Source organism: Heptranchias perlo, chromosome 2, assembly GCF_035084215.1.
Source record: "Heptranchias perlo isolate sHepPer1 chromosome 2, sHepPer1.hap1, whole genome shotgun sequence".
Taxonomy (NCBI): domain Eukaryota; kingdom Metazoa; phylum Chordata; class Chondrichthyes; order Hexanchiformes; family Hexanchidae; genus Heptranchias; species Heptranchias perlo.
The window spans coordinates 61,676,397-61,748,485 of record NC_090326.1 but is presented as its reverse complement, the minus strand read 5'-3'; the positions used below and the strand labels follow the sequence as shown (position 1 = coordinate 61,748,485).

The following is a 72,089-nucleotide window of genomic DNA, read 5'->3' as shown; positions in this document are numbered from 1 at the left end:
TCAGCAATATGGGCAATAATAAATGACTACGTATATGGTAACAATTTGTGATCCAGTGCCACAAATTAACAATCCAATTTTTGCTTTAATTCTTTAATCAAGGTGGAATAGGAAATGTTGCAGATTGCAGACCCACAGATTACTTTATTCTTACATTTGTCATTCCTGTCCCTGAATTTTGAATACAAAAGCTCAGTTTATAATTTTCTTGCTGCAAAGGATTCAATTTAAAAAAAGTTGGCTGATACCAACTTTTTTTTAATTAAATGCTTTGCAGGAAAAAAATTATAAACTTAGCTTTTGTATGCAAAATTCAGGGGCGGAAGATGAGATATGTGTTACAGCAGTTTTTGATATGGTGGTTGTGATTTTGTTTATTACATTTTTACCTATCAACCCGTTTCCCTAAAATTAAAACAATTAACATGTTAAATTGATTAATACCGTGAGTTGATGAAGGATTACCTGGTATCTGGCCATACCTGATATAGGACTGCTGGGTGCTGGCACTCTAAGCCAAAAGTGTGACAATGTTTAATCGCCCAGCATTATAACATCCCTCATTGTAATGGAGAAAAATATTAAATAGTGTACAATGGAAAAAACATGCAAATAAAGTAAACTGTTTCTCAGACTGCTGTGTTTATCAACTTTGTGCTGTTGGTGGGGAGCTTAACCCTTCATGATTAATTTCAATGGAAGAAATAACAGTGGAAATATCTGGAAGTCTGTCAGTATCTGAAAGAGAAAAGGTCGATTAGCATCTTAGGTGAGACCTTTCATCAGAACCGAGTTCAGAATTAAGAACTGGTGAAGTTACTAACAAAACCATTTATCTATCCTTTCTCTTTCAGATGCTAACTGGCCTGCTATGCATTTCCACACTTTCTGTCTTTATTTCAAATATATAAAATGTGGAGCCTCTCTGTGTTCCCTGCAAAGCTGAAGCAACAACCACTTCTATGAGTTTAGATCTGTTTTTATTTCAGATTTCCAGCATTCATATTGCACAAATATAAAGGAACAAAACCTCTAAAGTGTTTTACTTCTTGCTTTTTATTTGTTTTATTTTAAAGTTTCCTTTTTCAAAGTGACATTGTGCTGTTTTAAACTTTAGCATCCACAAAGTCTTTCATAACCCATACTGTGTCCAAAAGGAGAAGATCAAAAAATCTTGACGAAAGGCACAATGGTGAGACAATGCAAAGAAGGATCTGAGAGTGAGGACACTTAGTATGGTGGATAGGGGATGGTTGAGAGAGAAAAACCCAGAGACAGAGACAGCTGGAGAAAAGCTGCTGTGGCATTCACTGTGACAGCTCCAATGACAACCTGACTGGTTTTAAGACAGTATGATTGATAATTACAAAGCAGTGCATGAAGAAGTGCACAACAAGGTGAACTTCTATCATTCCTTCAGGTTCTGTGAATACTAAAGAGTCTCAGCAAACGCTAGGGTTTACTGCAGCATTTAAAACAGAAAGAGTGTCATCTTCAGCTGAACATGTCATGATTTTTTTCCCCCTAGCTTAAGCTTTTCTATAGGATTAGCCATGAGCACTGACTCCAACCCTGACTGGAAAGATTTTGCCTGTAGTCTCTCCTCAGGCAATGTGCTGGATTCTGCAACATGCTCACAGCAATCTTATCCCTGCTCAGGGGCATATACCGGATGGTGAACAGTATCTGTAATTTTTTTTAGATTTTAACAACCTTTCTGGAGTCGATAAAAGCAAGGCTGCTTTATGCATCAAAGCTAACATAAATAATGGTTAGCCGTGATCAGTGTTAGCCAGCAAAAATGTTTGCTCCAACATTTCTCATCATTCTCAGTGTTTGTGGCCCTAAAATCTTTACTGGCCTGCAAATCATGGCAGAAGCCAATCTCCTGGTCTTCTGCCCTAAAATTGATGCACCCGAGTTCCAGATCATGTTTTACGCCTTCTCACAATCCACCTGTTGAGTCGCCTTGGAGCTGTTTTAAATATATCTAAATGAGGGCTAAGGACATTGACACAACATTATTCCAGGAGTTCCAAGGCGCACTGTGGCTGCAGTGTATATATCTACAGGATGCACTGCATGCTTCTTCGACAGCACCTCCCAAACCCATGACCTCCACCACCTAGGAGGACAAAGGGCAGCAGGTTCATGGGAACCACCATCACCACCTCCAAGTCACACACCATTCCGAAATGTCATATATCGACGTTCCTTCATCATTACTAGGGGAAAATCCTGGAATGCCCCAGCTAACAGCACTGTGAGAGCACCTTCACCATGTGGATTGCAGCAGTTCAAGAAGGCAGCTCACCTCCGCCTTCTCAAAGGCAACTAGGGATGGGCAATAAATGCTGATGTAAATTTTAGATTTTAACAACCTTTCTGGAGTGGATAAAAGCAAGGCTGCTTTATGCATCAAAGCTAACATAAATAATGGTTAGCCATGATCAGTGTTAGCCAGCAAAAATGTTTGCCCCAACATTTCCCATCGTTTTCAGTGTCTGTGGCCCTAAACCCTTGAATAGCTAGCAAGTCGTGGTAGAAGCCATTTTCCTAATTTTCTTCCCTCAAGTTCCTGATCATGTTTGATGAATAAAAAAAATTCACAATGCACAGGAGTGACTTGGAACAAGTATTTTAAGAAGTATCTGGCGCCAGGATCAGCTGAGACTGACAAAAGTGCAGAACTTATAAGCCTGAAAACAGATGGAACTTTGCCTACAGATTTCTGGAGCTTGAAAACAGCTTTTGGAGCAGGTTTTATGGCTATTTTCACAGACATTGCTGGACTTGCCTTTCATTGGCGATGGGTTGGTGAGACCCCTGAGGGATACCCAAAATGAGAGGTATTGAAGACAAGGTATGGAATTCCCAATAAGAACTAGTTCTTAGTTTGCCATTATAATGGGGGAGGAGCAGCAGGAGAGGATAGAGGCAAGCAGAGTGAGGCAGCATATCAGGAGGATGTGCCCTTCAAGATTTTACCGCTCTCAGAAATTTTATAGGCCACACATAGGTCTTATGCAGACCTTAATGAGGAGTTCTGTGTTAGAAGATTGAGTTTCTACAAAGAAGCAATAGGAGAGCTGTGCCACCGACTACATGCAGACCTGCAGCCATGATCATCTGCCTGTACTGCTCTCATGTGGCTGTGAAGGTCACAACCGGTCTCAACTTTTATGACACCTGGTCATTTCAAGCAAGCATGGGAGATCTCCATGATATCAGCCAAGGTGCTGCCTGGGCATGCGTTCATCAGGTGTCTGACATACTTCTTTGCTGAATTGAGGACTTCATCCAGAATGGCATTACAGCAAGGCAAGGCCATCCAGTTTTATGGTATTATTGACTTTCCCAAAGCATATGTTGTAAGCAATGACATCTATGCTGCTTTGCAAACTCCTACTGTTAACCCCATCAAATTCCTGAACAGAAAGGGCCACCATTCACTCAATGTCCAGATTGTCCATGAGAACTTGTAAAAAATCCTTCACATCAATGCCAGATTTGCTAGAAGTTGCCGTGATACATTCATCCATGGAAATTCTACCCTCCCTGAACTATTTAAAGAGAATAATGTTAATGGGTGATAAGGGGTACCCCTTACTGTCATAGATGATGGCCCCACTAAGAGCTGCAAGAAGATCAGCTGAGGAGTGCTACAATGAAGTACATGTCTCTACCAGAGTAATCACTGAAAGGACCATCTGGATCTTAAAGGACTTTTGCTGCCCTGATAGGTCAAGAAGGGCTTTGCAGTATACTCCAGCTCATGTATCTCACATAGTTGTAGGCTGCTGTGCTCTGCACAACTTTGGAATCCAAAAAGGCCCTGGACATGCACATCCCTGCGGTAGTGGTCCTAACAATTTAGAGGAAGAACAACATAAAGGAGAGCATCAGGATGACCGTCACTCCGAGGCCTCCTTAGTGACTGCTGTAAGGGGCAGCTGAAATCATTTAGCAATGAAGTCTTCCCATCCCGAAAGATGTTGACTCTAATTATGCTGCCTTTATATTGGAAAGTACCTGCCTCGGCGGGTGCCTCCAGATGGTGGCATGGCCCAGTCGTGAGTGCAGTGCCATGCCCACCCACACCGTGGCATGCCCCATTCACACTCCAGAATGGAGAGGCACCATTGCGCCCAGCACAGGCCTTAATAGGGGTCGTAAATATAAGATAGTCACTAATAAATCTTCTTTATCCAGAGAGTAGCTGGAATTTGGAACTCGCTACCACAAGGAGTGGTTGAGATGAATAGCATAGATGCAATTAAAGGGAAGCTAGATAAACACTTGAGGGAGAAAAGAATAGAAAGATATGCTGATAGGGTTAGATGAAGTAGGGTGGGAGGAGGTTCAGCTCGAGCATAAACCCTCTTATTTTGGCATGGACCAATTGGGCCGAATGGCTTGTTTCTGTGCTGTGCATTCGATGTAATTCTATGTAATTTTATGTAATCTATTTAACACAATACCTTTGTCACAACTGCTTTATCTCCTCCTCCTCTACCTTCAATTAAATGACAAATCTTGCAATCCAGTACTCATCCTAGAACATCACATCATGACAAACTTCCTTGGCCCTACATGAACACCCACGTCTCACTCATCTGAATGAACAACTGAGCAGGAAATAAATGCACATTGTCCTTCAATATAGTCAACTCTTAAGTGAACATAAGACACTTGGCATTCTTCTCACACTATGCTTCTCCTGGATGACTAAATGTGCTTGTCTTTCTCTTATTCTAGTATTTCGACGAGATGCCACCTCAGGGCCAGTATCGCGAGAGGTGGTTGGCTGCCTTTGCTCTACAAAAGACTGATGGGATGGAGATGGCCAGCCTCTCAGGATGAAGCCAATGCTGGCTGCATCTCTTGTGCTTGTGCCTGGGCAGCCTGCTATTGCCTTCTATGTGGCACTTACATTGTGCTCTGAGTGGGAAGGCTGGGTACATGGTATGTGCTGCTGTCCTGAGAAATGACAGCCTCATGCAGATCGACTCCAGCTGCTGCTATTGTACGGGGCTCTGGACCTTTGTCCCCATTGATCAACAATGGCTGGTCTAACGGGAGTTATCAGATCCTGAAGGTCCTGAGAGACAGCAGCCTGAGTCTCAGCCCCCAGGGTCCGAAAGCTTAGACGAGGGCTGCTGTCTATTTTCTCCCCTACAGCCACCAGGGCAGCAGGCTGTGCTTCCATAGAGGAGGAGACACCAAGCGGTTCTTGGTCACTTCTGAGTTGGGGGGCTGTTACACATTTCAGTGAAGCTGCCACACGCTCAATTAATTCTGCAATGAGGAGGATGGCACATCCTCATCCACTTCCCACTCCTCCATCTCCCCTGTGCGTTGAATCATCCAGGGCCACATCCCCACTAACACGATCTATTTTCCCTGGATAGCTGAGCTGGTGCATAGTAGCAAAACAGCAAGTAACGCAGAGGTGAAATGGAGGGGGCTGTGGCAGAGGAACATGGGGGCTGGAGTCTGCTGCAGGGACTCACGGGTGGCCTTGTACTTGTCATCTTCTTCCTCATCATAATCTTCATCATAGATGATGAGGAATAAATGTCGCCCTCCTGCTCTTACTCCTCCTCCTCCTGTATTACTTTGGTTACACCATCATATTTACATTTACATTTATATTTGTGATGTGGTTTGTTAGACAGAGTGACACAGTTTTATTTTCTTCCTCATAAAAATATAAAGGCCTGGTTTAATCAATTCAGATGTAGATCCCTTTAGTACAATAATGAAGATGTCTGTGGCCATCATTCAGTCTGATCTTAAAAAGGTAATAGACTTCCATGACAGATATCAGCAGTTAGTGGCCTCCTTGGAATAACCTCTGACCCTACCTTTTATTGTTAATGGTTATTAATGGCTGAACAAAGATTGTTTCTGAATTATAAGAACTGTAGGGAAGGACTAATTGGTTGGAAAACACAAAATACAACTTTGATTCAGAAACTACAGCTATCTTATTGTAAGATTCTCCATTGAAATAAAGAGTTTTTTTATCTGAATAGTAGATCAGTGCCAATTTACAGATTATAAGATGTAGCTTCCTCCATTCGGTAATTTTAGCTAAAAAAAAGTAAATGTGAACATATAGCAGAGAAAATCACTTTATACGCGTATGTATTTGTTTATTAAGATGAGCAAATTAAAGAATCTATAGGGGCTGATTCTACAATGGAGTGCTCCCAGCATGGAGTGGCACTCACAGAAAGTATAGGTGCAGAAAATATGGGTCCACAGCCCATGATTTTTGTCTGTTCCATTTTAATAGACAGGAAATCATGGGATACTCAATTTCCCAATCTGCATTCCCTGCACCCACGTACAGAAACAATCCTATATGTATGTGAAGATAATGCATTTGTTTATTCATCTCATGTTGTCGCATTGCTGCACTGTCCACTCCCTTTAAAGGAAGGGAAAAGATATAACATCAGTTATGTTCTGAGATTTTGAAAAATGTCTCTCAAGTTAAACAAGTGGAATGGTCACGATAGTTGGAAGCCAACCAAATGTTAAGAAAATTGGTAAAAAATAAATAACTATTAATAATACAAAATTTAAAATGTTGGCATTTTACAAATTGAATTATGAAACAAATAATGCATTTGCTCTCCATTGAAAAACTTAAGAGGGAAAATGTGTGGGTAATGCACAAAAGGGTGGCTTCTAGTCTAGCTGAAGGATTGACATAGTTGCATTTGGAATCACAGTGGCACTCAAAATTCCACCAAAAGTGAACAATGATTTTACAATGTACACTCTGACAGACTGCAGGTTGGCAGCTATCCACAATAGCCTTGCAGGCAGCCAGCAGCAAACGATTGGTAGCCATTTGTATCGGGCACAGGATGGCTCTGCTTTCAGAGCTGGTTTTGCTTCTACAAATGCAGCCAAGAACCTCTACAACAAATAAAACACTCTTCCTGAATGAGCATAATCTATAGAATCATAGAATCATAGAGTGGTTACAGCACAGAAGGAGGCCATTCGTCCCATCGAGCCCATGCCGGCTCTTTGTAAGAGCAATCCATTTAGTCCCATTCCCCTAAAGAAGTAGACCTTGACTTCGTGCGATAGTGTAAAATGGGTGATTGCAAGTCGGCAGCCCATTATATATCTCTCCCGATTTTTACTTCCATTTCGACAGAGAGATGTTAAACAGGCTGTCTAAACAGGCAGTTAATGGGATCATTCATTTTGGACTGATCCGTTTTACCACATTTGTGGACCGGATTTCACTGCAAGAATTACAAAATGAAGAAACATAACTAGCATTAGCCTAGATTGTCATCCCTTGCCCCATCAATTTTTTGGTGTAACAGAGCTCTGCTGCTCCCATGTTCATTTTTGTGGCTGTGTGTTTTTCCACCAGGAATGATGTCAGGCTCGGGATGTACTCACAATTTTCTGACATAAATATTTAAATGAATGCATTGCATGTTCTGTCACTATGCCTTAATTTATGACATAAGGGGCGCCTCTATAAAAGAAGGGTTCCTATTTGCAATGGCACAGGGGTCAAAGTGCAAGTGCTTTCTATTAATCAGGATATACAGATATTGAAAGTGCAGGCAAACTTCTATTAAGAGGGTTTAATGAGGAATGTCCGGCTGCTAAACAAACTGATGAAGAGGAGCAGAAGAGGCAAAGCAGATGGGTGAGGATGCACATGGATGTGCCGTGCCTCCAGAATATACCAAACCCACAGATTATACCTGCACCTCACCCAGCAGCAGTGCCATAAATTCAGCCATGCAGCCCCCGTTTTCCAAGTGAAACAAAAATACAGACAGTGCAAGAAGCCTGTTTTCAGCTGGATTTGCAGGTGTCAGGAGGCAGAGCATGCAAAAGTGCAAAGTTTCCAAAGTGGTAGTAAACTGGCTGCCCCATTTTCACCCTCATCTCCTACAGGAGAACCTCTAGTTCATTGTAATTAGCAGCCCAACAACCAGAAGGAGCCTTTGCTGCCATTCTAGGTTCTTCTTGTTAGTTTACTTAAGAACATAAGAAATAGGAGCAGGAATAGGCCAATTGGCCCCTCAAGCCTGCTCCGCCATTCAATAAGGTCATGGCTGATCTTCTTCCTCAACTCCACTTTCCCGCCCTATCCCCATATCCCTTGATTCCCTTAGTGTTCAAATATCCATCGATCTCAGTCTTGAATATAATCAACGACTGAGCATCCACAGCCCTCTGGGGTAGAGAATTCCAAAGATTCACAACTCTCTGAGTGAAGAAATTTTCCCTCATCTCGGTCCTAAATGGCCAACCCCTTATCTTGAGACTGTAAGCCCTAGTCCTAGACTCTCCAGCCAGGGGAAACAGCCTCTCAGCATCTACCCTGTCAAGCCCTCTAACAATTTTATACATTTCAATCAGATCACCTCCCATTCTTCTAAACTCCAGAGACTATAAGCCATTTTACTCAATTGCTCCTCACAGGACAACCTTCTCATCCCAGGAATCAATCTAGTGAACCTTTTTTGCACCCCCTCTAAGGCAGGTATATCCTTGATTAGGTAAGGAGACCAAAACTGTACACAATACTCCAGATGTGGTCTCACCAGAGCCCTATATAATTGCAGCAAGACCTCCCAGCTCTTATACTCCAACTCCTTTGCAATAAAGGCTAACATAGCATTTGCCTTCCTAATTGCTTGCTGTACCTGCATGTTAACTTACTGTGATTCATGTATAAGGACACCCAAATCCCTCTGACTACCAACGTTTCTTAGTCTTTCTTTTTAAAAAAATATTCTGCTTTTCTATTCTTCTTACCAAAGTGGATAATTTCACATTTCCCTACATTATACTCCATCTGCTACCTCCTTGCCCACTCACTTAAGCTGCCTATATCCCTCTGCAGCCTCTTTATGTCCTCCACACAGCTTACTTTCCCATCTAGCTTTGTAACATCAGCAAACTTGGATACATTACACTCGGTCCCCTCTTTTAAGTCAGTGATATAGATTGTAAACAGCTGAGGCCCTAGCACCGATCCTTGCGGCACCCCACTAGTTACAACCTACCAACCTGAAAATGAGCCATTTATTCCTACTCTCTGTTTTCTGTCCATTAACCAATCCTCAATCCCTGCTAATATATTACCCCCAATCCCATGAGCCCTAATCTTGTGTAACAATGTCTTGTATCGCACCTTATCGAATGCCTTTTGAAAATCCAAATAAACTACATCCACTGATTCCCCATTATCCAGCCTGGTAGTTACATCCTTAAAAAATTCTAATAAATTTGTCAAACATGTTTTCTCTTTCATGAAACCGTGTTGATTCTGCCTAATCATATTATGATTTTCTAAGTACCCTGTTACTACGTCCTTAATAATAGATTCTAGCATTTTCCCTACTACTGATGTCAGTTAACTGACCGATAGTTCCCTCATTTCTTGAATAGCGGGGTTACATTTGCTACCTTCCAATCCATGGGGACTGTTCTAGAAACTAGGGAATTCTGGAAGATCAAAACCAATGCATCCACTATCTCTGCAGCCGCCTCTTTTAAAATCCTAGGATGTAGGCCATCAGGTCCAGGGGATTTGTCGGCTTTTAGTTCCATTAATTTCTCCAGTACTTTTTCTTTACTAATCTTAATTATTTTAAGTTCCTTACTCTCATTAGCCCCTTGGTTCCCCACTATTTCCAATGAGTTGTTTGTGTCTTCTACTGTGAAGACAGATACAAAATATTTGTTTAACGTCTCTGCCATTTCCTTATTCCCTATTATAATTTCTCGTGTCTCTGCTTCTAAGGGACCCATGTTTACTTTCACCAATCTCTTCCTTTTTACATACTTGTAGAAGCTCTTACAATCTGTTTTTATATTTCTTGCACGTTTACTCTCATGTTCAATTTTCTTCCTCTTCATCAATTTCTTGGTTATCCTTTGCTGATTTCTAAAACCTTCCCAATCCTCAGGCTTATTACTCTTTTTGGCAACATTGTAAGCCTTTTCTTTTAATCTAATACTATCCTTAACTTCTCTAGTTAGCCACGGTTGGATAATTTTTCCCGTGGAGTTTTTATTCCTCAAGGGAATGTATATTCGTTGAGAATTATGAATTATTTCTTTAAATATTCACCAGTGCTTATCTACATCATATTTTTAATCTAATTTCCCAATCTATCATAGCCAACTCACCCTCATACCTAAGTAATTGGCTTTGTTCAAATTTAAGACCCTAGTTTCAGGCTTAACTACATCACTCTCAAACTCAATATAAAATTCTATCATATTATGATCAATCCTCCCCAGAGGATCTGTAACTATAAGATTAGTAATTAACCCTGTCTCATTACTCAATATTAGATCTAAAATAGTCTGTTCCCTAGTTAGTTCCTCAACATATTATTCTAGAAAACTGTCTCGAATGCATTCCATGAACTCATCCTCCAAACTACAATTTGGTTTGCCCAGTCTATATGAAGATTAAAGTCCCCGACGATTATTGCGTCACACGTTCATGCTCCTCTAATTTCTCGATTTATACACTATTCAACACTATAACTACTGTTAGGGGGCCTATAAATTACTACCACCAGTGTTTTCTGCCCCTTGTTATTTCTCATCTCCACCCATACTGATTCTACATCCTGATTTTCTGAGCTAAAATCCTTATAGGGGGGGTCAGACATCTGATTTTGGGTAGCCCCCTGCCCCTCCCGCCCTTTAAACTGCTGCAAGAGTTCGAATCCAGCTGCATCATAATGATTTCTGTCCCCCTCCCCCACTCACCAGTGCAATACATCTCTAGCAGGATTCTGGAATGAGCTCGCCAAACAAAATTTAAATGAACTGATCCCAGTGCTGATGAGTCCATTTCCATTTCTCCTTCTTGGCTCATCTTCCTGTGAAGAACACAAGCCTTAGTCACAATGCTAAATTCGTGGGGCCCTTTTTTTAGGCATCTCAGCCTGTGCATCATCAACAGAGCCTCACAGAGCTGGGCTCAAACAGGCATCATATCTGATGTAATGCAAGACACAGTTTTCTTGCAAGAGGTATTTATCTAAAAGATGAGTTACAAAGATGCTTAGATTGATGCTTAAAGTGCTACACAATCGAAAACATGTGTATGGCCTTGGTTATTGGTTTCTTTTGTTTATTGCTTTAGAGCCCTGAGGTATTATCTACTGAGGGCAAAAGAAAAAGTATGGAAGGAAGAATTTGTATTTATATAGCTCCATTCATGACCTCAGGACGTTTCAAAGTGCTTCACAGATAATGAAGTACTTTTGAATTGCACTCACTGTTATAATGCAGGGAAACACAGTGAGGTCCTACAAATAACAATGAGATAAATGACCAGATCATTTCTTTTGCAATGATGTTGGTTGAGGGATAAATGTTGGCCAGGACATTGAGATCTCTGCTGTTCTTTTTTGAATCATTCCCCTCAAGAAAGAATTAACGATCCCTAAACAGTCTCAACCCTCTTTAGAATTATTGCAACTCTTTATTAGATAATAACAAAATCTAATTTAATTGAGAGAAATTCTTCCAGTCTTATAGTTGGATCCTTTTTATTAAAACCATCTCCAGTATCACATTCTCTAGCATTACAAGAGCAAACACAGGCAGGTATGTTTGAGATCCTTTGTTTGGGTGCAAAATGGAGTATTTCATGGTGGAACTCTAATCTATGCCGTTCAATTTTTCATTCATCTAGAAACAGCTGTTCAAAGGACAGTTGCAAACCCTCTTTTGATAACTCCACATTCAGGGAAACCAGGTCCTATTTGGAGAGGAAATGTCAAGTCAACAATTCACAGTTGCTGACAATCTTCAATCTGCCTTTAAACTTCCCATTTCTGGGTCTCATGTTGAGATTCTGACAGGCAATCGTTGTGGTTGTAGCTTACCTGAACGGAAAAGGTAACAGATAATTAAAAATGTTCAACCTGTATCAGATTACAGAGTGGTCAAGCACACATTAGATTGTTCCGTCCAATGCTTACAATATCAAAAAAAGAAGCAGAATGCGATGTCAGGTGCTCTCTCCAGGGAGAAGAAAATAGGCTTCAAGAAAGGTACAAATCTTTGGGAAATCACTTTCCTACCGCTGTTTGTCTTTTATCCCAATTCTCTTATTAGCTTTCCTCTCAGGCAGTCTTGGGGGTGTATTCACCATGGTATGGCCCAAAGACATTTTTTCACTTATTCCCTCAATTGTTTTTTGTTCAAAAATTTTGTTCACAATATCAAACTTGCCATTGACAATGTAAATAATGTTTCAAGTAATTAGAGAGAGTCTCGCCATCAATGCCCCTTTTAAAAATTACAGTTCAAAAGAAATATAGGAACATAACAGTTGCATGTTCTGATCTGCATTTTAACTCCATTTACCCAACTTGGTTCTGTAACACTTAATACCCTAGTCTAACAAAAATCTATCAATCTCAGTTTTGAAATTTTCAATTGGCCTAGCCTTAACAGCTTTTTGGGAGCAGAGAGTTCCAGATTTCCACTACTCTTTGTGTGAAGAAGTGGTTCCTGGCATCACTGTTAAAGGGTCTAGTTCTAATCTTAAGGTTATGCCAGCTTGTTCTGAACACCCCACCAGAGGAAATGGTTTCTCTCTATCTATAGAAGGTTATGCTGATAGGGTTAGATGAAGAGGGGTGGGGGGAAACTCATGTGGAGCATAAACAAATGCATGGACCAGTTGGGCTGAATGGCATGTTTCTGTGCTGTACATTCTATGTAATTATATGTATCTACCCTATTAAATCCCTTAATCATCTTAAAGACCTCAATTATATCACACCTTAATTTTCTATACTCAAGGGAATACAAGCCTAGTCTTTGCAACCTGTCCTCATAAATTAACTCTTTTAGCCCTGGTATCATTCTGGTAAATCTGCGCTGAACCCTCTCCAAGGCCATTCTATCCTTCCTGAGGTGTGTGGGGAAAATTCGATAAGGTCTATTATTGGGCATGGGTAGCATGATCGGCTATTAACCTGCGCCCAGTGGCCCCTGCGCAGACAGGACGAGACTTTCGTGAGGCCTGAGGACTTACCTGCAAATAACATTGGAAATCAGCATTGACGTGCGGATTCAATGCAATTTGCACTTTCCACCAGTAGGAGGAGACCCAATCACTTAAAGGCAAGCTGTCTCTTAAAATCTCTTAAAGGTAGCTGGTACCTGTTATTTGCTAAAAATGACAGTCTGCTTTCTGCGTGGAGTCTGAACGGAGATCAGACATTGCACACGCTAAACACAAATGGAGGTCCCATCCTATGTTTACACACTGATGAGTTATGTTAAAACATTGAATAAAGGTTGCGCACTACTAAATCCCACATCTGCATGCCAGACTTCACCAATCTGCCGATCTGAGTTTGTACCAGGCCTGCGAGAGTGCATGCACCAAGGTTCTCAGATGATGCACTAGAGGCCTTGGTGCAAGAGGTGGACAGAAGGAGGGACATCCTATATCTGCGGGCTGGGGAGTGGCAAGAGGCCCTCCAGACATATGCCCAAAATGCAGTGGGAGGCAGTGTGGGACGAAGTCAATGCCAGGCGCTTAGCACCACGAACATGAATGCAGTGCAGGAAGAAGTTCAATGCTTTGACACGAGTGATCAAGGTGAGTGAGACCAACTGCCAAGTGGCGTCTCCTACCAACTACACCACGAGCCGCATCCATTGCTCCATGCACTACACCCCCCCATCACCCACATACCAACAAACTCTTTCCACCAGTACTCAACCCTTCAAATCAGATGCTTCCGCTCACCCTTGCACATTACCACTGTTGCAAGCCATCCACCCACAACTCACAGGTCACGCAAACTGGCAGCTATTCAACCATGCCAGGCGCATCACCCATACACACGTCCCGCTTTCTTGCAGGAGAAGGTGGCGCCTATCAGGAGATAGCAAGTGGCAGTGGCATTTAGCCCCTCAAGCTTGTTCCGCCATTCAATGCGATCGTGGAGGACCTGTGACCTGACTCCATATACCGGTCATAGCCCCATACCCCTTAATACCTTTGGTTCACAGAAATCTATCAATCTCCGATTTAGAATTCACAATTGAGCTAGCATCAACTGCCACTTGCAGAAGAGCGTTCCAAACTTCTCCCACCCTTTGTGTGTAGAAGCGTTTCCTAACTTCACTCCTGCACGTCCTGGCTCTAAATGTTAGGCTATGTCCCCTAGTCCTAGTATTCAAGTATAGGAGACCTCCAAAAACAGTTACAAATGTATCGGCAGCCAGATGCAATAATCCAGCCACTAACCTATAAATCCTTCATGGTCCCTTTAAATAGCGCTGGTGGGGGTCCTCCAGGCACTCTAAGGCACGTTCAGATGGTCGTGGTTAAGATTGTACATTGAGTTGAGCGTTAAGTTCCAAAATGGTCTCTATCACTTTAAATCAGCGTTGCACACTGATTGTATCCATTTTCTCCTTACTTTATATGCTGCCAGTGTTCGGTATTTGCGCATACGTTAATATGTATACCAAGGTGGCGTCCAGCGCACGTCACGCTAGAAACTTGCGTGCTCAGCCAAGACGTCACGTTGGATGTTCAGGAGGCCGCGTAGCGCCGAAACAACGGGCGCTACATGGCCCAATTTCCAGCCTGTGGTGTCCAGAACTGAACACAGTCTAACGAGAGCTTTACACAACTATAGCATAACTTCCGTCCCTTTGTATTCTACCCTCCTTGAGATGAAGGCTAACCTTCTATTAGTCTTTTAAATTATTTTTTGTATCTATGCACTAGTTTTTAGTGATTTCTGTAAATGGACCCCTAAATCTCTCCACTCCTCCACAGTTCCCAGCTTCTCATATGATTACTATCAATGTCCTTTTTGGATTCCATTCTGTGGATTTTTGAAAACTATGCAATGAGTGCTGATGACATCACTTGGGGAACTAGTTTAAAGTTATTACTGAGTTTGACAGGGTGAGGGAATTAAACAAAAGTCAAATCACTAAATTGCAGAATCAGCCTGGGTTAATGGTAATTCCTTTCCCTTACTCTATTGTGCTCAGAAACTCCTCCCAGCCAATTTCCATGGAAATGTAATTAGTATTATTTTAAAACTTCTTAAAACATACACAAGAAACAGATGTTCTTGTTAAAAGGATAATGGAGTAATCTGGATTTTTAAGAGATCATTGTTTTGGAATTATTATATTGTTTATCATCAGAGACTTCCACATTTAAAAGAATGACATATGAAGAATGTTGTAAACTCTCAATGCAGACTAGATTCCAACCTGATGCTCAGTTAGAATCAGAAGCATACTCATTTCTGCCAAGGCTTACAGTTATGATGATAAACAATATTTTTACAGTTTAATATTTTGATAATACAAGAGTGGTAATGGTTCCAAACCAAGAGTGCACATCACTAGCTTACAGGCTTTCGTGACTAAAACTTACATTATATTGACAATAAAAGTCATCTCAAGTTCAGTGCCATAACATGCTTAGAAATGTAGAAGAATAAAAATAAACTGACACAGAGTTTCACATAGACATCACTATATCAATCAAAATCATGCTGTCCCAAGTGGAATTTCAGAATAAGAATATCCATACAAGCTGGAGTCTTGTGAGTTTGTAACTAATTGATATCATGGCCCTGATTTTCAAAGGAAATTGTGGGTGCATTGGGGGCAGGGGTGCTGCGAAAATCAGGGAAATCCCGAGCGGGTGAGGAAGCCGGCGCCAACCCGCCGACTTCCGGGTTCCCCACAGACGCGTCTGTATGCGCGTGCGCCTCACGAACGCGGAAGTTCCACCGGCAATTAAAGCTGGCGGGATGATAGTTAAAGAACCAAATGTACCTCATTGAGGTGCTTAAGGGACTTTATTTCTGACGTAGTAGATAGTTAAAATGATTTTGAACTTACCTGGGCGGCTTTCCCACGGCTTCCGATTCATACCTGATGAAACCTGGTGTGAAGGGCCGAATCAGGCAGAAAAAAACAAAATTAGTTAAATAAAAAACCATTGCACAAAGTTAAAAAATAAAATAAACCTACCTTTCCACCCTGCTCCGATGTCGGATGTCTCCCTCTCCGACGTCCACCTCTCCCACCCGATCTTCCACTCTCCCCTCATATCTTCCCCCCTCCCCCCGCCCCGATCTTCCCCTCTCCCCACCCACCCCTCCCCCCCCACACCGAGATCTTCAGCACCCTCTACTCTCTGTTCCAGTGCCGGATGACGTCTCGCTCTCTCTCTTTCTCTCCCCCACACCCTCGGCGTTGCAGCTCCTGTCGGCAGCTGGCCTGTCAATCAGGCTGGCTGCCGGGCGCGAAACCCGGAAACAACTTTAATCACCATCAATTACATCGCGATCGCGTCGGAAAAGTAAGTTTTTTTTATTCGGGTTTGCCATGCGCACCTTCATCCCCCGCTGCCATCCCACCACCCTTTTAAAATTGAGCCCCATATACCTGATAACAACAAGCCAGTATACTTGCATTCGATACTTGCAATGCAGTATTTTCCATTCATGCTTCCAGTCCAAGCTGCCCCAATGGCTCAATTGATAAATGCACCTTCCAATGTGGTATGTGTTTATATAGACCAGGTACAATCCCTGGTTTGTGCTGAGTTGGCTGACCCTAGTAGGAAAAGCAGGAGGGGTGCTAAAATGGGCCATTGTACTCCTTAGCTAGGTAGGCCAAAGTCAGTCAGACTGCTGTCTTCGGCTTACTGTCTATTGTCTTCAGTTCAAAAGGCTGAATATGTGAACAACAGGAGAGGAAAGGTCCAGATTCCACTGCGCTACCTCTCACAGTTGAATAACCTCTTGGAATATCACACATGAAGACATGGCACTTGATGATGTACTGGAGAGCTGCCAACACCCAAGGAATCAGAACCCCTCCCCCCACCTCCATTAAGATTCATTGCTTTCAGAAGAGGAGAAGACAAAGAAAATAGAAAACAAAATTTAAAAAAAATGTTTCTAGTGCAACTTGCATTAAATGGAGGCAGCATAATGCTTTTGAATGATAATACACAGCACCTGCTTTTGGCACCAGTGAAATCTGTTATACATCAGCGTTTAAATGCTTATTGCACACCATAACTGTTCTGTCTCTGGAGCGTCAGAAACTGCATTACTTTGAATTACAAAAATCAAAAGTTTATGCGAGCCATTTTCCCCACGAGGGTTCAGCATTTTTTTATGTCATAATCTCTCTATTATCCCCCACAAGCCTTATAACCATTAAGTTATTGAAATTTCTCAACAGATGTCATTTGAAGATGAATGTTAGCACTCTGCTGTATGCTTAGAATGGAATTTTGCTGTAACTACTTTGATTTAAACTGTCATAAGGAGAATATTCAGCTGTATAGAAACAAGAAAACCAGCGATGGCGGCTCTCCTCTTAACCCTTAAGTAACTGACATTCCTACATTTGACAACTTTTTGATACTTTATCCTACTGTCAAAAGAGTCAGAAAGCAACAAAAAAAAATTGCGTTCTTGAACATTTTTTGAACAACAAAAGAATGTAAATTAGTTTCCCCAAGCAGTATTAACATTTCTTCCGATGATTTCAAAAGAGTTAGACTGAGGGAGTTACAGACATTTGAAGGGAGTACAGGCTGAAATGTTTTACCTCTGACAGAGAATTCCTTGCAGCAGTGAGGTTTCATCTCTAATGGGATGCAAGGTCAGTTCCCCTGGGCTATTTAAGAGACCTTTGAATCTTCAAAATGTGATTCTTTTTCCTAAGAAGTGCCCAAAGCTGATTATTAACCAAGATTCATAAATTCTTTGGATGACGTTTGAGTTAGCTTCATAAATTCAATCCATGATGGAACACAGCCCCCTATCACAGTTTATTATAGAAAGGGAGGATGGTTCGGTCAGAGCTGGATGATAAATAGACTGATTTCTCTAAACACTGCAGGTCTGTCGTCTGGGAGGCAAAACTTAAACCAATGGGTAATAAAGGAAAATTAAGTGTTTATATCATCCACTGAAATTCGCATGCCTTCAACCTTTCCTGATCCATCTTTAGTGTGGAAAGGTTATGTGTAAATAATTTTATAGTCTGTAGTTTTCCGCTCTCATTTTTCCACTTTCTATTGGCATTTGCATTTCAGAAGCACTATGTAAACTAGCTTAATAGAGATTGTTTTGTGAAACCTTTAATCTTCATTTACATCTAGAGCCTAGAGTATAATTAATGTAACTGATTAAGGTATTGCACCAGTGGAACTAGAAATGGCTGACAACTTAACACTGATTCATGCATTTTATTGACACTTTACTGTGTTAATTTTGGCACTATTGACAGGTTTACCAATTTAATCCCAGATGACCATGTTAAAAAGGATACTTCTGTTGTTGCAGAAAATGCTCATGTTCACTGATAACCATACATTAACAACATTAGTTGTGTGAATTTTGAATTCCTTTCCTATGCTTTACATCGGCTTAAGCTTTATGAAATACCCTAGAGCAACTCATAGCCTGTTTCCTTCATATCTTCGTGCACTATATTGTTAATATTGCTTTTCCAGCACTTTTTCTCCTGTGGGCTAAATAAAGGGTCAGAACTAACAGGAAAGAGGTCCTATAAACAGATGATATACTCCAGACAAGGAGTAATTAACAGCACTGTTTGCATCACCATATCCATCTTTATTACATCTTCAGCTGCAAAGCTCACACATACACTGACAGTGAAACCTATTTTATTATTCTTCTGAGGAAGTTTATATGGAGCTTGTTGCTGGTGTTACATGCTGATGCATTGACCACCAGCATTTGTGTAACAGTTGTAGCAAGGATCATGCATCAATAGAATACACTTGCATATTTGTAAAGAAGTGAGCGGGGTGAGGCAGGCATCTATGAATGCACATTGAAATGCATGCACATGATATTACTTACTAGCCTTTGCTACTGCCGGTGAATTTTCCATTGATTGAGAAAAACAAATGGAGTAGTGAACTCTTTCAATCCATTGTAAATGCAGTACAGGAAGCTAACTCTATGATCCTCTATGACATTAAGTTTCTCTTTCGATGTTTTTCCTTTACATTACTTGCTCTTTCCCCACTGTCCTGTGAACTTTTTCTACCAAGTCCCACATCTTTTTCTACCAAGTCCCACATCTTTTTCTACCAAGTCCCACATCATGGCAGTCTGTAAACACCATGTATTGTTCTATATGTATAAATGCGTAGGCTTCAAGGAGCTCCTGAAACATTTACCTGAGGAAGGAGGAAGTCTCCGAAAGCTTGTGAATTTAAAATAAAATTGCTGGACTATAACTTGGTGTTGTAAAATTGTTTACAACACATCTTTTTCAGCAAGGAAGGAAATGGAGATGGGGGCGGAGGGGGGACTGAAATTAGGGGATGGCTCCATCCCCAGCCTACTAATACGTGTATAAACCTTTAACACAACTTCACCCATCAACCACTCAGAAGTGTTAATTGGTGCTGGCATTTGTGCACCACCATTGCACATGTGTGGTGCTGTTTTGGACTTCAGCTAGTACATGGGGTCAGTATAAGTGTTCCCCACTTCAGTTAATCTACTTCTGCATGTTTAATGGCAGGCACCAGTACTACCCCAGCCCAAAAAATAACTACTTCTTGTTTAACAGTAAATATATAAACTAGGGAACAGTGTATGGAGATTGGCAGTAGCCCAAGTAGAAGGTGCTCGTTATGAGTTCCAGGCTTTCACTGATAAGTTGCCACAGATTTCACAGAACGTATCTTTGAGGGGATTTAAACTCGCTGTTATTTTGGAAGCAAAATCTGGGCCAATGTTTTCAGTCCTGATAATAAATATAAAAAGCATTGATAGAAACATAGAAACATAGAAAATAGGAGCAGGAGTAGGCCATTCAGCCCTTCGAGCCTGTTCCGCCATTCAGTATGATAATGGCTGATCCTCTATCTCAATACCATATTTCCACTCTCTCCCCATACCCCTTGATGCCTTTTGTGTCTAGAAATCTATCTAGCTCCTTCTTATATATATTCAGTGACTTGGCCTCCACAGCCTTCTGTGGTAGAGAATTCCACAAGTTCACCATTCTCTGAATGAAGAAATTTCTCCTCATCTCAGTCCTAAATGTTCTACCCCGTATCCTGAGACTGTGACCCCTCGTTCTGGACCCCCCAGCCAGGGGAAACATCCTCCCCGCATCCAGTCTGTCTAGCTCTGTCAGAATTTTATATGTTTCAATGAGATCCCCTCTCATTCGTCTAAACTCGGGTGAATACAGGCCGAGTCGACCCAATCTCTCCTCATACAACACTCCTGCCATCCCAGGAATCAGTCTGGTGAACCTTTGCTGCACTCCCTCTATGGCAAGCATATCCTTTCTTAGGTAAGGAGACCAAAACTGCACACAATATGCCAGATGTCGTCTCACCAAGGCCCTGTATAACTGCAGTAAGACATCCTTGCTCCTGTACTCAAATCCTCTTGCAATGAAGGCCAACAAACCATTTGCCTTCCTAATTGCTTGCTGCACCTACATGTTTACTTTCAGTGACTGGTGTACAAGGACACCCAGGTCCCTTTGTACATCAACATTTCCCAATCTATCACCATTTAAATAGTACTCTGCCTTTCTTTTGATCTTATACTGGAACTATAAATAGGTAACCATTGGTGCTTGTTGGTGCAAGATATTTATTGTTGTACTCAGGATAATAGAAGTAGTAAGGCTTAGAAATTGGATCGCGCCTAAAGAACCTGGTCCTCTGGCCTTACATTTAGATTATCAGTGAGCTGTGGCACCAGTCGCAGCCGCAGAGGCATTTCGCCGGTCGCTAGGGCAGCAGGTAAGTCTAGGAGGGGTGTTGGGGCAATCGGGAAGGGGCGAGCATGGCTGACAGCTGCCGCAGTTTTAATGTGGAGCCAGGAAGCCAACTTGTGCTCCTCCTGGCTTCTCATTCAAGTAAGTATATCCTTTCTGGAGGCAGACTCCAGTGGTCCCTTTAAGGACCGTCGGTTTTGCTGCTGTGCTTGAATGAGAAGCCAGGAGGAGCACAAATTGGCTTCCTGGCTCCACATCAAAACTGCGGCAGCTGTCAGCCATGCTCACCCCTTCCCAATTGCCCCAACACCCCTCCTAGACTTACCTGCTGCCCTAGCGACCGGCGAAATGCCTCTGCAGCTGTGACTGGTGCCACAGCTCACTGGCGCATGCTGCAGTCAGTCGCAATCCAATTTGGCAAAGGGGCCTGAAACAGATCTTCGGCCCCGAGTTTGCACAGGCAAGGGGCCTAACGCCTGTTTCAGGCGGGTGCCCTGAGCGACTACCGGGTGTCCTAACCAATATGGCGTGCGGCACATTTCCGGCGCAGACTGAGCACATGCACACCGCACACCATATTGGACCCTTTAGCGCCGGTTCAGGCTTGAAAAACGGGTTCTGCGCAATCAAATTTCTAGGCCTAAAACTCTGCTTAAGAGGTTAATTTGTCACTGGAAGACCTCTGTCCTTGAATTCTGCAACAGATGTAACTTTTAGAGCCTCAGCCTTGGTTCAATGTTAGCTATCTCGCCTCTATGTCAGAAGGTCATTGGTTTAAGCCCCACCACAAAGATTTGAACACATAATCTAGGCTGACATTTCAGTACAGTATTGAAAGAGTGCTGCATTGTCGGAAGTGCCGTTGTAACATTAAACCAAGGCCCTATCTGCTCTCTCAGGTTGGATGGAAACAATCCCATGACATTTTTAGAAGGCTAGGACAATTCTCCTGGTATCTTAGCCAACATTTATCCCTCAACCAACATCATTTAAACAGTTTAATTTGTCATTTATCTCATTGATGATTGTGGGACCTTATTGTGCGCAAATTGGCTGCCATGTTTCTCTGTATTACAATAGCGATTATGCTTTCATCGGCTATGAAGTGCTTTGAGACATCCTGCAGTCATCAAAGGTGCTATAAAAAGTAAGTTCTTTTTTACTGCTCAGTCTATATGGAGGCTTTAACAGTGCCATGGTGGGCATCATTCTGCTCGTAGACTCTTCCTGATAATGAGGAGCAAGGAAATAATACCAAAACAAATATGAGGAAAAGTGTGTATTATATGTCCTGCATATGGTGTCATTTAACAATGGGAAGCAAATATTACTGCTGTAGGATGTCAAGTTGCTTCCACTTTTGTGATACTAAAGGAAGTATATCACCTCCCTCTCCATTTCTAAATCTGCAGAATGTTGTCAACTGCTTATTATCAGTGTCACATCACATAATGACAGGGTTATCAATCCAGGAAAGTGCTTTTCCATGACATTAAGATATGTTCCCCATCACTCACCATTTGAATTGCAAGTTGATGACTCAAAGTTCAAACTATAGAAAGACCAGTTTTCCCACACAAAATGTTAAACTTGTGGCAGGGTTATTGGGATTACTCTTCAAAACAATCTGTCTCATGCATCTCAACACTTTTATCTGTGAATTGAAGAATAATCCAGAAGCAGCAGAGGAATTGTTTTACTATTACAGCATTTATTTTGTGATCATCTATATGTTGAAGTCAGGAAATTTAGATCTAATGATTGAATATTCCTGTTAAAATGACCACCTGCCTTCTAATAAAGCCACATGTATGATTGGTTGTCCTATTAGAATAACTTCAGTCACAGATAGGAATCCTTGGACTACAGTTTTGCAGCCACTAAAAGTCCTGTTTGATTCACCCCTTCTCTTATGCAACTGCATTAGGAATAATTCTAATTAGAGTATTATGCACCAGAAAAAAGTTAGGAACCAGAATGTGTAACCTCATGTTGCAAAGAAATCCATATTGTGGGAGTAATCTACTAACTCTGTATTATTGTTCTTAAGAAAAAAATGCTTGCCTGTGCACAGTTTCTGGCACCAACATCAATGCATAGATTGTCATTCATATAAGGCACATCGACATTTTAAGCAGGGTAGTTCACTCCTTTGCACCTTTCTGTTCATTCCATATATGTTATCAAAACAGTTTATGTCATGCTCACATGTCTTGGACACACTCCAAATTTTTATATTTCATTCATCGGTTTTGTGAATTCAGTGTCAAAATATTCAAATCCGATACAAAAAAATACCTAATGTTATTTTGATGGCTCATGTAGGTGAATTTACCTGCACCGTTCTATTAACTAAAATGCATTTTTTTTGTAACCATGAGCTGTATTATGTGGAATTTTGACCATTACTTTACTATGCTTCATCATTGGACAGTGGATCCTAGTGCAGTAGGCTTCGTACAATCTCTCTTTACAACTACATTGCAACATGCAAATACTGTAAGTGTCATGGGGTGAAAACCTTAAAAAACTAGTTACACATCACTGAAGAATGTTTCCTGTTGGTTGTAAATACTATACTACATTGCATGGTATGTACTGAAAGTATGTTTTTTATTGGTGACTGGCAAGCATGTAAAGGAGCTATCTGAAACCCTCATCAGATGGAAGGTGCTGACGGACATCAAACATTAACTGAGTTCCCGTCTGTTTATCTTATACCCAAGTACCCCATCATCATAAAATACAGCCCACTTTGAAATGTAATAACATTAGCACCATTAAGAAGTGAAACAAATAAATCTGCAAAATTCGTAATTTTAAAACCCCCATAAATAAATGTTGATGACTTGAATTGTGTTTACAGAGTTCTTAAGATAAAGTACTTTATGCAATAGTTTTTTATAAGGATCCCAGACAGAAAAAAAACATATACAGAAAGCATTAGATACTGATTCACTCACTACCAGATGTGCCTTAGAATACTGGCAGGCACAAAAAGCGAATGAAAAAATAGATTATGACAAAGAAGAAACAAGACTCACATGATTCCTTTCTCTTATTGACTTTTCTTTTACTATTTTCTTGTATATTTCTGCTCATTTTTTCTACCACTTGCAGTAATATTCTTTCCTTTTCTTCATTTTAGTTTGCTATTTCTTGTTTCGCTTTTGATTTAATTTCCATTTTCTCCACCTTTTAGCTTAACCTTGTTTGAGGTAAGTTTTCCTCTTTAATGCTCCAGGCACAATGGATGGATAGTACTGGGGGCTGGCCATCCAAATATTCATACTGTGTTGCCAGTGCCTATAGCTCTGCACTGACAACAAAAATATACCTCTTTGTTCCAATGTGATCTTGAGAGTCTCTTGTTTCATATTTCCTCATTTATTTTATTACTTTACTTCGATCATCAATTTTCTTTTCTCCCTCATTTCCTGAAGGCATTGGCTCCTTGTTGGGGTACAGCTCCATGGACTCTAGTTGCCCGCTGGTAACCTGCCTAAGTGGCCATTAGTCATGTGCGAGTCTTAACAGTGGTGGGGGAGAGGGGGAAGGGGACATCACATCTGAGCCTAATCCCATCCTCACCCAATGTCCACATACATACATTTGAGCAGGAATCACTTATGTTCTTATGTTCTTATAACGATATAGAGCAGGAACCCTGTTGGATTTTATCCTCTCTTAAACCTAGGGGCGTTGAGGCTCTTTGTAACCCCTTACTGCCACAGCAGCTGATATCAGCTTTGCAGGGCAGAGGTCCACCCTTCTGCAAAGGCAGTAGCACAAGCTGCACGGAAGAAGATTGCAGAACAGGTCAACGCTGCCTCAAAAACAACAGCGTACATTTTTAAAGCAACTTGAACATAAAGAAATGTCCCAGGGTACCTCACAAATAGGTGTAGGGAAAATGATCGATGAGTCAAGGAGAGAGAAATTAGGAAGTGTGCCTGAAAACTTGGTAAAAGAGGTGGGTCTTGAGGAAGTTTTTAAAGGTGCAGAGGAAGGTGGAGTGGTGGAGAGGGTTAATGCAGGCATTCCAAAGAATAGGACTGTGGTGTCTAAATGCTCTGCCACAGATGGTGGGGTGATGAGAGGGAAAGATGCCGAGCAGGTCAGAGGAATGGATCATTTGGAAGGGGATAAAAGGTGAAATGAGATTGCAGAGATAGGGTGGGTCAAGGGGATCGAGGGAATTCACAGATGAGAAAAAGGATTTTGAATTTTATTCTTTGGAGAACTGGTAGAAGCGAGGATGGGAGTGGATGGGGAAGTGGGAGTTAGTGCAGAACAGGATACTTGTGACAAAGTTTTGGACAAATTGGAGTTTATGGAGGGTGGAGGGTGGGAGGCCAGCAGAGAGCGTCACAGTCATCAAGTCTAGAGGTTATGTACAGGGAATGTGCTGTTTATGAGCCCTCCATTGTGTGAGATATCATAAGTTGATGAATGATGGCAGGTGAAAGTAGTTGTTATTCACTGGAAATTGTCTTCAATGACAGAATTTTGGACCAATCTCCTTACCTGAATATCATGGGCCATCATCTCTCCTTCCTCTTCCTCCCCCTCTTCAGGTGGGCCTGTAGCCTCATTTGCCTCCTCATCCTCCAGCTGCATGCTCATTCCTTCTTTTGACTGTACAGCATGTAGTTTGCAATAATGATTTGCAGAATTCAATTAGATTGTACAGCAGCCCCCTATCCCTCGTGCTCCCCCACCCCAGCCAGTGGCGTGCTCCACAGCAACTCACATGCTGCCACAGGTTGATTGTATCTGCGCCCTACTGCTGTGTGGTGTTTTGAATTTAAGTCATGTAGCATGAGTGTGAAGAATAGTCCTGATCTTCCACAAGTCATCTGTTCATTCTCTCAGCACTTTCAAAAATGCAAGCACTGCAGAATAAAATCACCATGGGTACTCCTTGGATAACAGCCATTAATGCACAGGATAGCATTTTTGTGGTCAGCACATGGCCATTAATGGAGTGTTCATGCTCATGCATGTACCGGGATTGTCGCGGGGTTGTACTGAGAGCCCTGCTGGCCACATGAGTGTCTTCTATAATGCCCTGCACCCTTGGGAAGCCTGCCAGGTTGTTCAGTTCTGTGCCCTTTCCATTTGGTGTATTGTCTCCCCTGGGAAAGTGATAAAGATGCTTCCCCTGTCAAACATGGTATCAGTCATTGCTTTGTGCAGGAATGAATTGCAGATTTGCTTAACAGGGAGATGTCCCATGTGGTGGTCTGGAAGGATCCTGTTGCATAGAAGCTTAATGTAGTGGTGACCTTGACAGCAAACAATTCTTGACTGCGGCAGATGGTATGGTTCAGTCACAGTGTCTGCAATGAAGTAGAAGTGATGAAGATATGTCTCCTCTGACAATCCAAGATGGTCAGTAAACACAAAACCTGGGGTAGTGACGCCAATGCACATTGTACCTGAGGTGTCTTTGTACTTGCAGATGATGTCCCTCACAAAATGGTCCTCCTCATCCAAATCATGTGGTAGTATGGAAGCTAACAGAGCCAATCCCATCCTTCTGATATTCATAGGTACAAATTTGTTTTGCAGGAGGATTGTGGCACAATAAATTGAAGGATGGTGTAAAATGGCAGCACCAGATAATGAAAAAAAACTTTTCAAAATCATCAGTGCAGAAATAGCAAAATCATTCCAGCCCTAAATTAGAAACTTTGAATGCAGGCTACAAAAACACAATATGCCTTTAAGAAGTTGAGGCGAATAGCATAGGTGCTTTTAAGTGAATTCTAGATAATAAGGGAGAAAGGACTAGATGGATATGTTGATAGGGTGAGATGAAGTAGGGTGGGAGGAGGCTTGTGTGAAGCATAAACACTGGCATAGACCAGTTGGGCTGAAAGGCCTGTTTCTGTGCTGTACATTTTATGTAATTCTATGAAAGAAGCATTAACAAGCAGGTCTTACCTTCTCAGCAGCCATGTGCCCAGTTTTTATTGATGAGGCTAATGATGTGGGTGGAACCTCACCTGAATTAATGACATTTGGGGGTGATATTTGTTTTAAATAATTTCCATATGTTAATAAGGCCCTCACATGCTGGTGGCGTGAGCTCTCCCAAAAAAAGCCCTAAAACAGCTGTCGGAAAATCAGGCACGCTGTGAATCAGAAGGCACCTGATTTCATGACCCACTGCCTCCGAGGTCCCATGTCCCTGGCAGGGCCTCACAACATCTGTCCTCGGCGGTACTCCTTTATGTGCATTTTTTAAAAATACATTTGCCAGGAATTTTCTACAGCGGTTTGATTGGCGACGGCTGCCATAAGTAAAACCGTTGGTCGCCCTGATCCTCCAGCACAGATTTAAAGCAAAAATTCGGCCCAGAATTTGCTGGAGCGGGACATTGTTAGTTAGACTTTTTCCGTCACCCTTCAGCTCGAAAATGTTTGCCTTGTAGGTTGCTGGAAGTGCGAGCTGATAACGGTGCTGAGAGGCAATGGGGCATCTGGGACCTTAGTGAACAGAAGGAACAACAGTCTATCTCCTTAACCAATGAGATTTAAGGATTGAGAAAGAAACAGAGGAACGATGGAGAAGGAAATAGGGTGAATTGGAATCAAATCAGGGACAGAAAGAGAAATAAAGAGAGGGAAAGAAAGATTGGATTAAAAGTGAGAGAAAGAGACATCGGGGTGAAGTATGAAAACAATTTAAAAATAAACATTTTTAAATGTTAAAACTCTAACAACAATTTACTACCTGCAGGACTGAGTCTTTGCAATTCATATTATTCCCTTTCTGGGCCGGAGAGGTTGAGTGACATTAAAAAGGTACTTACGCTGTTAAGTAGCAGTGCTAACTTTCTGCATCGAGATTAATTGGCAATTAACGTGCAAATGCAGCAATTTCTTGAAACTCACGGGGAAGTTGAGGGTGAACTGACATTTTCGGGAGACTAACAGCAGAGCGGTGCAAATCGTACAGAAACTTGTGGCAATACCATCTGGTTCACTAATGTCCTTTAGGGAAGGAAACCTGCTGTCCTTACCCGGTCTGGCCTATATGTGACTCCAGACCCACAGCAATGTGGTTGATTCTTAATCGCCTTCTGAAATGGCCTAGCAAGCCACTCAGTTGCACAATCTAGCTACGAAAAGTCATAATGAGAATAAAACCGGATGGACCACCCGTCATCGGACCACTAGGCACCAGACACGACAAAGGCAAACCAAGCCCAGTCAACCCTGCAAAGTCCTCCTCACTAACATCTGGGGACTTGTGCCAAAATTGGGAGAGCTGTCCCACAGACCAGTCAAGCAACAGCCTGACATAGCCATACTCACAGAATAATACCTTTCAGCCAATGTCCCGGACTCTTCCACCACCATCCCTGGGTATGTCCTGTCCCACCAGCAGGACAGATCCACCAGATGTGGTGATACAGTGATATACAGTCAGGAGGGAGTGGCCCTGGGAGTCCTCAACATTGACTCTGGACCCCATGAAATCTCATGGCATCAGGTCAAACATGGGCAAGGAAACCTTCTGCTGATTACCACCTTTCGTCCTCCCTCAGCTGATAAATCAGTCCTCCTCCATGTTGAGCACCACTTGGAGGAAGCACTGAGGGTAGCAAGGGCACAGAATGTACTCTGGGTGGGGGACTTCAATGTCCATCACCAAGAGTGGCTCGGTAGCACCGCTACTGACCGAGCTGGCCGAGTCCTGAAGGACATAACTGCCAGGTTGGGCCTGCGGCAGGTGGTGAGCGAACCAACACAAGGGAAAAACCTACTTGACGTCAACCTCACCAATTAACTGTCGCAGATGCATCTGTCCATGACAGTATTGGTAGGAGTGACCACCGCACAGTCCTCGTGGAGACAAAGTCCTGTCTTCGCACTGAGGACACCATCCATCGTGTTGTGTGGCACTACCACCATGCTGAATGGCATAGATTCAGAACAGATCGATCAGCTCAACACTGGGCATCCATGAGGCACTGTAGGCATCAGCAGCAGCAGAACTGTATTCCAGCACAATCTGTAACCATATGGCCCGGCATATTCCTCACTCTACACTTACCAACAAGCTAGGGGATCAACTCTGGTTCAATGAGGAGTGTAGAAGAGCATGCCAGGAGCAGCACCAGGTGTACCTAAAAATGTGGTGCTAACCTGGTGAAGCTACAACACAGGACTACAGGCATGCTAAACAGCGGAAGTAATATGCTATGGACAGAGCTAAGCGATTCCACAATGAACGGATCAGATCAAAGCTCTGCAATCCTGCCACATCCAGTAGTGAATGGTGGCGGACAATTAAGCAACTAATGGGAGGAGGAGGCTCCGTGAACATCCTCAATGATGGCAGAGTCAAACACGTGAGTGCAAAAGACAAGGCTGAAGCGTTTGCAACCATCTTCAGCCAGAAGTGCCGAGTGGATGATCCATCTCGGCCTCCTCCCGATATCCCCACCATCATAGAAGTCAGTCTTCAGACAAATAGATTCACTCCACGTGATATCAAGAAAAGGCTGAGTGCACTGGATACAACAAAGGCAATGGGCCCCGACAACATCCCGGCTGTAGTGCTGTAGACTTGTGCTCCAGAACTAGCTGCGCCTCTAGCCAAACTGTTCCAGTTTTTTTTTATTCGTTCATGGAATGTGGGCATCACTGGCAAGGCCAGCATTTATTGCCCATCCCTAATTGCCCTTGAGAAGGTGGTGGTGAGCTGCCTTCTTGAACCGCTGCAGTCCGTTTGATGAAGGTTCTCCCACACTGCTGTTAGGTAGGGAGTTCCAGGATTTTGACCCAGCAACGATGAAGGAAAGGCGATATATTTCCAAGTCGGGATGGTGTATGACTTGTAGGGGAACGTGCAGGTGGTGTTGTTCCGATGTGCCTGCTGCCCTTTTCCTTCTAGGTGGTAGAAGTCGCGGGTTTGGGAGGTGCTGTCGAAGAAGCCTTGGTGAGTTGCTGCAGTGCATCCTGTGGATGGTACACACTGCAGCCACGGTGCGCCGGTGGTGAAGGGAGTGAATGTTTAGGTGTAGTACAGCTACAACATTGGCATTTACCCGACAATGTGGAAAATTGCCCAGGTATGTCTTGTCCACAAAAAGCAGGACAAATCCAATCCGGCCAATTACCGCCCCATCAGTCTTCTCTCAATTATCAGCAAAGTGATGAAAGGTGTCGTCAACAGTGCTATCAAGCGGCACTTACTCACCAATAACCTGCTCACCAATACTCAGTTTGAGTTCCTCCAGGACCATTCGGCTCCAGACCTCATTACAGCCTTGGTCCAAACATGGACAAAAGAGCTGACTTCCAGAGGTGAGGTGAGAGTGACTGCCCTCGACATCAAGGCAGCATTTGACCGAGTGTGGCACCAAGGAGCCCTAGTAAAATTGAAGTCAATGGGAATCAGGCGGAATACTCTGCGGTGGCTGGAGTCATACCTAGCACAGAGGAAGATGGTCGTGGTTGTTGGAGGCCAATCATCTCAGCCCCAGGACATTGCTGCAGGAGTTCCTCAGGGCAGTGTCCTTGGCCCAACCATCTTCAGCTGCTGCATCAATGACCTTCCCTCCATCACAAGGTCAGAAATGAGGATGTTCGGTGATGATTGCACAGTGTTCAGTTCCATTTGCAACCTCTCAGATAATGAAGCCGTCCGAGCCCGCATGCAGCATGACCTGGACACCATCCAGGCTCGGGCTGATAAGTGGCAAGTAACATTCGCACCAGACAAGTGCCAGGCAATGATCATCTCCAACAAGAGAGAGTCTAACCACCTCCCCTTGACATTCAATGGCATTACCATCGCTGAATCCCCCACCATCAACATTCTGGGGGTCACCATTGACCAGAAACTTAATTGGACCAGCCACATAAATACTGTGGCTACAAGAGCAGGTCAGAGGCTGGGTATTCTGTGGCGAGTGAGTCACCTCCTGACTCCCTAATGCCTTTCCACCATCTACAAGGCACAACTCAGGAGTGTGATGGAATACTCTCCACTTGCCTGGATGAGTGCAGCTCCAACAACACTCAAGAAGCTCGACACCATCCAGGACAAAGCAGCCCGCTTGATGGGCACCCCATCCACCACCCAAAACATTTATTCCCTTACCACCGGCGCACCGTGGCTGCAGTGTGTACCATTTACAAGATGCACTGCAGCAACTCACAAAGGCTTCTTCGACAGCACCTCCCAAACCCACGACTTCTACTACCTAGAAGGACAAGAGCAGCAGGCACATGGGAACAACACCACCTGCACGTTCCCCTCCAAGTCACATATCATCCCAACTTGGAAATATATCGCCGTTCCTTCATCTTCACTGGGTCAAAATCCTGGAACTCCCTTCCTAACAGCGCTGTGGGAGAACCTTCACCACACGGGCTGCAGCGGTTCAAGAAGGCGGCTCACCACCACCTTCTCAAGGGCAATTAGGGATGGGCAATAAATGCTGGCCTTACCAGCAACGCCCACATCCCATGAACGAATAAAAAAATATGCATCATTCACGGAGCTTTGAAGTGGTGCTACCGCTCAGAAGCGGGCTCGTTATGTACACAGGGTACACAGGTCAATTTTATTTGGAGGCAATAGCGCTGTCGCTCAGTGACGATCCTATTGCTGTTGTAAAATGGAAGAATACAGCAGACCTTTGAAAATAACACAGATCAAACTGTCTGATATATTCTTGTAAAGTACCTTTGCTGTTATCACCAGGATGTTGTTGATAATTCACAAATCTTCAATGATCCGGGCCAAATTCATCTGTACCTTTCTGTTAGTGGTTCAACATCTTTAATGGTAAATCCGAGATTAATTCTGAAACCTGAATAGTGATTACTGGTAAAGTCCACTGCTTGCAGTGACTTGGCATTGTCTGAATGAAATAATTTATCACTTTTAAAAACAGCTCATGAGCAATGTATAATTCTTGTACTTTCAGATCAAGTATAAACAATATTTTCATTGGAAAGCCCTGCACAATGTTGCTATGGAATCATTTGATGCACTCCGTGTTAAGTTTTAACAGTCTATCTCATTGCGGGGGGGGGGGTAATTTTAACCTAACTCGCCTGTTGGGAAACTAGTGGGATCGGGTGTAACGTTAGTTTTTCACCAGTCAATGGAGAGTAATATTGGGTGGGGTGTAAAACCAGCGTTCCAACCAATCCCATTGATTTTCCACCCGGCAAGTTAGGTTAAAATTACCCCCATAATTGTCCCAGTACTAACAAATTTATTGAGCCCGACTCCCCAGTGCCTTTCTGAAATGGAGTTCCCACAAGGGGCAATAAAACTGGACTTAATGCAACAAATTGGCCTTTACCGCTGTTTCCAATTGAGGCGGAGCTTGCATAATGATCCTTTGCAGTTTGAATGATGGTTCCGGCAGAGCGACGCTAAAGTCCCAGCGAATTATGATGTTGCTATAACTGTGTCGTTAGTCACAAACTTGATCATTTCCTGGGACTTTAGTAGCATTCGCCATTATTTTGCCATTACTGTGGCACCGCTGCCCTGCAAATTCCGGGCCAATATTACACACTTTCGTCACTTTTTTTTCTTGCTGAGAACTGAACACAATATTGAAGGTATTATTTTTAATTTTATTTATTTATTTTCTCACTAAATTTCTCTCCGAGAAGCCATTAATTCTTTCCTGGGGTAAGATTCCATGGTCGCCAGGCACTGTCTGATATGTCTCCTTAGTGCCCCTTATCACAGTGTGAACCTAGACAGTGAATCTCCACATACTATTTCTTGGTGGGGGACAAGATTATTGAGCTCGATCCTATTTTCCCCAATGTCCACAATTGCCCACTTCTAGCTGGGGTCGTTGGACAATGAATAGGTGCAGGAACTCTAGCTATTTTCCCCCCTCTCTACCTGAAGAATGCTAAGGCTAGCTGCAGTACCTTTACTGTCACCTTGGCTGAGATAAACTAACTCAATACAGACCTGGGATTGCACCTGGGACTTTAGTGGTCCTCATGCCTCAGCGCATTCATGCCTTCTTGCCCGGGGCAAAAATACCAGGTCCATTCTAAGTTTGGATCAGAAAATCGCTGGCAAGCTGCACATAATTTTCTAAGCCTCGGTCATGGTGAGCCGGGAACCTTGCCATAGGTGAGGATACAGAAAATCTACCCTATTAAGCCGTAGGAGGGAGTTATTTTTAATTCTTTATTTAAAGCCTTGACTTTTGCCTGCATTTAAAACTTCTTCTGAATGGGCAATTTTCTGACTTTGCACTTTTGGCGGGAAGCCTTGCCTGTCACGTGTGCGGATTGGAAATCCAGGCGTGTGCCGTACATGGTTTAACTACCCTTGGAAAATGATGCGCAGTGTACTTGGGTGAAAACAGGATTGAGCTCAACCATTTTGTCCTCCACATGGAGAAATCACGCCCCAAATTTCCAATTTGTGCTCGCAGCGGGCAAGGCTTCCCACTCGAATTGCAAAGTTTTAAAATCAACCCTTAATTTTTTTTAACTTACCAAATACTGGGCTACATTTACAGATCACTCCTTTCTCCACGCCTCATCCACTAAAAGAAAGAAGCCTGAGACCGCATCCATTCTGACATTACTGCACATTACGACTTAATTAAAGTATCTTCAATCATGCTCCATTGTGCTTAATGACCAATTCAGTCAACAGTCAATAAACGTTGAGCTCTTCTCTCAGGTGTTATTGACTCTTCAGTACAGATACATTGAAACCATGACAACATATTATGTGGATAGCCTCACAGCTAACGATCTTCTGGCTGTTTACTCAGTAACACATGAAACATTTTACACTCATAAGAAAAATGACCATAATTAAAATGGCACCTTTCATCATTCTGTTTCCTTCCTGATCTTCATTTATAATAACAGTATTTTTGAAACTCAAGACAATATGGAGATATAACCAGTTAGTGGAACAGATCATTATTTTTTTAACATGCACAAAGGAGACTCCTTCAGACCTCATAAATTAGGGATTAAAGAAGTCCAAACAAAGGACTCAACCTGTAAGCAAGGCAGAAGCCCTACCTGGGCGATGAAAAGGGAAATGAGATACCCTTTCCTAATACCACTGAGAAATATGAATGGCCATTGAACTATACACTAGCAGCGGGTTGGACACTAGACTACAAGGGAGATTAGATCATATAAAACATCTTTAGATTCGCCAACACCATTCAGAAAAAAGGATTTGTCTCACCACCTTCCCCCTCCCTTCCCTCCTCCCTTTCATTAAATCATCTGGAAAAATGGTTGCACAAGATACTAGGTCAGGACACAAAAATGAAATATTTCAAACAAAAATGACAATGCTGTGAAGGTATTGCCCATACAGCACACTCATAGAACTCATTCAGCAGTACTGACTCTATGATCCAGCACAACCCCAACGCTACATCACCATCAACAGGGCCTCCCCCTTTCTAAACCATGAGGAATTGGATACACTTCTGGACTACCAGGTAACAATATAATGAAATAAATATGTTTTTAAGTACTTCATTTTCTTGCTGTTACCTTGGACAGGAACCATTTACTTGCCGCCACATTCCCACAATGATGGTGAGAAATTAAGAGTCACAGAAGAGGTGGTCCGAATTTGGGATCTTTTCAAACATGCCCCAAACAATCATATTTTAAAATTGTTTTAAATTAGTGTGGTCGTGTGTTGGACATGTTACTTCTTTATAAGTTACAGCTGCTCAGTGCCTGATATGCGTATGCATGCGATACATTTGTTAAGTACAACAGTGACACCAGATTTTAAAAAAACTGAATGCTGGAAACTTGAACCAAAAGGATGTACAGGAACAAGTTGTAAATACACAGCTGGTCAGTCAATGTTTGGAAGAGAAAAGATGAATATTGCAAATGGGACCCTCCAAAGTTTTTTTTATATAAGATCTGAAATCACAACGAATCTGAATATCATGAAAGTGATTTAGTTCCGGAAAACATTTTCAGTCTTGTTTTCTAAATAACATTTACAAATTTGTGCTACAGCCTGGAAAATTCATAATAAGAATACAGTTCTGTTTTTGTCTATTGTAAGTAAGTGATGTGTTATTAAAGTTTAGACACTTTTTGTTTTTTATTTCACAGAATTAACCAAACGCCCTTGAGTGCTGTTTACATCAATAACATTCAATAGATTATAAATGGCAGAATTCCAGCTCATTGAATATATTTTGTTCACAGACAGACATCAAAACAAAAGGTTGACATTATCTATAGGCAAATGTCCACAAAAATAGGACTAGGATAAAAAGCGGCTTTTTATTCACTCTTGATTCTCATCATTAAATCTCTCCTCCCATCCATACGTAGTCTATCATTGGCACATCTCTGCCAATATGAGCTTCAACCCTGAGGGAACAGGCTCAGTGAAACGCATTCATTAAGGTTCAGATGGTAATACAAATTGGCTGGTTGGAACACATAGAATTGAAACAAATCAGATTCTTTAGCACTGGAAAATATTACAGCCACCCTCCAATAGATGCTGTACAATTCCCTCAGTGATTCCAACTAAAAAAAAAGTAACAAATGGAAATATTGCACATTTGTTCATAAACGTTTCATTTTTTATTCAAAAATATCATCTTGCACCAAATGTATACGTGTCTGTGAGAAAGTGCACACATGATTCATACGTGTGGCTGCCATGGCATCACTTTGGGCTGCTTCACAGAAAAGAAATATTGGTGATTCCTGTCAAATATCATTGCTTGTAAATTGTTTGCAATGTTATATAAAGAATGTGAAGCAGGGATGCAAAACCAAATATTTGGGGCCCAAATACACGGTCCACCATCCCAATGATTGCACAGGATTTCACCCACCGGTGCCCTCCAGCACTGAACCTGTCAGAGTTTCCAGGGTCAGTGGGAGGGCACCTAATTACCATGGGGCAGGTGGACGTATGTGCTATTTCGGGTACATCTCTGACCTCTCCCCTTCCTGGTAGCAGCTGTGACCTCTAGCGCCTGCCCACCCATGGGGTTTTTCATCTTTCCCCATCCCCTGAGCAAGGGGGCTGATCTGTAAATATATTTATTTTTTTAAAAACTGCCTCTCTTTGAGAATGCAGGTTGCTTGTCCAGCTTGGACCCCACTGGCATGGCTCACATCTACCCTTCTGGAGGCTGGTGTGCCTCCACTCACTCAGCATGCTGGTCTCCACTAATGTGCTGGCTGCCCGTCCAGCCGAAGGAATAGGAACCCCTGCCCCTGCCTATGCTCCCTGGCTGTTATTTTCCTTGTTTTAAGTGGACAAAGGCACCGTCCCTTACAAGGCAGCCAGGAAACACCCAGAAACAGCACAGACTCACCACAACTGGGCTACCACTCTTGTCCTGGGGAGCTCGCCGGTCTCCCACCAGAGTTACAGCGGGTGGCGATCAGAACCCTGGAGGAAATTTTTTAAAATTTGTTCATGGGATGTGGGTGTCGCTGGCAAGGCCAGCATTTATTGCCCATCCCTAATTGCCCTTGAGAAAGTGGTGGTGAGCCGCTTTCTTGAACTGCTGCAGTCCGTGTGGTGAAGGTTCTCCCACAGTGCTGATAGGAAGGGAGTTCCAGGATTTTGACCCAGCGACGATGAATGAACGGCGATATATTTCCAAGTCGGGATGGTGTGTGACTTGGAGGGGAATGTGCAGGTGGTGTTGTTCCCATGTGCCTGCTGCCCTTGTCCTCCTAGGTGGTAGAGGTCGCGGGTTTGGGAGGTGCTGTCGAAGAAGCCTTGGTGAGTTGCTGCAGTGCATCCTGTGGATGGTGCACGCTGCAGCCATTGTGCGTCGATGGTGAAGGGAGTGAATGTTTAGCGTGATGGATGGGGTGTCAATCAAGCGGGCTGCTTTGTTCTGGATGGTGTCGAGCTTCTTGAGTGTTGTTGGGGCTGCACTCATCCAGGCAAGTGGAGAGTATTCCATCAACTCCTGACTTGTGCCTTGTAGATGGTGGAAAGGCTATGGGGGGTCAGGAGGTGAGTCATTAGCTGCAGAAAACCCAGCCTCTGACCTGGCCTTGTAGCCACAGTATTTATGTGGCTGGTCCAGTTAAGTTTCTGGTCAATGGTGACCCCCAGGATTTTGATAGTGGGGATTTAATTAGCTTTACCTGCAGGATGTTCTTGTGACTAAATATCAACCAGTCCTTCGTTTGCATATATTTTCCTGTGCTGACACAATTGTAGTGAGTGCTTTAGGCTATAAGGCCAGAAAATTCTGTTGATAATACAATTGGACAAATGTCTAATATTTTTATGCAACATTCCTTTGCCCGCTATTTAAGTGAAGATGTGGACGTGTCTGAAGTGAACAATTAAGCACCTCTGCTAAATAGCAGCCAGAGAAATGTCGTACAATTGCATTTAATTCTCACATTCTAATAGCGCCAACAGTAACTCCAAGGTTATACTAAGTTATTTACCAGTAGTTGAGGTTTACCACTCAATGTAACTACATTTCAATATAGTCATCAATTTTCATTATAGACTTCATCACACATGAACTGCATACACATTCAGTTAAGTATTTTGTACCAAAAATTGAACATATAAAAATGAAAGCTTGCGAGAGGTGGGGTCAATCTTGTAACCCACTCACGGAGAATGGGGAATTCTACAAAACACTTGAGCTCTACCACCCCACCTCAAAAAAAAGGCAGGTTAGGAATATTTTTTTCAGATATGAAGCATTTTTTTCAGTTGCACAGGAAAAGAAAAGTGATATTTTTAAAATAGTACTGTTCGTGCAATGTTATACTGATACAACTTTATCTGCTCCAATCTATCTTCACCAAAAACAACTTGCATTTATATAGTGCCTTTAATGTAGTAAAATGTCCCAAGGCGCTTCACAGGAGCGTTATCAAACAAAACTTCACACCGAGCCACATAAGGAGCTATTAGGACCGGAACTTGGTCAAAGAGATAGGTTTTAAGGAGCGTCTTAAAGGAGGAGAGAAAGGTAGAGAGGCAGAGAGGTTAGGGAGGGAATTTCAGAGCTTAGGGCCTAGGCAGCTGAAGGCACGGTCACCAATGGAGTAGCGCAGAGAGCTCGGAGGGTTGTAGGGCTGGAGGTGGTCACAGGGATTGAAAGCAAGGATGAGAATTTTAAAATCGAGGTGTTGCCATACCGGGAGTCAATGTAAGTCAGCGAGCATAGGGGTGACGGGTGAAAGGGACTTGGTGCAAGTTCGGATACGGGCTGCAGAGTTTTGGATAAGCTCAAGTTTATGGAGGGTGGAAGATGGGAGGTCGGTCAGGAGAGCATTAGAATAGTCAAGTCTAGAGGTAACAGAGGCATGGATAAGAGTTTCATTAGCGGATGAGCTAAGGCAGGGGCGGAGACGGGCGATGTTACGGAGGTGGAAGTAGGCGGTCGTGATGATGGAGCGGATATGGGGTCAGAAGCTTATCTCAGGGTCAAATAGGACGCCAAGGTTGTGGACGGTCTAGTTCAGCCTTAGACAGTGGCCAGGAAGAGGGATGGAGTCGATAGCTAGAGAATGGAGTTTGTGGCGGGGACCAAAGACAATGGCTTCATTCTTCCCAATATTTATTTGGAGGAAATTTCTGCTCATCCAGTACTGGATGTTGGACCAGCAGTGTGACAAATCAAAGACTGTGGAGGGGTTGAGAGGGGTTGTGGTGAGGTAGAGCTGAGTATCATCAACATACAAGTGGAACCTGATGTGTTTATAGCACAAATCGAAACAGAAACTTCTGGAAATGGACACAGGTCCATCAAAAGAGAAAAGAGAGGTTAATGTTTCAGGTGGAGACATTTTGTTAGAACCTTGTCAGAGTTCTGATGAAGCGTCTCTACCCAAAACATTAACCTATCATTTCTATTTACACCTGCTGTCTATTTCCAGCATTTTCTGTTTTCAATTCAGATTTCTAGAGATTGCAGTTTATATTCTTTTTATAAACACTTTGATCATGCACACCTTCTATTTGCCATAACAGAGGTGAAGTAAATCTGTTTTTTTTATTATTTACAGGAAAGATTTAGTGGTTCATCACATCGCTATATATTTTCAGATAAATTTCCAATGATTAGTCATGGATTTGGTTGCTAAGATGGAATGACTTTTAAAGGTCAAAGGGGTTAAATATTGTTTGATTAAAATGGCTGACACAAGTACTGTTTCAGGATGCTTGAGCTTAGTAAGAAGCTTGGGAAGACAAAAGCTGCCAAGAGTAAACCACATTGTTTTCCAGTCTAAGTGTTCCAAACAAAGAAAAAACCCACATTGTATGTATTTTTCTGGTAATTGTGTTACCACTGTTTATCAAGCCCAGGCAAATCCAATTAGCCTGTGGCCTGCCTCCCAACCTTTTTAACCTCCTGAGCTGTAAGAAACTCAACGGCTCCTGCCAATATCTCATTTCTGTGGCAGCAGATAAGATCAGCTTGAGATATTCAATGGTTTCACTTCAGCTTCATCACAGTGATCGTTTCTTTACCGCAGTAGCTGGATTTTATTTTCTCTCATTTACTACATGAAATGGGACAGTAGCTCCTAGCCCGATGGTTTGTTCGAACGAACACAGATCAGGCCTTCACACCGTCTGACAGGAGGGACTGATTTTTCTTATCATAGCTTGTCCACAAAGGCATAGGCCGGGTTGGGATTATTAACATTCCTTGGCGAGATGTGTCAGGACTATTTCTGTCAGAGAGACAGATTGAGCCTTTCACTCAGACCTGCGAATGAGTGACACATGGCCTGACCGGGAGGACAACATTGTTATTTGAGTTAAGAAATCAATTTGTATCAAATGTACACTGTAATTTATTTGTTGGCTTTGAAGGGAACCTGGCTGAGATAAATGGGAATGGACTTCTTTTACCAAGCTGATAAAGTTCTTGTGAAGCTACAGATAGTTACAGTCAGGGGAAAGTGACAAACATGTTTAAAGTTGCGCAGTGATCTTTAAATCTCAAAAAGAACACCTTGTTGGACATGATAGAACATTTTTTACCTTTCCCCCTATCTGACAGAAAGCTGCTGTGACACGCTGCTTTAGTATTTTTGCTGACATTTTCTTTATCACCGGCATCTGTCTGGAAAGAATATTCATTTTCTTTTCTCAGTCCATGGCCGGGAAGCCAGAGAACCAGGGTGGACTTTCACGTTACCAAAACCTTACATTTCCCACAATTTTATGAACAAATTTAAAGAGCTTTGAATTATTCACCAAAGTGCAGTGGTTTCTGTGTTCTGTGAAAATCACATTCATTCACGTGCATACATATATCTACAGAACCATAGAATCATACAGCAGAGAAGGATACCATTCGGCCCATCGTGCCTGTGCCGGCTCCTAGAAAAAGCTATATATTTTTTCTACATGCATGTATATAAATATATAGGCACACACAGTTGTAGCACACCATACACATCTGTGTAACTCTCTGGTTATTCATCCCACAGCATTATTAAATGAATTGTAGGCTTACTTTTATAAAATCTTTGCAAATATAATCAAGGCAGAAGAAAGTACTCCATCTAGGGGGGAGGAGATTTCTTCTTATTGCACTGAAAGTGCATTCAATTTGATTTCATTTTTTCTCCTGTTTCTTAGTGTATTAACAGGAACACAGAACGTTACTCAATGAGCTTTGTTTACGGTCAGATGTGTTGCAGCTAAATTTGCAGCTTACGCAAACTGAGTATCCAGTCGAAATGCACTCAAAGTAATGTTTCTGAATCACCCAAAAATTATCCAAATAGGCACATATCTGGTATAAGTAATACACTGAGACAATCCAGTTATGAGGTGCACGTAGTTGAACATCCATGGAGCGAAGAAGTAGTTAGCGAAAAGCCAGTTCCATTGATGAGACCTGCAGATTATTGTGCATGGTGTAAGGGAACGGCAAAATACCCTCTGCAAGGTGAAAGGGTAACCTATTAATAAAGACAAAGCCTAGCATTTGGAGTAGGTGATTGCACAGAAGGGGAATAGAGTCCCTCTCACCTGCCATATATGGAAGGATGTGTAGACAAAGGTGTTTGATTTGAAGAAAAGTGCCAAAGTAACCAACAAAGTCGAGCATCAATTAATCTTACGTTGCTATAAGCGTGTGTGACCCAATTATTTTACATTGTTATATTTGGATATCCAAGGCTTTCACAGATGTCAGACGTGCTAGTCTGAATAGTTTCGCAAAAGAGTACAGCGAACTTAAAATTTGTTCAGTAATGTGCTGGAATTGAAGAATCGGCATATTTCAGAAGAATTAGAACAGGTCATAAAAGGGAAACTTGCAAAGTTGTAGGTGAGAAAGATGGTTGACTATCATTATGCATAGATTAAACTGACTAGCAATCACTGTGCTCTTTGAATTTCAGCTAGCAAAGCCCTTCAAATATAATTCTACAATGCCTAATAAAACACACAGGGGTAGATCTTGGCTTTGTGTGATAGTGTAAAACGGGTGATAGCAAGTCGGCAGCCGGTTTTACATCTCTCCCCATTGACTTCATTGGAAATAAAAATGGGGAGAGATGTAAAACGGGTTGCCGACTCACTATCATCCTTTTTACATTATTGCACAAAGTCAAGATCTACCCCACACTGTGCTGCAGCCTTCCTTTCTCGCTACAAAATTCCTTTCCCTGCAATGTGTACTGTTTTCTTCAGAAACGATGACCTTCAACAGGAGAGAGCGTGGTTCCCTTGGTGATTTCATGCCAGCTTCGATTGGGGAAATTAATGTGCTGCGAAATTAGGTAAATACTGATCAGATTTGCATGTTTCGCATTGATTGCTCGTTAAAGAGGACACAATGAGTAAAGGAAAACCTTTAACGCTAGAACAGTACGTTAAAATGGGCAACAGCTATTAATACACTTGAATAATTTCAAGAGAAAGGGGGGGGAGAAGTGAATGACGAAGGCACTAACACAGAAAAAGGGAGATTTTTCTGGCTCAGCACCCAGACTAACTGTATCTGCTGGCCACGGAAAATATCGGGGAATCAGGAGGTAGTCGAAGTATACATCTGTAAAGGAACCTGCCTGATTTTCCTTCTGTTAATTTAAATTACAGATGTAAGTGCTGATCACCTGATTTCCTGAAATTTTCTATGCCCAAGCAATGTAATGTGCCTGGGCACAGACCCAGGAAAAGCTCCCCTAAAATTACGAATTGATCAGGCTCCCTGGTGCAGTATGTTATTGTTTACATTAGATCTCATATTGTGTTAGAAGGTTTATGTTTTCTCAATTTTAAAGTGCTTTGGCATTCTGCATGGTTTGTTCTTTCAGAATGGTCAAAAGTGAAATAAGCACAATATTATTTATCGCTATTTAATCCAGACCACTGCCTTAAAAGTAGCTCTAATGTTCGATGTCAATAAGGCTGCTATCTATGATCTTCTGTTCAGTCCCTCTGCACTGCACTGCTCAGTCCATGTTTAGCTGCAAGCCGAGCATGGACTGTGCAGTGCAGTGTAGATCTCATTTAGTCCAGATCAGTGACATCTTGCCATGTTTACATTTATCCGTTGCTTAGAATCAGCCCTTGTACTGGATGACAGTGGAAGCTGAACACCACCTAATATCTTCCCTACAGGTTGGATATTATGAACAGCATGGCTCTCTCCTCAGCTAAATCATATCATATTGCATTTAGCTCAGGAGCCTTCATATTTGCATATTTTCATATATTAACAAATAGCCAGAGTTTACAAAAGAATTTTTAGGAACAGGAAAAGACCAGAAGACACTTTTTCTGCTGTTGCACTTGAACACATTAACGATGGGAACATGTCTCATAAAATTTCAGTTTTTTTCGCATTTGCTAAGTGAGAATGAACCAATGAGCACATGACACTTGACTCTTCTCTATGAAACAGTGCCCAGGGTACCTCCTTCCCCACTGGTTGCACATCCAATTATGTCTGTCCCAACATTGTGCACAAGGACACAACTATTCAGAACTTATCAACCACATTAGAGTATGTGCCCAAGGAGAAGCAAATTGGGCTGTAGAGTTTAAATTACCAGCCCTTTCTCTTCCCTGTAGAAAATGACATAAGAACATAAGAAATAGGAGCAGGAGTGGGCCAATCGGCCCCTCGAGCCTGCTCCGCCATTCAATAAGATCATGGCTGATCTGACAGGAGATTTCCATGAATAACTTATATCAACCTGACAAGAATTTAAACCGGTCTAATCAGAATAAGTACCAGATTGATGTGAATTTCTGGTTGTTGACAAAGTGAACACATAGCAGTCAAATGAGGATACATATCACCCTGAAGTGAATTTAGATTACTGTGGAATTTATTCTGATCAGGAAAATGTGATATGCCAACTTATATTAATCTATGGGTATTTATAGCACTCTGATTAATTTTTTTGGAGTGTATTCAAGAGAATGTTAGTGCTGGGAATTTGACTTTTATTTATTTTGGGGACCCATGCTGCGAATTTCCTCAGAGGTTCTCCAGATCAGCAGCAACCCCGGATACATTGCGGAAATCGGATTTCTGCCGATCTTTCCCCAAAGTTGCGGCAGGCGATTGGGAGAACCCTGAGGAAATTCCTAGTGCCAGTGACAGCATCAAGCATTCCAAGTTCAGGCAGAGCTCCGTCTACTTTTCCTCAACAAAGGAAGAGTTGTTCTGTTTGCCATTTGTAAATTCAAGTATAAAGAACACGGTTGAGAAGAAAGCCTCACCCTGATGTGTTTTAACCCCAACCACATAAGAGCATGCATTACTGCAACAGTGTGACTTTTTTTCCATGTCTCACACCAACTATCATGTGACGTTGGTGTGAGAAATGGAAGGTTTACTAGTTCAGTGCCAATTGGTGGGGCAGTTTTGTGCTGTAGACCCACTATAAACTGTCCAAACTTATTTCACGTAAGATCTTTTATAGGCACCATCCTATTCATCTGGCTAGCATTCATATCCAGGTCTCAGGGATGATAACTCACTCTATCAACCAGTGTACTTCAGCCTAGTTAACCAATTCACATCAAAATATATAAATTCGTATCAGCTTGTTGGATATTTGATACCGGTCTGTAGCAAATTATCTGATGCATATTTCTACCAACCTAATAGGTAATTATACCAACCTGTTGCAATTGTCCTAACTCCCAGCTAAATGCAATCTAATAAGAAAAGTTGGGAAATTTTATCCTGAACTAAATGATCCAAACAAACAGGTTGGCAGCATTTATACATTTGAAGCCTGTCTGTGGATCAGTTACAAATTCTCAGCACATGCGAATTTGTAGCTTAGTGTAAACAGGGCTTAAAGCTTTCAGTCTGCACTGCTCTCTTGATGTCTGTGAGAGCTTATATGGAAATGATGCAAGGACACTTGGAAGTACCTGTCTTGAAATACCAATGCATTTCTGAGAGTACTGATATGGAAAAGACACTGAATAATCCACAGTTAATAAAGAAGTTCCCCGAGGTAAGTATCCAAATATGCTTACATAGGTTAAAGAGTTAAAATACATTTATGTCTGTCATAAAGTTCTATGTATTTGTTTTGATAAAAATGAGTTTTTAGATGTAGAATAATTCTTCTCGGTCCCTAGGAAGACTGCTGTCAAACACTGCAGCGTTTCTTTAGCGCTGTCATCATCGACAGAGTTTAAAATGTATAATAACTGTTTGAAACATTGCAGTGGGGCTGAGTTAGTCTCAGAGGAGATTTAGTATAATGCACTTTTGATGGTATTGGAATCAGCCTTTGTAGCCCAACAAAAGACTACAGCTTTAAACAGTTCATATCACTAGTCAATAAACAAAAGGGGATGTGTGCATAATTGTTCTGCGACAAAGCAATATTTAGATATTTCCAACATGCTGTTAATACAACAGCAACATCTTGAAACTTAACCCATTTGTGAAAAATAATCCATTGTTATAAGAGTATGTATTACTCTGGTAATTAAAGAAACCTCATTTAGGCACTGATAGGCTTGGCCCTAAAGGGTCACCAGACAACATACAAATAACCCCTTTTAGCAATGGGTTCCTGTCTTTCCTGGTACTCTAAACAGAGATGTTTTTGTTCCAGTCGTTTTACAATTTAAAATTTGCCTTGGCATCTGAAGGTGTGGAGAGATGAATGCCCCAAGGCAGCGTGCAGGCGAGTTTAGACACAGACACACATGAGTGGGTTGCCTATAGGCGCTCTCACTCATTTGTTTCCAGAATTTACTGTGTTTGGAGAAAATGTGACAGCAACAAACAGTGGAAGAAATAATTCAAGAAAGTGAAACAGTGCACAACAATGTTGAGAAAATAAAACGTCTTTCAGCTGAGGTAAAGAGAGTGGGCTGCATTGTAGAAGGATATGTCAGCTGTGACACAGTTAACAAAATACATATACACTAATATGTTGTAGGTATTAGTCAGAATTAATAAGGGTATAAGAGGCTCACCTGTGCCACTTGTGGATGCATTGTTCCCAATGTATTTGCATATGTCATTTGTTTCATAAACACTTTCATAATTAGTGTTTCAAAATCTCTTAAGAAAATATTTCACAGAAGATTATGCAAAGCATTATCTATTGCAGGTTTGAGCTGGAATGGTGCCTACTGAATAATGAGTAAACATGTGCTTGGGAACGCCCTAAAGCAACTTAACATTATGAAAGTAGTAACTTGCAACACAGGGTAGTTTAACCCATGAGCTCTGTTTAATTATGGTTATAGCAAAATCAGTGTGAATCATGTTCATCTGTAGATAATTTAATATCTACAGATTGTGATAATGACCTGTTGAATATCATATGAAATTTGGCAGTGATTATATTACAATCATTAATTCTTCAGTGTGAACACCATCACGCATCAGCTATATACAGCAAACAGGTCATTTACTAAAAAGACCCAAACTAAAATGAAAGTGGTCTAGAAGTTGGTTGACACCATGCTCGTTGTACAGGCATAAAATGGGCCCCAAAGCATCCAATATGCGCGTGCACATTCCGTGACAGAAATGTGCTGCCCAACATATTGGTAAAGGCAGATAAAGAGGCATCCTGGGCATGCACCTGAAAGAAGCATTAGGCCCTTTGCATATGCAAATAAGGGGCCTAACACCTGTTTTAGGCCCCTCTGCAAAATTGGACTTCCCTGAATGCAGCCAGTATCGGGCCGGCTGTGTTCAGGAAAACGTGGTCGACACGCAGCCTACCCAGTGGCCCTTAAAGGCCCAAAAAGCTTAGCTGAATGTGAAGCCAAAGACCATTGCCGGTTTCAACATGGCCCCCTCCCGATCTTCCCCCCACCACACAAAAAAACTACCTGAGGGCTGCTGCCAATTTTTAGGCCCCTGTGTTTTGAAATGGTTAATGGGATAGATTTCACAATTTGTGTAACAGTCTTTGTAAATGACAATTATTATAAAATCTGGTAGAATTGCTCTGGTTGAGATAGAAAATAAACTTGAGCCCTCTGATTGAGTGGGAATCAAGTGGTGAGTAATTAACACTCACTCAAGCATGATGATCCTGGAGGAACTTTTGGGTTTGTAATGTCTGTCGGTCCAGTGTGAATTAAACTTTTAATTGGGAGCTCACTCATTTTATGGCTGGGAAATCAAATGCTGCTGTCGGTTTGTTAGTTCTGCATCAATTCAAAGGGGATGGCTGCTTTTTGTTGACATTGTGCATTTAGGGAGTGGGAGGAAATTTGCCCCATATTTGAGACGGGGCCATCAAAATATTTTGGAAAATCTCAGAAGGTGAATGGAATGAGATGCCTTCTGATGCTCTCCAAAAAGGTTTACAGTTTTTGTCATCCAAACCAGTCAGGTGAATTCGATTACACCCTCTTATGGAGTAATAACAAAAGGAAAATTGAAATGATTAACTCATCATTTGACCTTTGAGTTAGTGATATGAAGGAAGGGCAAGAATTCCAAGGAAGGTGCATAATATTATCGGGGTAATTTTGGCATTTTGTTCTTTTGGCAGGGAGCCTTGCCCACCAGTAGCACATAACCAAAACTCGGCCGTACGTTGCACACGATTTTCCGATCATTCATTTAAATAGTTTGCAAATTCATGCATAGTACGTGCCTACATTTCCGATGTACATGTTAAGAGGATGTGGCTTCCCACTTCGAGGGCAAAGTCAGAAGAAAGCCCCCTTATTTACAAATAATTTAAATATATAGCACTGTCCAACGCATACACACATAATAATTAAAGTATGTTATTAAAGCAAGTGAAATGATTCAATCATTTTGTGCTCCTATAATTGGTGTTTTTACTGTAGATATTTTTCACTGGTTCAATGTCTTAGATCAATTCTATAGGTAAGCCTTCAGTCGCAATGATCATTTACTTTAGCCCATTTCTTACACAAACCATTTTCATTTCTCTTATGCCTTGGCACTGAGCTGGTATCTCTCGGAATTTGAAATCTATTTGTTCCCCATTTGAATGCTTTAGCCGAGCCTGTGTTCACTGCTCCAGGTGACAGCTGCTCCATAACTTAAAGTAAATCCAAAATAGTTGCGCCTTGAATTACATTTAGCTTGCAGTTTATTTAGCTTATAACAATTTTACTCACAAACTTTTTGCCAAGGCCCATAATCCCAGCCAGTGTCTTGCTCGAGGGCCATTCTCTAGATTGCTGAAACATGCTGCATCACACAGTAATGGGATGTGGGTCTGTGCCTGCAATTTCCAACACTCCTGATTTCAATCATGCCACTTTTGAGCTGTTGCCAAATGGAGGTCAAGCAGTTCCCCACTGGAAGAGAAAAAGAAAACTATTGAGCTAATAGTTCTATAAAATAGTTCTATTTTAATAGGACCCTTTCATTCCTTTGACATCTTTGACTGGATAGCAAGAAAAGGAAAGTGAACAGCACAGAATCTCAGCTTGGTCGTTGCCTCACAGTTGGGCAGGGCGTGAGTGGAAGTACAGAAGCACATCGAGCAGTAAGTTGGCCGAAAGCCACAGGTGAAAGAAATAAAGTCTTGCATTTATATGGCGTCTTTCACGACCTCAGGATGTCCCAAAGCACTTTACAGCCAATGAAGTACTTTTTGAAGTGTAGCCACTGTTGTAATGTAGAAGAAGCGGCAGCAAAATTGCACACAGCAAGGTCCCACGAACATCAATGTGATAATGATCAGATAATCTGTTTTAGTGATGTTGGTTGAGGTATAAATATTGCCCAGGACATCAGGGAGATCTACCTTGCTCTTCTTCGAATAGTGCCATGGGATCTTTTACGTCCAACTTAGAGGGCCACGGTTTAATGTATCATCCGAAAGACGCCACTACTGACAGTGTAGCATTCCCTCAGTACTGCACTGAAGTGTCAGCCCAGATTTTGTGCTCAAGTTTCACCTATGGCAAAGAGCATGTCTAAGAATTCACACAACTTTAATTATATGACCAAATTCCGTAGTATAAGTGAAACCATTTAAAGAGCAGCTTCACCAACAAGTATAAGTTTGGGAGGCGATTGTCAGCCACAACGTCCTCTCCCCACGAAACTGCCAGGAATCATTAGTCTTTTTAAAATTCTGTAGTCTGTATGAAAATAACAAAGCGATACAAATAGGCTAGAGAGACTTCATGGAAGGTTAACAATGAACCGTTACGTAACGTTAATATTGAAGGAATCGGTATTGAGTCCAGTTCAAAGTTTAGCACAGCTGACGCAATTGTTTGTTATTTTCTATCCTCCAAGGAGGGATAGTTAAGTCTATAACTATTGTACATCTACAGTATTGCTACTGTTCACTTATCCATTTACGGTTTCGTGATTTTACTCGAAATATTTTTCGCAGATTCAAAGGGGGAAATTTTGATTATGTATGATAGTGTAAAATGGGTGATAACAAATCGGCAGCCTCAGACTGAAGGACCATTGCTAAGTGCTGTAAATTATTGCATACATTTTATAAAAAAGTAAACTTTGCAAGAAATGGCCTAGCAAGCCATTCAGTTATACAATCTTGCTACGAAAAGTCATAATAAGAATAAAACCGGACGACCACCCGGCGTCGGACCACTAGGCACCGGACACGACAAACGCAAACCAAGCCCAGTCCACCCTGCAAAGTCCTCCTCACTAACATCTGGGGACTTGTGCCAAAATTGGGAGAGCAGTCCCACAGACTAATCAAGCAAGAGCCTGACGTAGCCATACTCACAGAATCATATCTTTCAGCCAACGTCCCAGACTCTTCAATCACCATCTCTGGATATGTCCTGTCCCACCACCAGGGACACCCACCAGAGGTGGCGGTACTGTGATATACAGTCAGGAGGGAGTGGCCCTGGGAGTCCTCAACATTGACTCTGGACCCCATGAAATCTCATGGCATCAGGTCAAACATGGGCAAGGAAACCTCCTGCTGATTACCACCTACCTCCCTCAGTTGATGAATCAGTCCTCCTCCATTTTGAGCACTACTTGGAGAAAGCACTGAGGGTAGCAAGGGCACAGAATGTACTTTGGGTGGGGGACTTCAATGTCCATCACCAAGAGTAGTTCGGTAGCACCACTACTGACTGAGCTGGCCGAGTCCTGAAGGACATAGCTGCCAGATTGGGCCTGCGGCAGGTGGTGAGCGAACCAACACGAGGGAAAAACCTACTTGACCTCGTCCTCACCAATCTACCTGCCGCAGATGCATCTGTCCATGACAGTATTGGTAGGAGTGACCACCGCGCAGTCCTCATGGAGATGAAATCCCGTCTTCGCACTGAGGACACCATCCAACGTGTTGTGTGGCACTACCACCGTGCTGAATGGGATAGATTCAGAACAGATCTTGCAGCTCAAAACTGGGCATCCATGAGGCGCTGTGGGCCATCAGCAGCAGCAGCAGATTTGTATTCCAGCACAATCTATAATCCCATGGCCCGGTATATTCCTCACTCTAACATTACCAAAAAGCAAGGGGATCAACCCTGGTTCAATGAGGAGTGTAGAAGAGCATGCCAGGAGCAGCACCAGGCATACCTAAAAATGTGGTGCCAACCTCGTTAAGCTAAAACACAGGACGACAGCGGAAGCAAAATGCTATAGACAAAGCTGATCAATTCCACAACCAACGGATCAGATCAAAGCTCCACCACATCCAGTCATGAATGGTGGTGGACAATTAAACAACTAACGGGAGGAGGTGTCTCTGTAAACATCTCCATCCTCAATGATGGCGGAGTCCAGCACGTGAGTGCAAAAGACAAGGCTGAAACGTTTGCAACCATCTTCAGCCAGAAGTGCCGAGTGGATGATCCATCTCGGTCTCCTCCTGATAGCTCCACCATCACAGAGGCCAGTCTTCAGCCAATTTGATTGACTCCACGTGATATCAAGAAACAGCTGAGTGCACTGGATACAACAAAGGCCTTGGGCCCCGACAATATCCTGGCTGTAGTGCTGAAGACTTGTGCTCCAGAACTAGCAGTACATCTAGCCATTCGCAACCCCTCAGATAATGAAGCAGTCCGTGCCCACATGCAACAAGGCCTGGACAACATCCAGGCTTGGGCTCATAAGTGGCAAGTAACATTCACACCAGACAAGTGCCAGGCAATGACCAGCTCCAACAAGAGTGAGTCTAACCACCTCCCCTTGACATTCAACGGCATTACCATCGCCGAATCCACCATCAACATTCTGGGGGTCACCATTGACCAGAAACTTAACTGGACCAGCCACATAAATACTGTGGCTACAAGACCAGGTCAGAGGCTGGGTATTCTGTGGTGAATGACTCATCTCCTGACTCCCCATAGCCTTTCCACCATCTACAAGGCACAAGTCAGGAGTGTGATGGAATACTCTCCACTTATCTGGATGAGTGCAGCTCCAACAACACTCAAGAAACTCGACACCATCCAGGACAAAGCAGCCCACTTGATTGGCACCCCATCCACCACCCTAAACATTCACTCCCTTCACCACCGGCGCACTGTGGCTGCAGTGTGTACCATCCACAGGATGCATTGCAGCAACTTGCCAAGGCTTCTTCGACAGCACCTCCCAAACCCGCGACCTCTACCACCTAGACGGCAAACGGCAGCAAGCATGTAGGAGTAACACGACCTGCACGTTCCCCTCCAAGTCACACACCATCTGACTTGGAAATATGTCGCCGTTCCTTCATCATCGCTGAGTCAAAATTCTGGAACTCCCTCCCTATCAGCACTGTGGGAGAACCTTCACCACACGGACTGCAGCGGTTCAAGAAGGCGGCTCACCACCACCTTCTCACGGACATTTAGGGATGGGCAATAAATGCTGGCATTGCCAGCGACGCCCACATCCCATGAATGAATAAAAAATACTAAAGTAAACATGTATTATGTACAATAAATGTAACCTTGTCACACCATGTTTTAATTATTCTTGTATTATACAAGCACAAGCTTGTGGCAGCCAGTCCAACATAGCAAATAATCTGTTGTGCTATTAACCTATAGTACATTAATCATACCATTTGTTCTGCTAACTGTGTGGAGTTTCAGGTTATCTGCATAAACCATGTGTAAAACTTAGCATGAGGATTGCATTTTTTCACGAGCCTCTATGGTACAGCTGAATAACTGCTTGAATCAGCTTTGGTTCAAGTGCAATAGTAAAGGTAATGACCATTTAATTCCATGTGACACCATGGAGAAAACATCGACAAAGATAAAGAGATGGTGTATTCAGTAAAATGTTACAAAGAAGAGAAGCGTTCACAGCACAATACTGCACTGATTTCAAACCACAATGGGCACAGCTCTTGTGTGTGAAAGAGGTCCAGAGGCCTGGGAAAGTGTATAACCAGACAATGAGGTTTGTAAAACGAAATACGTATTTGTGCAAAGATCACGAGCATGATGATGCCAATTAATGAATGTATCCTGTCGTACATTGGGGTCTGCTGCAGATACATTCTTGGGTACAGTGCTGTTCGTCACTCACTTAAGCGGTCTGAGCATCTTACTTTTATGGGGGTTAACTCACACTGCCCTGTATCTACATGTACAATAGAACGACTCAGAAATGGAAAAGTAACTTTCCATTCTGAACTGGACCTGATACTCGTGTCTTTCACATGTGTATTTCTTTAATCTCTCTGACGGCAGACTTAAACTTCTATTCTTCAGTAATGACACAGCCTAACTTGGCAATGACCTTTGCTGAAAAGAAATGAATAGAGTTGTTACAGGAGCAATAAATATGAAAGGCTGATGGATCATAGAATCAAAGAATCTTTTCCCACTTAGTGATTCTGGCAGGGAGCCTTGACCTTCCAGTAGCAAGTAACCAAAATAATCCGACCATTAATTTAAATAACTAGCAAAATCCTGCTGTCAAGTAATTATCTTATTCTGTGTGTAATCATAGTTTCACACAAACAAAACAAATAAGTGGAATCTCCATCCAATAATAGCATTAATTGTAATCTTGCAGTTAAATCACCAAAGGTCATCATGACGTGGCAGGTGTTGAGACAAGGACAAGAAAAGATCATTCAACCCATTTAATTCCATCCCGCCATACATTAAAGGGTCCATTTTCCAAATGTGAAGTCCAAGAGTGTTGCCTTGCCTGCTAGGAGGGCATATTGGAAAATTGCAGGTATGCGTCCCATGATTTCCCAATACGCACTTTTGGTGGGCAAAGGTCTGTGCTGGGATTAGGCCTTTGGAAATTTAGCTCTTACCTCTCCCATTCCAACAATAACCACATTTTGAGCATTCCTAATGTTTTTGGCTCTGCTACTCTAGAAAATTGTTCCAAGCACTTATCATTTTTTGATAAAGAAGTTCTTTCTAATATCTGTTTTAAATTTACTTTCCAATAATTAAAATTTGTGAACCTACTCTCGTGGCTTTATTCAAAATAACATTCTAAGTTAACTCTTACTATGCAATTTAATTTTTTATATACTTCATTGAAATCTCTCCCTTACTGCTCTCTTTCTGCACTGTAGAGTTAAAATTTCTCTCATCTTTCTTCATAGCCCATCCCCTTTACACCTGAGAACAATCTTTCAGTTCTTCTCCGGTTGGATTTCTAATCATCCGCTTGCATCAGTGGTGGGAAACCAGCAGGCCTCCTTCACATTGATCTTGAATGTTGCAGTTCAGAACTTCCTTGAGAGCTCTGAAGACCAGGCCATGGGATGTTGGACCAGTGCCACGTTACTTCATATAATCACCCTCCCCCATACTGAGTTCATTTTAAAGGATGGAAAATGTTGTGGTGTCCGCTAACCTCCATGCCCGATATGCGTTTCTGGCAGGCAAAGCTTCATCCCATGGCATAAATTCGTAAAATTTGCCCTGTAGTATAAATCAGAATTCAGAGCCTGACCTAACTCCACAGCGAAGAGGAGTAAGATTTCCTGAAGGAGAATGTCTCACTCCGCTTCACTTCTGAGTCAGGTCAGGCTCTGACTCCAGATTTATACTACAAATTTTGGCGTCAGTGAGAAGCAAATCATTTAATGCCAATACTATTGTCGTAGTGTAGGTTTAGCCTTAGCAATGGCTTACCTCAAAGTTTAGCAGTTAGTTCCTCAATATAATCAGTGAAAATTAAAAATAAGCACAATTTAATGTTTAACTACTTAAATATTTCATGTACAACTAATTTTGCAATAGCTCATTTAATCACATTATGACTGCTTTTTCATTTTTTTACAAAACAAAGAAATAAGGCTTCCTCATTACAAAGCTTTGCAGCAAAACAACGTGTATATAAAGTCTAAGAACATTATTTTATAGTGACGATTACCACGTTTTATGTGTATATGAGTGGATCAAACAAAAGGATATGTATTTACCTGTACATATTTACCTGATTGACGCTACAGATTTTTTAAACCACACTATACACAACAGAAATGCTACCAAATTCAAATAGTTCCATTAAACATATGGCACAACTAGCTACTATTGTTAGAACTCATTTGTATTTTTTGATTTTGCATCATCACGTATCAATACAATATAAATATCTATTCTGCTTGCTATACCAAAAGAATTGAATGAAACATAATAACCTAACTCTGTCAGCAATATTAAACCTTGCTCCATGTAGAACAGTTCATCGTCGTATCAGAACATAAAACATTACTTATGCTGATTAGATCCACCCCCTCCAAATTGGTGTATTTGATATTTTAATTCAACTGGTCAGTGAAATAACCATTACTAATTGTATAAAACAAAACAGAAAGGGCGGTAATCATAATTCTTTATAATTAATAGTCGACTACCCATGGAAGTGCACATAGGAAGACCTGACCAGTCTTCAGTTGAAGCAGGGCTAAAGGGCAAGGGCTAATTGGAGCAGGGCATATAAATGTAATTCAGTATCCATTTTAAAATCATACATGCTGTCCTTTTTATAGTTACATTATAACTTCCCCTATTTGCATTTATAATGGAAATTGCCTATGTAAGCATGTCATACTGTAATTGCATTCTCTCACAGTGAGGGTGCTGCAGTGCATCCACTGGCAGAAGGTTGTAATTACAGCATGACACATTGACATGAGTAGTTTCTATTATAAATGTAGACATAGGAGTTTATAATGGAAAAAGTTGTCAGGACGTGCATGCAGATATAAGATTATAGGAAAGTATAGAATTAGAAAAGATTCTTCAGGCCATCTGACCTGTCCCACTCCCTCCCTTAAATATCCATTCAATTCTCCCTTATGTTTTCCACACTATAGGGTAAATTTTCATCGCATGAGCAGTAATCTAGCAGAGTGGATCGCCCATCCATTATAGAATTCGCCCAATATTCATTCCATTGAAATCAATGGTTCTATACTGAGTGGGCAAATGACTCTACCAGATTACCGCTTGTGCAGTGAAGGTGAATACTTACCCCATCCGTCACCACTGTCTCCTTGGGCAGTCCATTCCTTGCATTCACCATCCTCTAGGCAAAGTATCTGGCCAAATCTGAACTGTCTGTGCACCTTCCCTCTTTTAAACTTGAGCTCATGTCGTTCTAGAGTATATGGCAACCTCAAACATATTAACATGGTTCAATTTATTTATTCCCTTAAGTATCTTGAATACATGAATTATATCTCCTTGAGCCTGCTCGTCTCTAAAGTAAACAGTCCCAGCCTTTTCAAACTTTACTCAGCTCAAATGCCTTAAACTAAGCATCTGGTTAGTTGTCCTTTTCTGCACTGCTGCTAATGCCTGAATATCCTTGTTATAGTACAGCACCCAGAATTGTACTTAGCATTCCAGGTGTGGCCATATCAATGCAGTGTAGTGACTCCCCTCCTGGGATTTATGATCTATCCCTCTGGCTGTACTTCCCAGGATAGTGAGCTAACCACCTAAATCCCTAGATCCTTCTATTGTGTTGTGTCCTGTAGCCCAAAGCCATTTAGTTTATATTCCCATCATTTATTTCCCTTCCACTAGTATCATTACTGTACATTTTTCCACATTAGATGCTTTTTGCCATTCATTAGCCCACCTTCCTATCCATATACCTCTGCATTTTGTTTGCCTGTTCCATACTGTTTGAACCATGTCACCTCCCCCCTCAGCTGCAAATCATTTATATCCTCTGTAAACAACAATGGGCACTGATCCTTGTGGCATCCATAGTGATGCTATGCCATGTTGACACAGCTTCATTCACAACCACATTTTGCTTTCTCCAGTTTAACCAGTTTTCAATCCACCTCAGAAGCTTGCCTCACGTACCAAGACTTCATATCTTGATTTTTAGCTGGGTCCTAATAATAAGACCAGCTCTCTGATTCTGCCTTTGAATTTGGAGGACCCTGCAAAGTCCCAGTTTCATCATTCTGCCATGTTCATTTTGCACTCTCCCAGCTGGAAGCAGTCCTCATCACAACCGAATGGTCTCCACTTCCAACTGTTGGTACATGTCTTCCTAGTCACCCTCTCAGGATCTGTGCAGTGCCCCATAATGATATCAGTAGTGCAGTATTTGCCCAAACGCACTTTGCATAGTATAGAAATATAATTCATTAAAAAATCTTTGTAATGTTGTGAGCATTGTCTCTTGGCTCCCTCATGTTGTATATAATTAGCCTATTTAGAAATGCCTGAAATTTCTATAATAAGGTTATATTATCGCTTCATCAACTTCAGAAGAGTGAACTGAAAAAAAACTGTTTGTTTTACAGCACTAGGGATGTATTAGGTTTACATACCATTGTCAAAGTATTGGCTGAAGACTATCTCTCTTATCCTGCATTCTGTGCATTTTACCTCCTTACTTGGTTCATGAGCTACCTCTGGAGCCGAGTTAAAAAGACTGTTTCAAACTGTTGTTCCCAGTCACTTAACTGATCGTGGACATGCAATGTAATATTTTCTGGAGCCTATCAGGATTACCTTTAAATTGACAGCTCTTTGGGGAGCTCAACAGTCCAATTAAAGGACACATGAAGATAACATGTAACGTTGTTCTCTATGAGTATATTTGCTTCATCTATCTTTTTTTTGGCTTGAGGGTTTTATATGCTTGTTATTTTTAAGCTGACTAAAATATTTCCAAACCAGATTGGAGAAACAATGTTCTCCTTTAAACAGGCTTCACTGTGTAAATAGCCTGTAGTTTTAAGCAAGCAGGCACCAATCCTGGATCTGGTTCCAACTGATTTGAATTACACTGATCCAAATAACATTACTCTCATCGCATGAATGGAATGTTAGTGTCTTCAGCACAGATAGCATACCATAGATATTCACTTAGAAAATAAAATCTAAAACAGTTTGTTCAAACATTAAGTCATGTATGACCATTTATAACAAGACTACAATCTCTGTTGCATTACAGTGGGAATATGATCTGGTTCATCCCATTTTCTCCAAACAGAATCCTAAACTCCTTCAAACCTTTACTTCCTATGGGCAAACACATGCACTGGAAGATTTTAGAAAGAATTTTTAACAATCATAAAAATAACATATCAAACCAACCTTTTAATATGTACTAAAGTTGTAAAAGAAAAGAAACAATCTTTCTTTTTTTTTAAGTCAAAGAAAAGCCTTGATCAGCCCTTTTTCTTGAGCTACTGTACTGCAGTGATTGGCAGTACATTAAATAGGGCTTTGTGTTGGCTACAGATTGGCTCCAGAATAACCAGGATGTCGGATTACATCCTGCAGACTTAGTGACTCCATGCAGCCCCTATGATAAATTTTGCAATATTTTGTGGGAAAACTTATATTAAGCCTAACCTTAACCTTTTATGAGGTTATTCGCCAAGCAAAATGTCCATCAACTGACCTAGAATATTAGGTAACCAGAACTAAATGAGCTCCTTTGTGAGAAACAGCACAAAAATTTCAATCACAAAAGCTGTACAAGTAATGCAGGGCTGTCTGGGAAAGTGAATGTGTGAATCCTACCTCTGTGTCAAGTTAGCATCAGTAAATAAATACACAGAAGCCAATGAAATGGAGCAAAACTCATTTAATGTAAGATAACAAATGCTGATATGTTCCTAAATGCTTGATCATGTTTTGAAATAATGCTAGACTTGCCTGGTTGTTCCTTATCATTAGTTTAATCCTTTTTATCAAGTGACTAATGGAAGGTCATCTGGCAGTATCACTTAACTATTCACATTTAACAGTCAGTTTACAAACAGTCGTAAAGTTTTAACTATATATTAAGTATAATGAATCCAGTGATGTTTATACTCCACAGTAAAATCTGCTTATCACTGTAGTCCAGAGTGGGTTTCAATCACTGTTAGTTTTTATTTAAAAACTCAACCACTGATGCAATTGTAATTACATACGATAAACCAATCAGGAAAAAAGAAATTCTGCACCTAAAATGCTTTGTACTTGCTGCAATATATTTCCAAACTATTAATAAGTAGCAGATTAGTGCAAGTTATCAAGACAACCAACCCTAATTTGAGAAAATGTAGACACGTAAGGCTTTTCATTTTTGTAGTGTGATGAATAGCACGAGGAGAGATTACACAAACTAGGGTTGTGTTCCCTGGAATTTAGAAGATTAAGGGGTGATTTGATCGAAGTTTTCAAGATATTAAGGGGAACTGATAGGGTAGATAGAGAGAAACTATTTCCGCTGGTTGGGGAGTCTAGGACTAGGAGACATAGCCTAAAAATTAGAGCCAGGACTTTCAGGAGTGAAGTTAGGAAACACTTCTACATGGTCAGGGTGGTAGAAGCTTGGAACTCTCTTCCGCAAATGACAGTTGATGCTAGCTCAATTGTTAATTTTAAATCAGGGATTCATTGATTTGTGTTAACCAAAGGTATTCAGGGATATGGGGATAAGGCGGGTATACGGAGTTAGGTCACAGATCAGCCATGATCTCATTGAATGATGGAAAAGGCTCAAGGGGCTAAATGGCCTACTCCTGTTCCTATGTTCCTATCAGTTTTTTTTCAGTAATCCTGTACGATTTCCATTGAATGAAGTTTAGGCTTTTAGTCTGCTTTTTTGGATGAAAATATATAAATAACCTATTAATAAGCAGGAAAGCAAGCATTTCTTTGTCCAAAATATCATTCTGAGATAGAATTGTCGTATTCACTTAAATAAAAGCCAACAATTTCCTTTCTGCTGCAGCTCATATCATAAAGCAGTAATAGTTTAGTAGCAAATCTAAAGAGCATGTTTAAACCTCAGGAAGCACATCATAACAAGATATCTCTACATTGGGCCTCAAGACAAAAAAAACAACACAATAAATCAATATTTAGAACATTCTGTTCATATATATTTTCAGTATTTTGTTTCTTAAATTTCTTTCGTAGCTGGAGGGATTATTTTCTTTTGAAGTTGAATGATGTCTTATCAGCTAGCATCAATTGATACTGAAGGGAAGTGAAAATCACTGTATGCACTCATTCTTATTCTCTGGGCAATATAGTGTTTTGTGGACTAAAATCTGGTGCTATTGTTTTTAATGGCAAAACATAATTTCTGTGCTTGACTCCACAAGCTCTTAAATTGGCCAACCCTTTAGTTCGCTCAACTCGTGGAAGCAACTTTGTGTACACAAAAATATGAAAAGCATGAAAGGTGGAGCAGCACACTCACTTTCATCAAAGTATCACTTTCCAGCCTCACTGAATTTATCCATTATTGTATTACGTACCTCATAAAAGTGGCTCTTGTTTCACCATCTCACCATTCTGACTACAGATGAACGGATCTTTCAAACTGAGCTTCCAGGCAAATTCTTTTGTAGTCTAATAGAAACTGTTACAAATTCTTCTTGCTGAGGGTTACAGGCCCTCCTCTGTTGGCAGTTTGCTCTGAATTTGATGCCTGGTTAGGTTAGACTGTGCTGCTACGACTCGTGCAACTGTCAAGCAAAACCTTCAATTTTGACCTCCAAATGTCCAGCACCTTTTATCTCCTCAGTTAGAAAAAATGAACTTGGCTTCTCATTAAGAACCCTATTTTTCCCTCATAGACTTTATATTTGAAAAGAGAGTTCCCTCAGAATACTATTACGTAATCGCACGTGAGAGTTAACAAAAAGTACCGAAAGAAATTGCAGTTTTATTGCCATAGTGTTTTATTTGGCTTTAATTTGATTTTGTGGCATATATAGTAAGTATTTCCAGAAAATGGATGCTGTGCTCTTTGCTTTCCACTTATGCTGTATATGGCCCACGGCAACAAGTTGCTGGCGGTATTATACATCAGTATAGGAAATTCAGTATCGTGCCATCCCAAACTATGCTAATTTTATGCAATGTTATTTTTATTAACTATTGTACTTATTAGGGTAGCTGTGAAAGGTGATAAACATAATATCATAGTGATAACTCAACATATAAGGGGTGACATTTTGACTTTGGGTGATAGTGTGAAATGGGTGATATCAATTCAGCTGCTTGTTATGCCTCTCACCCAATTTTCACTTCCATTGACTTCAATAAAAATGAAAATCAGGACAGATGTATAATGGGCGGCTGACTTGATATCGTCTGTTTTACACTAGTGCCCAAAGTCAAAATTATCACCATAACTTAATCTGTGGAATCCAGCAGTTTATTATTAGCAATATGTTTGACATATTATTACAAATGTTTGACACGTCTTATTTATTTGTTTCAGATTTGCAGTTTTGTTTTTTTTATTCTCTTTTAGAGTTTTTCTCCTGTTAGGTTAACCATCATCATGATTCTTGTATAACTGAGAGAAACCAGAGTATAATGAAAGGAAGAGCATATCATGTTTACTGTAGAAAGACAGCACATTTCATTGAAATAAACATTTTACTTAATGGTAATGAGTCGCCTCTAAGTTCTAACAAAGTTATGAAAAGTTCAGGAAACGTTTTTTATGAGCTGGTCGATTTCAGAAAACAATTCCCCAGTAATTATAACAGTGATAATGACAATTACCTGATGGTGGGTGTGAGAGAATTTGTTTGAAAATGCTAAATTTTGGTCCAATTAAGATCAGCAGTTGTTTTTATCTTTTTTTTGTATCAATTAATCAAAATTCATACCATTATAGAAAAGAAGGAATTTGGCTGCCTGGTATTGTGCTCTGTGCTGCTGGAACTTAATACCATTGTGCATTACTGTGTTTAAATGTTTAGTATCAGCAAATTCTATGTATCATCTTAACAAATTAAAAGTTAACTCCGTACACAATAGAGACTAATGAGATTTGTTATTGGATGTTCTGAACTGGTATTAGCAACAATGATCACTGTGTGATCTCTCAAATGAAATAGTACAGAATGATTCACGTTTATGTAGTGCCTCATCACATCTCAGAAATATCTCAAAATGCTTCACATGCAATGAATTACTTTGACATTTGGCAACTGTTGTTAGGTAGGCAAACACAACAGCCATCTTGTGCACAGCAAAATCCAATAAACAGCAATGAAATGAATGACCAGTTAATCCTTAGAGCAGAACATTGGGGATTATGCCAAACTACTCCCAAACTTCACAAGTGCTGATGACAGTTAGGTGATTGCTCCCTAAAGACCTTCCTCCGATATGGTTGTTGCAAAATAACAATAAGAAAAATAATTGTTGCTTTATGACTACACAGATAGAGGAAGTAAACCTAGCTGAAATAACAATATCCAGGTGCAGAAGTTAATGTTCCTTTAAACCACCTTTCCTGTGCAGCTCCCTTCTCTACATTCGCTGCTTTGATTTACTTTGTTGTATTGTGATGCACATTTTAACCCTACCCAATGGGCTATTAACTTAAATAAACCTTTTTATTAACTGCAAAAATAAGTACTTTGCTCCCAACTTCAATGCAATTCTCCCGAATACTTTGGCTAACTTTATTTTATCTGTGAGCACCACACATGTTTCTTTCAGGAAACAAATGTTTAGTAATTATTTAATTTAATCATTACCTTTACTTTGTTACTTTCAGAATTGCGTACATTTATAACACATATAATATTAAGAAACATACACAATTCTGAAATCATTAAGGCTACAAAATATATTTTTTAAAGATGATACGGACCTCGTAGCTTTGAATAGATTGAAAGTATTTTTATATCACTTCACTGCACCAGAAGTGAACCTTTCGTTTTATATCTGCTAGCTGCTATGATTAATATGTGTTTTATTCATTTGGCTGAAACATTCTATATATTGCAAATAACTTTTATTGCTATCACCTTCCAATTTTTCTTTAGAAACAGTATGAGGCACTACAGTAGCAGTTAGGCACCTGGTGGGTTAATTCCTGCAGGTTTCTCAGTCTGTATATTGCAAGCTTATCTTCGAAGGCAGCAACAATGATTTAGGGGAAAAAAATGAAAAAAAAATGATCACAGGAGAAAAAAACAATACATGATTAGACAGGTAGTTTGCATCTCCTTGAAGATGTAAGATTGATGTCTGTTTCCACTTGGTAATGCGGCTTGATTATTCAATCCGCATTGCTTTCTTACACAATTGCTTTTGCTTTCTTGCCCATCATTAGACTTTTCCAGTATTAGCCTGAGGTTATTTATAGCTTTGTATAGACATAGAAGAGGTTTGTCACAACACAGAGGAAAGAATCAAAAACAAATGAGCTTGGATGGATTTGCCAAAATCAATAGTAGTTTTGTATGTTACAGTGTAAAATTCAAACAGCTGGATAAATCATTACAGTCTGTTGTGTCAAAAGCCGATGTGGCAGCAGGGTATGATGAAGACCCTTTCTTCAGGTACCTTGATTTCTCAGGCTTTTAACTTGAGTTTTGGTTTCAAAAGCTCTTTGAATCGGCTTTTTTTGTTTAATTTTGTTTAGATGCACTGCTCGTGTTTTTGAACAGCTAACTGCACAAAGGTTATGTGAAGTGAACGACTTTGAATTTTTTAAGCACATATCAATTGTGAATTCCGCTCTGAATAACAAGATACTAACTAACAACAGCCGAACATGTTTTCTTTTTTTTGAATTGCTATAAATGCCCATCCTTATAGCCTCCATCATTTTTGATTGAAATAATTTATATAAAAACTTCAGTTAAATGTTTGTTGCAACATGAATGCATTTCTGATAGGTATCCATAAGTATATACATTGATAATGGTAATCCTTTTATCCTTGAATATGAAGACGAGCTCTGGATTCCACAAAATGCCTTCATCTTACCATTTCCATTTGATCTCATTAATAGATTATAAAACATTAAAAACCCAGAACTTTTTTTTATGTCTTCTTTTGTACACAAATAAAACTCAGAATTTTACAAATCAAAGTATGGTGTTTTTATTGACTTTTTCACTGATGTTATAGGTTAGAACATGCATTCAAATAGAGGAACGTTATAAAACAAAGGAATTGTAAATATAAATGTGTCATATTTATTGTGTATATTGAATAGAATACTAACTGTTGATCATCAAATGCATGATGTTGGATTTTCAAAGAAACTGAAAATTAATTGAGAAAAGCATATATATATATATATATTTTTCAGTTCACTATTAAACTAGTTTTTTAATTTACTTTTTTTATTTGGTACAAAATCCTTTTTGATTTCTTGCTCCTCTGAAGTATAATAAGGTCGTAAAATAGGATTTTTTCTTGTACATAATGTGCGTGCTTACCAATTCTCCCTGTGCTCTCCTTCCCAGGCTGCTCTGTGCTGTATCCACTTAATCACTCTCAAAGTCTGGGCAGGGTTCTCAGATGTCGAGGTAGTGTGAGTCTTAATTACGATCCTTCCAAATTACAGCAGCAAGACAAAGTAACGTTTTGACAGATCAACAACTGTACAAACATGCTTCTAATTCCTAAAGCACACTGCATCGTACAGTCGGGACATCAATATCACATAAGGCACTACTAAAATGGCTTGTTTTAAAAGGAGGCAGGACTTAGAAAATAATTTTATTTTGGGGTCCTTATTATTCAAACCACATGCACTGTTCTGATGAAAGATTTTAGCATGCGCAAGGTCACTGCTGTCTACAACATACCCATTCTTTACAAGACTTTTAGAAGAAGGTGATGAGGTTACATGTTTCTCAAGGCCATACACCTTTACGTCACTGAAGCAGCTTCCCCCTCATGTAGCCGATCAAACCATGCACTGTATAGTTTCACTGTGTTATTACTTTACATAATTCTCCTTCGAAGTTGGAAAAATAGGCCTTGGCTTCAAACAACCTCTCATGGAGAGCAGCTTGTTGCAGGCATCTCACTTAATAAGCATGAGTGCAAATTGTTCAATACAGCTGCCAATTTCAGGTTACTCTAACTCAAACCACAACTCTTTTTTGCATGGTGTGATAAGAACCGTTTATTGTCACTTTCAATTTGCTAACTTAATAACTAACAATGATAAATGATGTTAACAGAGCTCCATTGCAATAAGGTCTAGCCCCCACAGGATGGAGATTTCCTCAGGGAAGCAATCAAGAAACACAATATTTATAAGAAAATAATTACATGAGAATTGAGATCCTTCTTGCAGCAATTGCTGCTACAGTAACTTTAGAGAATTAGATAATTTAATTACTGGAGTTCCATCACTTCTCAGAGACTTCCATTCATGCAGCTTTTTCAGATGCAGGAAGCACAAAACTAAAAGCACGGATATGACAACACGATTCAAAATGGTAGTCCAGCAGGAATGGTACGAAAGCCAATCTTAAGTCTGGTTATTGTTTTAAAAATTAAATTTATATATGCTATTAAAAGGCTTGTAGATCTCCATACTGTACTTTGGTTGATAATCTCCAAATGGACACCATTAAAGAAATTGGCCCTCCTTCCACACCTTTTTCTGTCTCCTTAATCTCAAAGGACTTATGCTCACACATTCTGAGCTTGTATCCTTGCAGAACCACCACAGTAATGGAAGGCGGAGGAGCAGCAGACTATGATGATGATGATGATGAGGATGATGATGAAGGTGAGATGATGAGGATGATTGTGAACAAGGCCGCATAGGAGTTCCTGGAGCAAGATGGTGCCACAGAAGCAAAATCATGCTCCCTGTTCCTCTGTCCCAAACCCCTCCATTTCACCTTCTGTGTCACTTTCTTTCTCACGCCCACATGTCTGTTCGGGTACTTTCATCTGGGAATATTAGATAGTGTTATTGAGGAAGTGGCATAGGGTGATTCACAGAGCACAGGGGAGCTGAAGTAGTGGGGAACAGGTGAAGATGTGCCACCTTCCCAATAACAAATGAGGAGAAGGCTGCCCGTAGCTTCAGAGTTGAGGGACCCAGATATCATGGATACTCTATTTCTCTGCTATTGCAACACAGTGGGCTTTTTCCTCATTCTGTTAATGCTTACTTCTTTTTCAATTGCAAGGTTATGCAGAATATAGCAAATATAACTTTGCTGCACATTATGGGAGCTACTTCTTGAGTGGTCCAAATAACAGAATCTTTGTTTTAAGATAACAGTGGTGTGCTCTGCAATAGTTCTGGTTGTACTTATCTCCATTGGCCTAGAATTTAAATGGGGTGAGTTGCACTGCTTTTACACCAATAGAAATAGATTTGCGCTCGCCAGTGCCTCTGGATTGGTATTTACACAAAAGTTTCTTGGGTCAGCTCATTTGCATATCCCCTGGGAGGGTAATTGATGTAAATCCTATCTAAAATGGGTGTAATCTTCTGGAGTGCAGCTATCTTAGACTGCAGCCTTTAAAAGGACAGTGGGACATGGGAGGCGATACCAAACTGCCCAGGAACAAACTCCCAAGGTGCAGCCAACAGCGGCTTGCTGCCAGGAGCAAGCTGCCATGAAAGATGGGCCACCTCAATCCCATTACCCTTTTGTAGAGCATTTGCAGCAACCACCTCTCGCAATACTGGCTCTCAATTTTGCACCTAGGAAAAGTACTAGAATAGATGTTAGTGTACAATGCACATGTAGCCTCTCAGGGAAGCACAGTGTTGGGAAAGAATAGGCTGGCTTGCATTCTCTTTGGATTTTATTGTGATGAAATGGAATTTGTACTGGTGTCATGGTTTGTTATTCATAGAAGTTAGAGCCATATGGTGAAGGGTGCGCTTACTTGCTAATAAGTCAGTATCAAGCAAGTTTACCCTTTCCTGCATGACTCTAATTGCCATGAATAATAAACCATTACATCGGTGCGCACAAGTGATTATTGACACTCATGTAAGTACTAAGAGGGCTGATGTGTTGTCATGTTCCAGGATGGGAAGTGTATTGAGGGAATATTCCTTCATAGGAAAGTGGGGGAGCAGGAGATAAGACATTGGTGTCAAAGGTAGACTGTTACATAGAAGAGAAGACTTGAGTGATGAGATATCTCTGATGCCCCTTGCAGCAACCACTGAGAGGTGTTTTGAGTACTGGTAGTCGTGATACTCTCCTCCATGTAGTTCTAGCTCCAATGAAGCTAGGGCCTCATTACCAATAATGTCAGTTCTTTTTGTACGGTAAAGTTGTGAGGGGCACAGCAAATTACAGCTATAAATGACACACGATCTGGAGCATAATGCAGGGTCCTTTCCAACCTGTCCAGGCAGTGAAAGTGTGCATTTAAGACCCAAATGGTCCACTAGGTGACCAATCTTTCAAGGGCATGTACCTCATTGTAGTGCTCCTCTACTGAATGTGGAGATGCCGGTGATGGACTGGGGTTGACAATTGTAAACAATTTTACAACACCAAGTTATAGTCCAGCAATTTTATTTTAAATTCACAAGCTTTCGGAGATTTTCTCCTGAGGAAGGAGAAAATCTCCGAAAGCTTGTGAATTTAAAATAAAATTGCTGGACTATAACTTGGTGTTGTAAAATTGTTTACAATCCTCTACTGAAGGTTGGCCAATCTTAGTGGGGTCATTATCTATGGGAGTAAGCTTTGTCACCCAGAAGCCATCCGTTGACTTGGTTTTCTTCTCTGAAGAGGTCGGGAAGTGTCGAGTTTCAAAGGATGAGTGCATTGTGACAAATAACAGCATATCTGATGTAGACATGTAGGACTCTTTGCATTTTAAATTTTTTTTAAAAATTCATTCTTGGGATGTGGGCATCACTAGCAAGGCTGGCATTTACTGCACATCCCCAGTTGCCTCTGAGAAAGTGGTGGGAGCCTTTTTCTTGAACTGCTGCAGTCCGTGTGGTGAAGGTGTTCCCACAATGCTGTTAGGTAGGGAGTTGGAAGGGCTGAAAAGCACAAGGGAATTAATGAAAAGTGATTTAATGGCAGGAAGCTGATGCTGCCAAAAGTTACTTGCCCTATTATGCTCTGCAAATACACCAAAAATGGCAGAGAGATTATTATATTTACATTGTGACATATAAAAATGGAGGTTCACATTTGGGTGATATAATGTCTCAAGGGTGCAATCAATAGCCCCCACAACCCTCTGATATCCAGCAATTCTGAAAATTTGATGGCCCTCTCAATCATCTGTCTGGGCCCATTGTTGAATTGTAAAAACTGAGCTGCTCTGACAAAGAGGGCATTGGTGACTTACCTTATAGAGGAGTGTACATTCAATTGGCTGATCTGTCAAAAGTCCACTGTGGCTCCTGGGGATGAATTTACAGTGTAAAAGTGGAGAGCTGTTGTGACTTTCTCTGTCACAGCCAGAGCTGTCTGTGCTGCGGACCTTGGATGCAGATCTGACTATGCAATGACTAGAGTTCCTCTAAAGCTTCACGAGTAAAATGCAAACTCCTGAGATATAGCTCCTATGAAAGGTCTCAGAAAGTTAATCTGGGTAAATAAATCCTGGTGGGTGGGTACAGCTCCTATGGTCTGACTCTCTTCTAATGCTGCCTAATTAATCTGGCTTCCCTTACAGCCTCCGGCTGCTCCTTCTCCTCTTCCTCCGGCATGTTTATCAGGTAAGGTGGGATTGCCATTGGGATGCCATTGTGCAGGCTACAGATATTTGCTCCCTAATTTTCTAGAAATACAATGCTCATTAGGGGTAATGCAGAATGTAGGTGAAGTCTTCCTCAGAGCAACATTGATTTCTTTCCCCCCAATACTTGCAATGAGTTTCAAAATATGGCGAAAAGTCTCCACGACAATTCTCACTTCAACAATGTGTCTTTATGCAAGTACATCTACCTCGATAAGTAAGTCCTGGCAAACTGCACCTTTTAAAGGGCTGATGGGAAGGTGGAAGTAACGGAATTTAGGCCGAGTGACATCAGCCTGTCCTAACTCAGGCCTAATTGACGTGTTGCTGTCATTGATTGGGTGGGCGCTTCGTCAACGCACTTGACACTCAACAAAATTTATGCCAAGTGCTTCTGGAGTGGAACCTTGTCAGACACCGGGCCCAGTCCAAAATCCTTGTCTCCACAAAGGTGTAAAAACAGATTTACACCTCCCTCCCCCCAATCTAGGAATTTCAGGGTCAACATTGCTTATTTTGTATGAGATGAAAAATAAACAAAAGTAAATGAAATCCTGAAGAAATCCAAATGTTGAAGGCACGAAAATGGGAATGCATTTCTTGGAAGATCTGAAAGCATGCTCCGTTGGAGAAATTTGAATTTTTAGATTAAAAATAAGTCATTTAAGCACCTTTATAATTCATATAAAGGTAAGGCATCCAAAGCCAGAGCTCCCTGGATGACAAAGGAAATAGAAGTTAAAATAAAACAGCAAAAGGAGGTTTATGATAAATGTCAGGTACAGAATACAATAGAAAACCAAGCATTACTGAGGTAATGAATGAATACTTTGCATCTGTCTTCACAAAAGAAGTGGATGAAGTTAATGTCGCAATAGAGGAGGAAGGAGTAGAGATATTGAATAGGATAAAAATAGATAGAAAGGAGGTGCTAAATAGGTTGGCATCATTTAAAGTTAACAAGTCCCCCGGTCCAGATGGGATGTTGAGGGAAGCTAGGGTGGAGATAGCAGAAGCTCTGACCACAATTCTTCAATCCTCCTTGGATATGGGAGTGGTACCAGACGACTGGAGGATTGCAAATGTTACACCCTTGTTCAAAAAAGGGGAGAGGGATAAACCTAGTAACTATAGGCCAACCCAGTCTAATATCAGTGGTGGGAAAGCTACTAGAGACCATTGTCAAGGAAAATATTAATTCTCACTTGGAGAAGCATGGGTTAATAAGGGACAGCCAGCATGGATTTGTTAAAGGCAAATCATGTCTGAATAACCTGATTGAGTTCTCTGATGAAGTGGCAGAGAGGATTGTTGCCATCGATGTTGTATATATGGACTTCCAAACAGCATTTGATTAAGTACCACATAATAGACTTATTCGGAAAATAGAAGCACATGGTATTAAAGGGATAGTGGTGACTTGGTTACATAATTGGCTAAGGGATAGGAGGCAGAGAGTAATGGTGAATGGATGTTTTTCTGACTGGAGAGAACTATGCAGTGGGGCCCCCCAGGTGTCGGTATTTGGACCATTGTTTATTTTGTTATATGTAAATGACTTGGACGTGGGTATAGGGAGTACAATTTTGAAGTTTGAGGATGATACAAAACTTGGCAACGTAGTAAATAGTGAGGAGGATAGTAGCAGACTTCAGGAGGATATAGACAGACTGGTGAAATGGGCAGACACATGGCAGATGCAATTTAATGCGGATAAATGTGAAGTGATGCACTTTGGGAGGAGCAACATGGATAGGTAGTATAATCTAAATGGTACTATTTTGAGGGGGTGGGGGTGTATATCCACAAATCTTTGAAGGTAGCAGGGCTAGTTGATAAGGCAGATAAGAAAGCGCATGGGATGCTTGACTTTGTAAATAGGAGCATTGAAAAAAAACCAAGGAAGTCATGCTCAGCCTTCACCAATCATTAGTTAGATCTCTGCTGGAATACTGTGTACAATTCTGGGCACCACACTTTAAAAAGGATGTCAAGGCCTTGGAGAGAGTACAGAGGAGGTTTACCAGGATGATCCCAGGGATGAGGGACTTCAGTTATGTGGAGAGATTGGAGAAGCTGGGATTACTCTCCTTACAGAAGAGAAGGTTAAGGGGAGGCCTAACAGAGGTATTCAAAATTATGAGGGGTTTTGATAGAGCAAGTAGGGAGAAACTGTTTCCTCCAGGAAATGGTTTGATAACCAGACGTCATATATTTAAAATAATTGGCAGAAGTACTAAAGGCAAAATGAGGAAAAATCTTTTCACACAGAGAGTTGTTAAGATGTGAAAAATACTACCTGAAAGGGTGGTGGAATTAGATTCCATAGGAACTTTCAAAAGGCAATTGGATATGTACTTGAAGAGGACTAATTAGCAGGGTTATGGGGAAAAGGCTGGGATTTGGGATTAAATTGGACAGCTCTTTCAAAGAACCGGCACAGGCACGAGGGCCGAATGATCTCCTGCTGTGCTGTAAGACTCTATGATTCTATGATTCTAGATAATTAATAGATTGTACTTCTAAATAAAAGAAAAACAAAGCAACAGGCCAATTCGAACATCACTTACCCAATAGTTACTCCTCTATTCACAAAGACAGTCTATCTTTCCCAGGCCCAGTTCACAAAGATGCTGTGCTCCATCCATTCCAAAAAGAAACATTTTCTCCTCCTCCAAAGTTCCATGTTTATACTGGAAGTTGAAGTTTTCTTTCTCCAACTTTCTCTTCATTCACTGTCATTCATTCCATTTTACTCCCATTTCTCCCTTTCCCTGCCATCTATTCTCATCCACTTCCTTTCACTGCTATATATTTTTATCCCCCACTGAAACTGAGGGGGTCAGGACCAGGCCCTGTGGTGGCATTCCTCATAGTGGTGAACAATATAGGGAGAAATATTATAGGACTCAAACTAGAGACACTGCAGAGAAGAGCCAAAATTGCTAATCCCTAGTGTCAGGGGTCTAAGTTATGAGGAAAGAGCAAAGCGACTCGAGGTTTTCAGTCTAGGACAGAGGCACCAAAGAGGTGATTTTATAAAGGCATGTAAGATAGTAAGTGGTATTGAAAAAGTTAATCTGGAATACTGCTTTAAATTAAACAATGGAAGTAGTAATGGGAACACAGGTTTGAGCTAATAAAAGGCAACATTTGGAATGGATTTCCAGGCAGGGGTTAAGGTGAAAACACTGGAATCATTTAAGAAAGAGCTAAATGCAGGAATGGGGGAAATGTAGGATGGATGATTTAAGGTGGGCTGTATGGTCTTCCTCTTGCTATCTTGGGATACAGAGTTTTTTGTTTTTTTGTGGGGGTGGGGGAAGAGGGACTATTTGGATTTTTTTACATATGGAGTGGGGGTGGAGAAACTGAGAGTAGAAAGAAATAGAAGTGGAAATGCACTAAACATAGACCAAACTCAATATAATTACTTCATTTATGGACCCAGAAAACTCAGTATTTGGACTGCACAGTATCCAATCTACTTAACAGTTACTAAAACATGAAAGGGTCTGGTCTTGTCCGTTGCTTCTGGATGGCAAGCACTGGATTCACAGAAATGGTTGTTATGTTTCTGGCCATCATCCTTTCATATGGTTAACATACCACTTGTAAAAGCTTTTATCCTGTAGGAAACATAACTAACTCATTTTCAAAGCACCAAGCCACATTCTCATGAAGTACTAAATACACTGGTGCAATATGTACTTGACACTGTGCAGCACAATCTATACTCATTGGATCATGCCTGCCACAGTGCCTGTTCCACTATACTGAGCATGATCATAAGTATGTTTTACATACACTTTTAATGACCTCACCCAGAGGTAACCATCAACAGCTGGAAGAAATTGCTATTTCACAATATTTTAGCACAAAATGCTACAGACATTACAAAGTCTTGCCTGCCAACAGAAACTTAGATCAGAAAAGGTACAGTATGTGTTTGTAATTTACTAGGTACAGACCAGGGAGAAAGAAAGACTAAGTTTAGACAATAATATTCAGTTGCTCAAGACAGCGATGACATCCCTTCTTTGTGGTGGGGGTGGGTCGGTACTCTATGGAATGTCGTGGATGAGGCCCTTCCCTCTTTTTTTATTCCTAACAATGGAAATAACATGGCATCTATCTGAAGCAATTTGCTTAAATCATTTGGCAATAAACTGTGACAGAGTCGCTAAACAAATGAAAGCTTTAAAATGAACTGTACTCATTGGCCCAGAAATTGCTCGGAGCGGTGAACCAACAGTGCTTGCCGCTCCATAGATTTATACTATCCCACTAACTTACCGTGGTCTTTACTGGGGGCACTTCCTCTAATAGGAAGCAGAGAAGAGCCCAGCGAAGCTAGGACCCATGGGAGAAGTGAGAAGATCGCTCTCTCCCCTCAACCTATCAGATCGCAGCATTTTTGAAAAGCTGCAAACATTTTCTGCAAGTTGGAACATAAAATCCAGGAAGTGAAAGGTACAACACTAAAATCATTATAAAAACAGTTATAGACAGCACAAAAAAGAAAGGGTAAGAAATAATCAAATTAAATAAAAGAGACAGAAGGAAAAAATAAAAAGAAATTGTTTTTTTTGTTTTTTACTTTTTAAAACTTTTTTTTAATGACCAAAAGATATTAAAATAAGGAGTAAAGAGATGCCACATTTTTAAAAGTTAATTTTTAGTTGTTCGGCAATCATTAAGACAGATCGTGCTGTTAAAACTTAGTTTAGACCTGGTATTTTTAAGTGTGCCTGTTTTGTGGCGATATTAGTTACTTTTCAGCTGGGCAAATGAGCAATTTGGAGCTGGTCCATTGTTTCCACTGATCCCAGCCGGTGATGCCCTTTTAATTCAAAGCTGTCATATCGCCAGCAAACCAAGAGGAGCAAGTTCCGGATGTCCA

At 41.2% G+C, this 72,089-nt stretch overlaps 1 long non-coding RNA gene across 3 annotated transcripts; it reads right to left on the bottom strand.

The window, feature by feature from the left end:
• Window positions 1-11,556: 11,556 nt before the first annotated feature.
• LOC137333622 (uncharacterized) lies at window positions 11,557-63,099 on the bottom strand. 3 transcript variants are annotated; one of them, XR_010965945.1, is made up of 4 exons: window positions 62,926-63,099; window positions 47,429-47,611; window positions 15,928-15,970; window positions 11,557-11,912 (listed from the first exon to the last, which is right to left on the bottom strand). It is a non-coding gene; the product is annotated as an uncharacterized lncRNA (long non-coding RNA). The 3 variants fall into 3 exon arrangements; XR_010965944.1 differs by lacking the exon at window positions 62,926-63,099 and adding an exon at window positions 56,044-56,124; XR_010965943.1 differs by lacking the exon at window positions 62,926-63,099 and having other exon boundaries at window positions 47,429-47,688.
• Between the last annotated feature and the right edge of the window lie 8,990 nt (window positions 63,100-72,089).